This window comes from Orcinus orca, chromosome 3 (genome assembly GCF_937001465.1).
Source record: "Orcinus orca chromosome 3, mOrcOrc1.1, whole genome shotgun sequence".
Classification (NCBI taxonomy): domain Eukaryota; kingdom Metazoa; phylum Chordata; class Mammalia; order Artiodactyla; family Delphinidae; genus Orcinus; species Orcinus orca.
The window spans coordinates 130,046,890-130,118,978 of NC_064561.1; the positions used below are offsets into that span (position 1 = coordinate 130,046,890).

The 72,089-nt window shown below is 39.2% G+C and overlaps 2 protein-coding genes and 1 long non-coding RNA gene across 6 annotated transcripts in view; 1 reads left to right on the plus strand and 2 right to left on the minus strand.

Annotated features, from left to right (window-relative positions):
• The window catches only part of LOC125963984 (uncharacterized), a 2,034-nt gene extending 1,200 nt beyond the window's left edge, over window positions 1-834 (plus strand). The window contains exon 2 of the long non-coding RNA XR_007476433.1: window positions 1-834. This exon is cut by the window's left edge and continues 229 nt beyond it. This is a non-coding gene — a long non-coding RNA (uncharacterized LOC125963984).
• A 4,032-nt stretch (window positions 835-4,866) lies between these two features.
• Window positions 4,867-13,008, minus strand: CCNB1 (cyclin B1). The gene is made up of 9 exons (XM_004270771.4): window positions 12,763-13,008; window positions 11,983-12,153; window positions 11,718-11,888; window positions 8,800-8,982; window positions 7,243-7,401; window positions 6,792-7,028; window positions 6,375-6,515; window positions 5,641-5,751; window positions 4,867-5,098 (listed from the first exon to the last, which is right to left on the minus strand). Exons 1-9 carry the CDS (start codon window positions 12,781-12,783, stop codon window positions 4,991-4,993), a joined length of 1,302 nt encoding a protein of 433 aa, XP_004270819.1. The 5' UTR covers window positions 12,784-13,008; the 3' UTR covers window positions 4,867-4,990.
• A 13,964-nt stretch (window positions 13,009-26,972) lies between these two features.
• Window positions 26,973-56,382, minus strand: SLC30A5 (solute carrier family 30 member 5). 4 transcript variants are annotated; one of them, XM_004270770.4, is made up of 16 exons: window positions 55,977-56,380; window positions 47,172-47,294; window positions 45,366-45,432; window positions 44,086-44,171; window positions 41,241-41,328; window positions 38,584-38,671; window positions 37,304-37,380; window positions 36,891-37,061; window positions 36,148-36,436; window positions 35,754-35,962; window positions 34,877-35,034; window positions 33,866-33,995; window positions 31,332-31,533; window positions 30,313-30,539; window positions 28,436-28,564; window positions 26,973-27,825 (listed from the first exon to the last, which is right to left on the minus strand). In XM_004270770.4, exons 1-16 carry the CDS (start codon window positions 56,060-56,062, stop codon window positions 27,655-27,657), a joined length of 2,301 nt encoding a protein of 766 aa, XP_004270818.1. In that variant the 5' UTR covers window positions 56,063-56,380; the 3' UTR covers window positions 26,973-27,654. The 4 variants fall into 4 exon arrangements, with proteins under 4 accessions (XP_004270818.1, XP_033285828.1, XP_033285829.1 ...); XM_033429937.1 differs by lacking the exon at window positions 55,977-56,380 and adding an exon at window positions 55,316-55,353; XM_033429938.2 differs by lacking the exon at window positions 55,977-56,380 and adding an exon at window positions 47,731-49,459.
• Window positions 56,383-72,089: the final 15,707 nt, after the last annotated feature.

The following is a 72,089-nucleotide window of genomic DNA, read 5'->3' on the forward strand; positions in this document are numbered from 1 at the left end:
CCACCTTACCCAGATGATCAAATGTGGTATCACCAGTAGTGTTTAACAATATGATACGTGACTCCAGTGATGCATAAGTTGTGCAAATCACCGATATTCTTGCCAAAATGCATAACCTGAACTTAACTATGAAGAAACAATCAGACAACAGATCTGGAATGAAGGACATTCTACAAGAAAAATGGCCTAGACAATTCATGTTAAAAAGCAGGGCAATTGGGACTTCCCTGGTGGCACAGTGGTTAAGAATCTTCCTGCCTGCCAGTGCAGGGGACACGGGTTTGAGCCCTGGTCTGGAAGATCCCACATGCCGCGGAGCAACTAAACCCGTGTGCCACAACTACTGAGCCTGTGCTCTAGAGCCTGTGAACCACAACAACTGAGTCCATGTGCCACAACTACCGAAGCCTGCATGCCTACAGCCCATGCTCTGCAACAAGAGAAGCCACTGCAAGGAGAAGCCCACGCTCAGCAACAAAGACCCAATGCAGCCAAAAATAAATAAATAAATAAAGCAGGGCAATTGTTCTGTATGGAAAAAGAAATGAAACTTGGAGCTCTGGATTCGAAAAATGTAAGACATTTTTGGAATGACTGTGGAAATTTGATTATGTACTGTATATTACATATGGAGTTGTTAACTTTCTTAGTGTGATAAAAAGATTGTGGGGACTTCCCTGGTGGTCCAGTGGTTAAGACTTCGCCTTCCAATGCAGTGGGTGCAGGTTCGATCCCTGGTCAGGGAGCTAAGATACGACATGCCTCATGGCCAAAAAAACCAAAACGTAAAACAGAAGCAATATTGTAACAAATTCAATAAAGATTTTAAAAATGGTCGAAATCAAAATTAAGGGTCTTAATTCTTAGGACATAGATGCATGATGGAAGTATTTAAGGGGACATTATATTGACACCTGAGATTTACTTTCAAATGGCTCTTAAAAATAGGAATTTATGTACACAGTTGCACACACGTGTGTATATGACCGCCATACAGTTTTTTTTTCTTTGTAGCCTTAATATTTGCCTACGTAAATCACTAAAACTTTGTTTCCTATTAGGAAATAAAATCCATGGAATATTTACATAAGTCAATGAAGTACTTATCCACATAGAAAAGTTCTGAAAGGCTTTTTACAGACCTTATTTCCAATGAAATAAAAAATTACCAACATATAGATGTCTGACAAAAAAAATAAACTGGGACTTCCCTGGTGGCGCAGTGGTTAAGAATCTGCCTGCCAATGCAGGGGACACGGGTTCAATCCCTGGTCCGGGAAGATCCCACATGCCGTGGAGAAACTGAGCCCGTGTGCCACAACTATTGAGCCCACGTGCCGCAACTACTGAAGCCCGTGCAACTAGAGCCCGTGCTCTGCAACGAGAAGCCACCGCAATGAGAAGCCCCCGCTGGCCACAACTAGAGAAAGCCCGCGCTCAGCAACGAAGACCCAATGCAGCAAAAATAAACTACTTAGAAAATAAGCAGTAAAATAATCTCCAGATCAAAAAGGACCACAAAATAACCAGATATTGATGAAAGAGAACTTTAGAAACCAGCTATCACAGAGGAAAATGTATATACAAAGGCTTTTATTACTAAAATTATATTAAATATTTAACCTAAACTAGAAAATAACCAAAAGAAAAGCAGATGGTGAGAATTAACATAAAAGCTAAAACTACAAAATAAAGGTAGTAGAAATGATATCTTTGTATCATTGTTTCAAAACACCAGTAAAAGACCCCCTAGCCAAGCCTGATTAGAAAACACAAGTATTCAACATCAGGAATGAGAAGTTATAATACAAAAGAGATTGAATAATATCATATACCTCTACAGCTATAATTTAGAAAATCCAGAATGGATGATTTTCTAAGGTGGTGGTGGTGGTGAATTCCTAAAAAACACCAAAAAACCATGGAAAGCTACCATCATAAGCAGCAACAGGCCAGGTGACTTTACAGATTAATTTAGCTAGCTTTCAATAAATGAATAGATTTTAAATTTCTCTTCCTGCTGTGAGTTTTTAATAGTCAAGGCTGGGGAATTTTATTTACTCTTTCAGCTTATGATATCATTGGAGTTTTTGTTTTTTTTTTTTTAAAAGATTAACAGATAAATATTAGATGGTAAAAATATTGAAGAGATGTCTAATCCAGGAATAAGATGGGGATCTACCGATTATCAATGTTGTTTTGGAGACTCTAAAACAATAACTTAAAAATCATATTGTTGGGGCTTCCCTGGTGGTGCAGTAGTTGAGAATCTGCCTAATGCAGGGGACACGGGTTCGAGCCCTGGTCTGGGAAGATCCCACATGCCATGGAGCAATTAGGCCCATGAGCCACAACTACTGAGCCGGCACATGTGGAGCCTGTGCTCCGCAACAAAAGAGGCTGCGATAGTGAGTGGCCCCCGCTTGCCACAACTAGAGAAAGCCCTCACACAGAAATGAAGACCCAACACAGCAAAAATAAATAAATAAATTAAAAGGCATCCTCTCTGCATTAAAAAAATATATATATATCATACAGTTGAAAAAATAAAATTTGGGGATTTAAGGCCTAGAAAAGCCTAAGGCCTAAAATCAAGTAAGAACATCGATGTCAACTGGGTAACAAAATTACAACTAGCAATAAAAAATAGAAGTGGGGGCTTCCCTGGTGGCGCAGTGGTTGGGGGTCCGCCTGCCGATGCGGGGGACGTGGGTTTGTGCCCTGGTCCAGCAGGATCCCGCATGCCGCAGAGCAGCTGGACCCGTGGGCCATGGCCGCTGGGCCTGCGCGTCCGCAGCCTGTGCTCCGCGATGAGAGAGGCCACAGCGGTGAGAGGCCCGCGTACCGCAAAACGAAAAAAAAAAAAAAAAAGAAGTGGGAAATCGGGCCTATTCACAATAGTGACAAAAAAAAGCATAAACCCAAAAATAAACTTGACAAGAAAAGTACAGCCAATTACATAATTAAATTCTAACATTGCAATGAAAGGCATGCAACAAGTCTTTGATGGAGAAAAATGCTTCTGGATGGGAAGACAATATCAGTCTATCCAGAGCTAGTACATAACATTCTGTATATACGTATATAATATACAGTCAAAATCTCAAAGGAGCTTTTCAATAACTGGACATAATTTTAAGGTTCATGTGTTTGAAATTGCCCCCACATATTTGGGAAACAGTGGTAGCCTCATCATACCAGATAAACTTAATGTAAAACTATATTAATCACAGGAAGAAACAAGTAGATCAGGGAACAATAAAAACTGATGTTTCAATTGTACAAGGAAGATTTTAAACATATAGTACTGGCTGGCACAAATAGAATCCATCTGGAAGTTAAGAATCCTATCTCATACAACATACAAAAAGTTTACTGGGCTCCCCTGGTGGCGCAGTGGTTGGGAGTTCGCCTGCCAATGCAGGGGACACGGGTTCGTGCCCCGGTCCGGGAAGATCCCACATGCCGCAGAGCAGCTGGGCCCGTGAGCCATGGCCGCTGAGCCTGCGCGTCCGGAGCCTGTGCTCCGCAACGGGAGAGGCCACAACAGTGAGAGGCCTGCGTACCGCAAAAAAAAAAAAAAAAAAAAAAAAAAAGTTTACTGAGGGTTTGTAGACCTAAGCAGGAAAAATTTAGAAATTTAAGAGATGGTAATGGTTTGGGGGTGATGTTGACCTTAACACCAAAAATCCAAAAGCAACTACAGAAAAAATAGTTTTGATAATATAAAAATTTAAAGTGTCTGCATGGCAAAAGATACAGCATAAACAGATTTAGGGCAAACGACAAACTGAGAAAGCCTTACAAATTGATAAATAAGCGGACAACAAAAATTGATTCAACTACTCATAAGAAGTATAAATTAAAACAGCAAACAAAATAGGATATTTTTTGCCAAACTCACAGAAATTAAAGAGAATGATTACCTTCAGTTCTGGCAAGGATGCAGAGAAAACCAGAACTTTTGTACATTTATTGCTGATGACACTGAGAAAGTCAGCTGGCTGTACCTGCCAGAACTTAGAACACACTCTTTGGAGAACCCAGGGTACATAAAGAAAGGCATGGGATATAATGACATTTAAACAGCATTGTCTGTAGGAGCAAAGACAAAAAACAATCTGAACAGGGGAATAGTTAATTACATTATAGTATATCCATACTATGGACTATAATGCCCAAATACAGGTAAGGCTTGTCCATGTTGAAAGAATTGCTAAGTATATAGAATGATCTCATTTTTTTAATACCCCCACTATAATAATTTACATGCAGGTCTATACTCATAGAAGGCATGACTGGCTACATCCCAAACTCCTGATATCCTTCAGGTGGATGGGATTGAGACGTAGGAGAGTAAGAGGGGGTGGGTAAATAAACGTTTTTAGATACTTATTTGTTTTGAGGATTGTTTTATTTTCTTAACCAATAAAGAAAAGGCAAACTAGGTTTTGAATATAAATTAAAATTCTTATTTTTCCAAGTGAAAAAGCTGATACTAGTTTAAGTTGATAATATAAGAAAGTGGTATGAGTAGATTACTTAGAATTATAGCAGCAACCACCAGAGGAAATAGAAATCGGGGGAATTGGGAATGAGGTGGTACTTTTCCTTACATAGAACTAGGCAGCCAATTCTCTTAAGATGACTGGGCTTACATACAGTATGACATAAAGTAAGTAAGGATTGTAAATGCCCTCAAGAGCTTAGTATTTATTTGAAGTAAAGCCAGGTACATAAAACAAGAACCAAGAAGAATCAATTGTGTATATTAATTGGGTCTCCAGGTAATTGAAAGCAGTTTTTTTACTATCCCCCTACTGAACCTTTAAAACAACCTGTGGGAAGCAGCCACATTCAAATGAGTTAAGGTTTAAGTAAAAAGGACTACAACTTTATTAAAAGTAAATAAATGTAACATATAATATGTACAGATGGCACATGGTGCCAATTTTATTTGCAGATTTTATAGTATTCCAAAGTTCACAAATTACACCTTTGCCACAGCCTTGGCTAAATCTTGAACTAGTGCAGAATTCAGCTGTGCTAGAATGCTGATCTTAGCATGCTTAGACGTAGCATACTTGTTCTTGATAGTCTGGAAGAGAAAAGCATAGTAATTAATGAAGGAAAAGAGGAAAACATCGTAAGAACCAACGATACACATATACACTTAAAAATCAACTCCTTAAAAGCAAGCTATGAATTTACAGGCAAAAAATCTTAATGACTGGACTTCCCTGGTGACACAGTGGTTAGGAGTCCACCTGCCAATGCAGGGGACAAAGGTTTGAGCCCTGGTCGGCGAAGATCCCACATGCCGCGGAGCAATTAAGCCCGTGCGCTGTAACTACTGAGCCTGAGCTCTCGACCCCGAGAGCCACAACTACTGAGCATGAGTGCCACAACTACTAAGGCCCGTGCACCTAAAGCCTGTGTTCTGTGACGAAAGAAGCCACCGCAATAAGAAGCCTGCGCACCGCAACAAAGAGTATCCCCCACTCAGCGCAACAAGAGAAAGCCTGAGCGCAGCAACGAAGACCCAACGCAGCCATAAATAAATAAATAAATTTACTAAAAAAAAAAAAAACTTAAATGATTTTCCACTTTTCCCAACACCATACAGTACCACTGACTCACCATATGCTTTGTAAGCCCACGATTCACTATGATTATATTCTTAGCCAGGTGTTGCATAACAAGAAGAAGGGATTCTTCAGTGTATGACAGGTAATGCTGTAGAGTTGGTGTCTAAGACAACAAAAGTTAATGTTGAAAATGCTCATCACCAATGATTTTCATAAACTTCTAGATGTTATTCAAAACTAGGGTAGGGAAGTAGATACTGTATGACTGATTATAATCAAAATTTAAGACAAGCTTAAGACCCCTTCTTCCCCAAATACCCTTCTTTCATGGCTTCTCTAGGATCCTGTGCTCCAACCTAATTACACTTTTGTAATTGCTGACTTGCCCACCCCAAAGCTAGACTCCAAGTTCTTTGGAGCTGACTTTCTCATTCATAATTCTATTTCTAGGGCCTAGAGTATCACACGGCATATAGGAAAAATACTTGTTGAATCAACGAATACGAACGAACTTCTAGTATGTCATTTGACCTGCTTGAGCTTCTCCATCTGTAAGGAGTAGCAGCTGCTCTGCCTTTCTCAAAGGGGTATTAGATAGATGAGATTAGGCAGTGAAACGGAAGCATTCTATGGAGATATCACAAACAAGATATTTTAAATCATTCCCTCAGTAGATGCCATATTTAAGAACCATCTGAACTGTCCTTTAATGACAACAGTTCTGTATGCTGTAAATATTATAATTTAAAAGCTCAGGGTAACCGCAGTTTGTGGGACAGAGCTTACCCATTCACCATTATCAAGAATTTTCAGTGCTAAGCAAAAAGCTCCCGCTGCAATCTGAGAAGGAGGAAAGTGCACCATATCGTAGTCCAACATAGTTAGTTCCATCAGATATTTGGCCAAAGTATGTAGCTCAACATCAACCTGGAATAAAACCCACAGGTTCTGTCAAGAGAATTCTGCATTGGCAGTAACTGGTAATGCCCATAACTAACTACGGATGTTTGCCTACAAACTCTCAAATGCAATTGCCCGTGAAAGGCTTTAATAATAATATTAACATACAGCCTGATTGGAAATAAATACCAACTTTATCCCTTCCTCATGTAGTTAGGTATAAATACAAGGCACTTGAATTAGATCTCATTGGCCAGCAGTATTCCCTAATGTACCATACCAAAGGTTTCAAGAAATCTGTACCTCTCCAATCTTAGATGCTCTCCGAAGGAAATGCAGGGGTAGAGGGCGACCCAGACTAAAATTTAAAGCTCTTAGAATCTTCATTTCCATCTGTCTGATTTGGTACTTAGTGTAGGTGTTGTCAGTCACAAAGGCAAAGTCACCAATTTCTGGAGGGTACATTTCCTCGTATTTGCTTGCAATAAACATGGCAGTGACACCAACCAGCTGCAGCATCTTCTTGGGCACACAATTATCCTGCAATGGGAATTTCAACTGGATCAATAAGTAATACATATTTGAAAAAGGAGGCACAGAATTGTGAAGGAGTGGTGGGAAAGACACTCTCACAACGGAATCTCCATTAGTGACACCCCATGCCTCAAGACAGAGTTTAGCTGAAAAAGTCTGTTTCTTATGACTCAGCTAGGACCCTGGAAGGGAGAACCCTCAGTTGGTGAATCATGCTCACCTGCATGAACCGATCAATAATGGAAACAGTCATGTACATGGTCTCCTGGAGCAACCTGAATTTCATTTGAACCTGCACTAGCCAGTCAATTAGGATGGCTCTCATGTTTCCAGTGACTTCACGACCCAGTAGGTATTTTGGTCTGACTGCTTGCTCTTCCTGCAAAAGAAATGCTGATTATCCTAAGAAGCAAGACTCCACATGACATTTCTGACCAGAAATAGTCACCTCAAAATAGCTCTGGAACATTTAGAATCTCTAAAATGTTCTTAACTCAGTTATTCATTTGGTCACTGCAAACAGCGCTACCACTGAGAAACAAAGAAAGCAAACATTAAACAGGACAGTGTGACAGGTTTTCATATTGGCAAATCTTACTATGTCCAATTCACCATCACTACTACTGGCCCACACCCTTTCCCTGCTTCTTCCCAAATAAGGATACCATACTACCTATCACCTCAGATCTTTTCACTTAAGACTCTAAAACCCACAGCCTGAGCTTTATGAAGTAGAAAATATAGCAGCACCTTCCAGATTAGCTGGAACCAATATGCTACCACTCCTACTCCAGGGTTTAAACCCCCCAAACACCATAGGTAACAAAAGTCAACCATCAAAATCCAGCACACACATCTGCTAAACCAATTCCTCCAAAGTTAGAACACAAACTTTAAAGACAAGGGAGAAAAGAAATCCACAGCAGAAGGCTGGTCCTGGCAAGGAACCAGGACAATCCTGTAGAAAATGGAGATGCCCAAAAGAACCAGGCAAGAGCCTGAAGATGTTAATGATGCCACTAGAACACAACGCGTTATAAACAAGCAACTGGGTAAATTTGGTAACTGTATAGCTTATGTTGTTAACATACAGAATGCTTCCTTGTTTGGGGGGGAAAAGGGCAAAGGACACTAACAGAAAGTTTCAGAAATAGGATGAAATGGAAGAAAACCAAAACCTTTAGCTTTTGAGTATACTCCTCTTGTACACAAAGAACAATTTCCCTGATATCACATGCTCATAAGCAACACTGACCCAAAATGCCTTTTTTTGGCTATAGTTTTTCAGCATCTTCTCCATTACCATGTACCTCCTGCCTGTTACGCTCCTTAAACCCAGAATTTGGGACTCACTCACTCCTAACTGTGATAGATATAAAATACCTTTCAATCTGTGGACTTTCCTTTAGGAAGAGCCACGGTAGTATCCACTCTCACTTTGAATTTTCCCTGTTCAAAATGGCAAATAGAGACTTCATTGGGAATTTCCTGGCCGTCCAGTGGTTAGGACTTTCACTGACAGGCCTGGGGTTCAATCCCTGGTCAGGGAACTAAGATCCCACAAGCCATGCATGCAACCCCCGCCCCCACCAAAAAAAAAAAAATTACATTGGCTTACTTTGGGACTTTCTATTTTTCCACGAAGAATTTCAAAGTGGAACCTACTGTTAAGAAATGCTGCTCATATCTTGCTTAAATTGTTGTGAACTGTTAATGGAAAATCTCTTTAATAAAGCTAGATGCAGTTTAGAAAAAACAAAGGTTTCATATTACTGACCTCAAGTTGTCTCAGATAAGCATAGATATCTTTTACATATTCACTACAAAGGTTTGGATCCGCTCCATCTTCTGCATCCACATCATTCACTGCAAGAATTACATCAGAGAAAGCCTGGCACAGATACTCTTCCGCAGGGGCACAGCCAGATGTTTCCATGGGGCTTGGAGAGGGAGTATCAACCTGGAAACAGAATGGACTTTTTGAAATAATAGCAAAGAGGAGCATACAATCTGGGAATGAAGGTCAGATTATTGGTACCAATTCAAGAGACTATCTGCTGAACAGAAATACAATTCATTTACCTTTACAAATTTATTCAATTTGTCTTCAGGAAGTGAGTAATATGAAAGATGAAATGCCAACTTAGACTGAATCAGTTTAGAGTCAGAATGCTAACAGGTAAAATAGAGAGGAAGCAAGTTCACATCTAGACTTTCCTCCAAAGGAAACTGATAAGTAACGCATTTGTTTAGCAATGTCATGTAAAGTTAATCCAAGTGAATGACAAGTTAGTCTTTAGTAACATGGCCTGCTTCCCACTGCACAGGAGAACACAAGTCCTGTCCCGACTACTAAGGATTTTATTTATTTATTTTTGGCTGTGTTGGGTCTTTGTTGCTGCAAGCAGGCTTTCTCTAGTTGCGGGAGTGGGGTCTCCTCTTCATTGAGTTGCGCAGGCTTCTCATTGCGGTGGCTTCTCTTGTTGCAGAGCATGGGCTCTAGGCACACGGGCTTCAGTAGTGTGGCACGCAGGTTCAATAGTTGTGGCTCGCGGGTTCTAGAGCGCAGGCTCAGTAGTTGTGGCACACGGGCCTAGTTGCTCTGTGGCATCTTCCCAGACCAGGGCTCGAACCCGGGTCCCCTGCATTGGCAGGCAGATTCTTAACCACTGCGCCACAAGGGAAGCCCTCAAACTACTAAGGATTAACTGACTTTGTTATCATGAACCATTTTCTTCAAGCTCCATTTACCCCGTTGTCCAAACATTTATTGAGCACTTCTTCTTTTTTTTTTTTTTTGCAGTACGCGGGTCTCTCACTGTTGTGGCCTCTCCCGTTGTGGAGCACAGGTTCCGGACGCACAGCCTCAGTGGCCATGGCTCACGGGCCCAGCCGCTCCGCGGCATGTGGGATCTTCCCGGACCGGGGCACGAACCCGTGTCCCCTGCATCGGCAGGCGGACTCTGAACCACTGTGCCACCAGGTAAGCCCTATTGAGCACTTTCTTAAGCTCTATGCTAGGCACTAGCTTTATGGTGTCCTCAAGGGGCTTTGAATTTAGAAGAAATAAGTAAATGAAGTAAAGAGATTGATTCTCGGAACAAATCCTAGAGGTGCGGGAAGTTAGGGTAGGGTTGGGAAAGTTAGGGAAAGCTTTAGGTGTTGATGATTGAGCTGTTTTGAAGGATGAGAAGGTTATCAGTTAAAAGAAAGGGGGTGGGAGGGCTTCCCTGGTGGCGCAGTGGTTCAGAGTCCGCCTGCCGATGCAGGGGACCCGGGTTCGAGCCCTGGTCTGGGAAGATCCCACATGCCGTGGAGCAGCTGGGCCCGTGAGCCATGGCCACTGAGCCTGCGCACCGCAAAAACAAAACAAAACAAAACTAACAAACAAAAAGAGTGTGGGAAAGTGAAGGCAAGAATCAGTATGGGACTTTGACGGAAAGCTCAGGTCTTTTGGTATGGCCAGTTAAAGACTGCGCATGCTACAGGTTTCTGTGATATGTCCAGAAGGACAATACTAAAGCCATAGCCTCACATCCCTTTCCCTTAGATATAGACAGCTAGGCTGAATAACTTTAACCGATCATTTTCCCAACCAGCTTTAATGAAGTTTTAAAAATTAGAACTTAAGAATGCAGTTCATTGCTGGTCAGGGAACTAGATCCCACATGCATGCTGCAACTAAGAGTTCGCATGCCACAACTAAGGAGCCCAAGTACCGCAACTAAGGAGCCAGCAAGCCACAACTAAGACCTGGCACAACCAAATAAATATTGAAGAAAAAAAAATGCAGTTCACTGAAGTGTCAGGAAAGCAGCCTCTTCTAGATGGTGTATATTTTCTTCACAGGAGTAGATACATTTACATACCTGATATTTAATAAAATGTTCTTGGTTTTTGAGGCTGTTAACTCATCTTCTTACCTTCTCTGAATAGCTCCATTTTCTGCTTTACATCCTTATATAAATTCCAATGTTACAGATTTATTATTATTTGGTGACCACATTATGGAGTAAAAAAAAAAAAGGGCTTCCCTGGTGGCGCAGTGGTTGAGAGTCCGCCTGCCGATGCGATGCAGGGGACACGGGTTCGTGCCCCGGTCCGGGAAGATCCCACATGCCGCGGAGCGGCTGGGCCCGTGAGCCATGGACGCTGAGCCTGCGCGTCCGGTTGCTCCGCAACGGGAGGGAGAGGCCACAACAGTGAGAGGCCCGCGTACCGCAAAAAAAAAAAAAAAAAAGGACTCAAGAGAACAATCTGTGTTTCAGTCAATAAATTCTGGCCAGAGATGGCTTGTACCCAAAGACAGCAAAATCTTTAGTCCAGGCAGCTACTACTCAGTACGGTAAACAAAGGAGGGGTAGTATAACAAAGCAATTAAAAGCATAGATTCTGAAGCCAGATAGCCTGGGTTTGAATCCAATTATGTGCCACTGATGAGATATGACCCTAGAAAAGATACTTAATACTTCTCTATGCCGTTATCTAAAAGTAGAGGTAATAATACCAGCGCATTAAGAGAGTGTAAGATTATGTGAGCTAATGCATGTAAAGTGCTTAGCAGAGCCTACCTCCTGCTAAGCACTCTATACATGTCACTATTTTTCCTATTTAGTCAAATGCTATGCCATGCATTAATAAAACGAAGGGAAAAGAAACAATCAACAGGCTCTAAAATATTACAGTTAAGTTTACCAAAATAGGCTCAGGGGGAAGTTTCTCTTCTTTAACAGGCTCGGTTTCCGGCTCTGGTTCTGGCTCCAGATCCAGCTCCGGCTGGGGCTCCGGCACAGGTACAGGAGCCTTTTCCAGAGGTTTTGGTAGTTTTTTAGCAATAACTTTTCCAGCAGCTAAAGTTTTTGCTTCCTGTGGATGAAAAGGAGAGAATGGAATGTTTCTCCATCACAGGTTACAGTTGGAAGGCAGACTCTTACAGAGCAGTTGAATCAGGAAGAGTTACCTTTTTCAGGGGCAATTTGGCCTGTGGCTGTTCACTGACTTTGTTACCGATGTCTCCAAGGGCTGTTCTTGGCCTCAGCCCGGGCTTAGAGGCTGCAACAGTGGCCACAGGCACGCGCTTTGCGCCTGCCATACTGACTTTCGCCTTATTTTCAGCATTAATTTTCGTGTTCTGTAAGAAGCAAGACCACTTTGAGAGCTGGCTCGGCCAAGTTAGAGTAAATCAACGGTTAAAGCGGGGGCAAAACAGAGGCTCTCAGGAGGAATGCCGACTGTAAATGGGTTCCCAGGGGAAACCTGCGTTCCAGGGTCTACGCTAAAGCTGTTAACAAGCCAGATTCCTCCCCGAACCTGTTCTTTCACCTATTGAGGGATTGCCTGCTCAGTCCCCGCCTGACCTAAAATACCATGAATTTACATTTGAAAGGAAATCGAAAAAGCCTTAATTGCAGGAAGCTTTCCTGTGGGGAGGGGGTTATGCAGTCGGTGGGAGCTCGCTCAGGGGTCCTCCGTCACCATTTACAAAAGGTTTCGCGTCTACCCGCCATCTGTCCCCTCCCCCCCCACTTTATCCAAGCCCCATCCACTTCTTTCTCACCTTCCTCTCTCCGTCTGTCCGCGCCCCAAACTCTCCCACCATTTTAGGGGCCCACCGACCGCCATCCTCCCCCCAAATCTGTCCCGGTCCACTCCTGCCAGGGGAACTCCAGCAGGCGAGATAGGGAGAGGAGACGCAGCGAGCCAGGAGAGCCGCGTTTGTTCACCGTCCCTAGCAGCTCACCCTGGTGATCCGGAGCGCCATGGCTTCCTCTGCACCAGGCAGCAGCTCAGTGGGGAGAAGCAGAGCACGGGAGCCCCAGACCAGCCGGGGACCTTGAACCCACCGCAGGCCAGCAGCCGTTCCTCCGCAGCACGCCGGGAGGAATCTGGCCCCGCTTGAGGTTTAAACCCCGCACCGCTCCCTCCCTATTGGCTTGTTCGTGGCACTCGCTCGCTTCCCATTGGCGGCGGCCGGTTCCTCCTAGAATGCGTTTCCAGGGCGATCCCGCGAAAAAGTTCGGGCGGGGGTGGGGCCATACCATCACGTAGTCTGGCTCGGCGCCTGCGCCCTCAAGCAGCTACTGTTGTCACCTGGAGAGGGGTGATCACCGCCCACCTGGAGAGGCGAAGCTGTGCGACGCCATGGTTAGCAGCGGTGCCTTGGAAAAGAGAGTAGAGCCGCTGGTTTGACGTCAGAGGAAGTTATGGCTTTAGTCCTACTTATTGTTAAACACACTTTCCTCTTCTGCAGTGGCATGTAGCAGGAAAAGCTTTTGTATATACATTCTTTCATTTGATCATTCTGGCAGCACTCTGGGTTGGAGAAACTGAAGCTCAGAGAGGCTTTGGGTGACTTTCTCAGGATCACAAATTAGTAACAGGGGACTAAACTTAGATTTCTTTAGATCCATGACGTTTCCACAACGGTAATTGTCTCTTAAGAATATTGCCAGCCTCTTAAACGTGCCAGATTACTTCAATCAAATTTTTTCCCAAAGCCAATCTTTTTGTTTTACTTTTAATTTGAAAATAATTTCAAACTTAGAAAAGTTGCAAACAAAAATATTACAAGGAACACACGTATACCCTTTACCCAGATTCAAATATCCTTAACCTTTTACCCCATTTGCTTTATCATTTACTTAATCTCTTTCTCATATATAGATCTATCCGTGTATAACTGTATATAGACATTTTCTTCCTGAAAACTTTGAGGGTAAGTTATGTTATCATGGCCCCTTATCCCTCAATTCTTCAGTGTGTATTTCCTAAGTAAAAGGGATGTTCTTTTAACATAATCACACCACAGGTATCAACTTCATAAATTTACTTTATCACAACATTGTATTCAACCTAGTGTGTATTCCAGTTTTGTCAGTTGACCTAATAATGTCCTTCTTAGCATTTTCTTTTCTCCAGTACAGGATCCAGCTAGGGTCAATGTCGCATGTAGCCTCCTTTAGTCTGGAACAGATCCTGCAGCTTTTCTTTGTCTTTTATAACACTGATGGTTTTGAAGAATACAGTACTCCATGCCACTTTTTAGAAAATAGAACTTTCTTATTTCTGCGTTTGTCTAATTGTTCCTTGTGATTTACATCAGGTTATATACTCTTGGCTGTTATGCCACGTAGGTGACATCATATTCTTCTTAGGGGATCAACTCTGCAGACACATTGTGTTCACCTGTTCCCCATAAGTGAGATTAATTTTGATCACTTGGCCAAGCTGCTACCCGCTTTCTCCAGTGAACATTTAGTTGTTTGTTTCTGACAACGAATAAAGTGTCTGTGGGGAGACACTTTAAGACTGTGCTTCTCATCAAACTTCCCCCTAGATTTCACCTCCCCTCACAGCAGCACTTGCTTAGGAACTGTTGACACTGTTGTCCCAATGCCATGGGCTCTCTCGAACTAGCTGAAGCTGATAAAAAGCCATACACGTTGAATGACCCTAAATTGCCAGGCCTTTAGCAGACCTAAGTGAAGACCACTTCCTGACCATTGCTCAGTGGAACTTCTTTTAACACAGTAGTTCTCAACTGGGGAACATTTTGTCCCAAGGGTGGAGAGGCATTTGGCATTTCTGGTTGTCACGACTGGGAAGGTGCTACTGGCATCTAGTGGGTAGAAACCAGAGATGTTTCTAAACATCGTACAGTGCACAAGACAGCCCCTACACCCTCTAAACACACACACACACACACACACACACACACACATAATTATCCAGCCCCAAATGTCAGTAGTCTGGTAGTGCTAAGCTTGAGAAATCTTGCCAACTATGTACATACCTATAACTCATTTCTTCTTCTTTTTTTAAAATATTTATTTATTTGGCTGTGCCAGGTCTTAGTTGTGGCGTGTGGGATTTAGTTTCCTGACCAGGGATTGAACCTGCGGCCCCTGCATTGGGAGCATGGAGTCTTAGCCACTGGACCACCAGGGAAGTCCACCTATGACTTTCCCCCTATGATTTCTATTCAGAATGTTAACTTTTGATGCATAATTAACACAAGTTTCATGGATCATCTCCTTTCTTTATAACACTTAGAAACTTGACTTTTCTTCTCGGTGAACTACTCAGTGTTCTCAACCATGGCCCAGTTAGTAGTGCCAACTGCATACCAGGTGATGTTCTAGGTGCTAGGAATACAGCTCTGAACAAAACAGATGAGATCCCTGCTCTCATTAAGCATATATTCCAATAGGACAGAGACTAAATAAGTAAGTAAAGTAGGAAAAATATCAGATAGTACTAAGTGCTAGGCAGAGAATAAAAAGAAAGTGATGCAAATAGAGTGATTTGGTAGCTGACTTAGACTTGGTGGTCAGGGATGGTCTGAGAAGTTGACATTTAAGCTGAGGTTTAAATGACAAGAAGGAAAACATTCCAGATAAAGGAAATAGTCTGTGACAAGCCAATGATAGTGTTGACCTAAAATAAATAGACTTCCAGTTATTTCTCCAGCAAAAATGGGTTTATTCAGGATCAACAAAGAATTGCAATTTGGGATCTGTACCCTTGGCAAGCCATGCAAGTCCCATGCCACAAGGAGAGGACTCTTATAGAGAGGGGAAAAGCAGTTGGGAGGACTATAGTAAACAGAGTCCTTTGGAGGAATTGAGAATTTGAAATATAGTGGCTTTTTATTGGCTGAGCTCTTGCTAGGTAAGAAGAGGAAGTCTCTCTTTTTCTTGTTGGGCTCTGCCAAAGTCACAGGGCATGAAAGCTCCCCTTTCTGACCTCCCATTCTATTTTAATTGAGCTTTCTGTTTATTAATTTTTGTAATAGGAATGAGCTTGTCATGTTCAGAAAAGCTGGTGTGGCTAGAGTATGGGGGGAGGAGGGGAGTAGAGATGAGATTAAAGAAATTGGAAAGGGTAAAATTACACAAGGCCTTGTAAACCAAGCTATGATAAGTGCAGTGGAAGGCTTTGGAGGGTTTTAAGTCAAGGTGTGGCATAATCTATCTTTCTGAAAGATTACTGTAGTCACTGTGGAGAGAATACACATAGGTGGGGAGGAGACAGAGGGGGAAGCAGGAGGAGAAGAGAAGCAGGGGAGCCACTAAGAGGCTACTGTAGCAGGCCAGGCAAAAGATGATGGCTTTGATGGTACTAGTAGTGGTAGACAGAATGGGATAGATTCTGGATATATTTTAGAGGTAGACTTGCTGGGTCTTAATGGTTTACATGTTTGGAGTGAGAGAAAAGGGGTCAAGGATGACTCAGGTTTTGACTTGAGTAAATGAAACAGAACACTAACAGATGAACAGCTTTTAGGGAGTAGCAGGACATTTGGAAATGCCTAGAGATATACAAGGGGAGAGGTCTACTAGGCTGAGGCCAGGGTGGGAGCTAAAGCCTCCTTTGCTGAGATAGTATTTAAACTCTGATGCAGATGAGGTCATCTAAAGAAGGAATGTAAAGAAGAGTAGATGCCCAGGAGCAAGCCCCAGGGCCCTCCATTTTAAAGACTGAACAGAGAGGGAGAGGCCCTCTCTGTTAGGACGTTAGGAAAATTGGACAAGAACACCAAAGAGGTAGGAGACCAAATAGTGGTGTCTCAGAAAAGAGAAGGCAGTGTTTCTCAGAGGGAGTAGTGGTTTAACATGGCAGATTAAATATACATATTTATCTTTGTTTCTTCCTGAAGGCAGTAAAGGAATTTTTTTTTAATGCATAAACTCCCAAAGATGGGTGAGAAGACAATAATGACACCACTTTAGAAGTAGGAAACACATTGAAGAGTATTAATGGAAATACCAGACCAAGAAAGTTGGAAGCTAAGCTGGCAATGGAAAGTAAAGAAGCAAACTGATTCATGCTGTAGACACCAGCAGTCTTGGGTATTGGAGGCACCAGGAGTCTGTGAAACTGGTGGTGTAGGTAGAGCTGAAAACAGGATTGCTTGATTTCCTCCTGCACTTAGGAGTGCAGTGAGAGTGCAGCATCTTCTTGGTCCTGGCAGATGATTAGAGGTTTATGTTCGGGAGATGCTGAACTAATGGAACTCTGGATTTCAGACACCAGGCAAGCTGAGCGGGGATGAAGTGAAATTCTTCATCCCAATGGTGAGACCCAGTTCCCTCTTCCACTCAGTCCCCTAAAATGCAGGCAGCTGGACTTATAACCTCCTAAGTGAGATAAAAGCATGCCTCTCTGAGAAATGGACCAGCCCAAGAGAAAAGTCTTAAAAATACAGACGGTTAGGAAGGTTTACCAATGAAATGGATGGATCATGTTTAAAGTGACACTCACCGCCAAAACATTCTTGAGGGAAAAAAACGGAACTGGAAGAATCAGACTCGCTGACTTCAGACTATACAACAAAGCTACAGTAATCAAGACAATACGGTACTGGCACAAAAACAGAAATATAGCTCAATGGTACAGGATAGAAATCACAGAGATAAACCCATGCACCTATGGTCAACTAATCTATGACAAAGGAGGCAAGGATATACAATGGAGAAGACTGTCTCTTCAATAAGTGGTGCTGGGGAAACTAGGCAGCTACATGTAAAAGAATGAAATTAGAACACTCCCTAACACCATACACAAAAATAAACTCAAAATGGATTAAAGACCTAAATGTAAGACTGGACACTATAAAACTCTTAGAGGAAAACATAGGAAGAACACTCTTTGACAAAAATCACAAGATCTTTTTTGACCCACCTCCTAGAGTAATGGAAATAAAAACAAAAATAAACAAACAGGACCTAATGAAACTTAAAAGCTTTTGCACAGCAAAGGAAATCATAAACAAGATGAAAAGACAACCCTCAGAATGGGAGAAAATATTTGCAAGGAAGCAACGGACAAAGGATTAATCTCCAAAATATATAAAGAGCTCATGCAGCTCAATATTAAAAAAACAAACAACCCAATCAAAAAATGGGCAGAAGACCTAAATAGATATTTCTCCAAAGAAGACATACAGATGGCCAAGAGGCACATGAAAAGCTGCTCAACATCACTAATTATTAGAGAAATGCAAATCAAAACTACAATGAGGTGTCACCTCACATCAGTCAGAATGGCCATCATCAGAAAATCTACAAACAACAAATGCTGGAGAAGGTGTGGAGAAAAGGGAAACCTCTTGCACTGTTGGTGGGAATGTACATTGATATAGCCACCATGGAGAACAGTAAGGAGGTTCCTTAAAAAATTAAAAATAGAATTACCATATGACCCAGCAATCCCACTACTGGGCATATACCCAGAGAAAACCATAGTTCAAAAAGACACATGCACCCCAATGTTCATTGCAACACTATTTACAATAACCAGGTCATGGAAGCAACCTAGATGCCCATTAATAGATGAATGGATAAAGAAGAAGTGGTACATATATACAATGGAATATTACTCAGCCATAAAAAGAAACGAAAGTGAGCTATTTGTAATGAGGTGGATAGACCTAGAATCTGTCAAACAGAGTGAAGTAAGTCAGAAAGAAAAAGACAAATACTGTATGCTAACACATATATATGGAATTTAAGAAAAAAAAATGTCATGAAGAACCTAGGGGTAAGACAGGAATAAAGACACAGACCTACTGGAGAAGGACTTGAGGATATGGGGAGGGGGAAGGGTGAGCTGTGACAGGGCGAGAGAGAGTCATGGACATATACACACTAACAAACGTAAGGTAGATAGCTAGTGGGAAGCAGCCGCATGGCACAGGGATATCGGCTCGGTGCTTTGTGACCGCCTGGAGGGGTGGGATGGGGAGGGTGGGAGGGAGGGAGGCGCAAGGGGGAAGAGATATGGGAGCATATGTGTATGTACAACTGATTCGCTTTGTTATAAAGCAGAAACTAACACACCATTATAAAGCAATTATACCCCAATAAAGATGTTAAAAAAAAACATAATGGAAAAGAATATGAAAAAGAATGTATATATATAGATAGATATGAATACATGTGAGCATAAATATATATATATATACCTGAATCACTTTGCTGTACAGCAGAAATTAACACAACATTGTAAATTAACTCTACTTCAATAAAATAAATTTAAAAAAAATAAAAAAAAGAAGATATGGTACATATCTGAGTAATGGAATATTAGTCAGCCATAAAAAAGGGACGAAATTGGGTCATTTGTAGAGATGTGGACCTAGATACTGTCACACAGACTGAAGTAAGTCAGAAAGAGAAAAACAAATATCGTATACAAGCACATATATGTGGAATCTAGAAAAATGGTACAGATGAACTGATTTGCAAGGCAGAAATAGAGACACAGATGTAGAGAACAAACGTATGGACACTTGAACTGATTTGGTACAGATGAACTGATTTGCAAGGCAGGAATAGAGACACAGATGTAGAGAACAAATGTATGGACACCAAGGGGGGGAAGGGGGGGTGGGATGAATTGGAGATTGGGATTGACATATATACACTAATATGTATAAGACAGATAACTGATAAAAAAAATAAAGTGACACTCACCATTTGACGTACTTGTACACTGACAAAGAGCTTCTTATCAATGTTTTTAATTTCTTACTCTTAAGTGTTAACAGCCAGCCAAGGAGCACTGGACATTTCAGGAAATCCTCCAACTTAAAAGAAAGAGACCTAACAAACAAATATAAAAAGAAACTCCAGGGGACTTCCTTGGTGGCACAGTGGTTAAGAGTCTGCCTGCCAATGCAGGGGACACGGTTTTGAGCCCTGGTCCGGGAAGATCTCACATGGTTCGGAGCAACTAAGCCCATGCTCCTCAACAGGGGAAGACACCGCAATGAGAAACCTGTGTACCACAACGAAGATTAGCCCCTGCTCGCTGCAGGTAGAGAAAGCCCTCACGCAGCAACGAAGAACAGACAATTCAAGGAGAAGAAAGCTAAGAAATAAACATAAAAGTTATTTATATCATCAGAGAAAGAAAAGGTAATAATGCATCCACAAGCAAGTTTTAGAAAGAGCTCTTGGAAATTAAAAATATGATAACAAACATTAAATATTCAATAGCAGGTTTGTAAAAGAAAATCAAGAAAATTTCCCAGAAAAAAGGGCAAGAAGACAAAGAGATGAACTATAGAAAAGATTAAGAAATTTAGAGGATTATTCCACAAGGTCTGACATACAACAAATAGCAGAGTTCTAGAGAAAAGGACAAGAGAAAATGCAAAGAGTAAGTTATTAAAGAAATAATACAAGAAAACTTCCCAGGACTAAAGGACATGAGTTTTATAAATCCATGTCTGAGTGCCTTGCACAATAAGTGAACCAAAGACTCATCTCATGGCACTGTGCTGGTGTATAACATTTAGAATAAAGGGAAGACCCTAAAAGGAAACAAAATCAGATACCATACGAAGGATCTAGAATCAGAATGGAATGAGACTTTCAAAAGCAATGTCGAAAGCTACAAGATTCTGTGGGAAAATGATTTTCAATCCATAGTTCTGCACCCAGCCAAACCATGAAACGGTCATGAGGTAGAATAAAGGCATTTTTAGATTTGCAAATTCTGAAATTATCTCCCATGTACCCTTTCTTAGGAAGTTATTGGAGTGTGTATTCTCCTAACAAAGACAGAAATTTAAAAAGAGGAAGAGGAATTCCCTAGTGTCCAGTGATTAGGACTCTGTGCTTCCACTGCAGGGGGCATAGATTTGATCCCTGGATCCTTGGTTGGGGAACTAAGATACTGCATGCTGTGCTGTGCAGCCAAAAAAAAAAAAAAAAAAGGAAGATGTGGGATCAAAAAAACAGTAATTCCAACACAGGAGAAAGGCAAAAGAAATTCCCAAGACTTTAGGTGATCTTAGGCTGACACTTTTTAGTTGGCCTGAGGAGCAGTCAGTACACGTTGGAATAGAATAATAAGGAAGGTGGGTTCTAAGTGGGACATCTCCAAGCAAAAAAATGAAATTGATAACTTACTTGAGGTATTTGAATGTACTGAGAAGAGATTTACACTTCTGGTGGAGTTGGAGATTAATGAGCGATAGGTACAGAAAAACTAGGCAAATCAAAATAAGCAAGGCACTATTAAATCTGGAACAAACTAGCTGTTAAAAGAAAAATTGGAAATCTAATCATAATACGGTACTTAGGGCACTTTGGTAAATCATATGGTCATAAAATAATTAAAACACTGAATACTGATTTAACCCCAAATTAGGGTTCAATTATATTGGAACGGTGGGGGGGGTTGTGTTTGAATGTGCATGTGTGCTGATAGTATAAAAGAGCTAAAAACCCTCATCTTCCATTGTTAGAAGTGAGTGGGTAATGTTTCAAACTGTATAACAGCTACCAAAAAAATAGCAATAGAAGAAATTTATTGAGAATTATGACTGTAAACAGCAAATCACACAGTTAAAAGAATAGAAAATGATTCTTTTTAGAGAGCAGGAATGGGAGACAGGGGCGTGTTGATTTTGTTATAAGTTTAAAAGAACTATTTGACTTTTTTTTTTTTTTTGCGGTACACGGGCCTCTCACTGCTGTGGCCTCTCCCGTTGCGGAGCACAGGTTCTGGACGTGCAGGCCCAGCGGCCATGGCTCACGGGCCCAGCCGCTCCGCGGCATGTGGGATCTTCCAGGACCGGGGCACGAACCTGACGTGTCCCCTGCATCGGCAGGCGGACTCTCAACCACTGCGCCATCAGGGAAGCCCTGCTTTTACATATTTTTATATGCTCAGTAACTATTGCCTTCTTGTGAGGGCAGAGACCATATCAGACCTCTTTGTATCATCCACCCGGCTTTGTACACTTCAGGCATTTAATGCATCTGTTGCCTTTAACAAAAATGGTTCCCACAGATTAATTTAGGACTGTTGCCTTCGGATGGTGATTAGGACTCTGCACTTTCACTGCAGGGGGCGCAGAACTAAGATCCCACATGCTGTGCGTTGTGGCCAAAAAAAAAAGGACTATAGCCTTGATTGCATAGGACTGCAAGGGCTTGATCACCTTATATTCACTGGATCTAAACCCTATCATTTTAAGTCAGAGAATAAGCAACTGGCCCTTAGACCACAGGTATGGGGGAGAGTCTGACTCCTAGGCCAGCCAGTGTCCAGCCCACTATATCAATTTTAGTCTTTCATGTTAGGCATTCCTATCCTGCTCCTATGGAAAATCAAGGCAACCGACAATAGGAAACCCTACTTGAAATAAGGCATTTGAAGAGTATAAGTCACTGTAACTTACCTGATGATTTTTAAAGAGCTAGAAAATGAAACCCCATATGATTACCTAACAGGTCTGTGGTTAACTTTTCCTTCCTTCCCCCCTCCCTTCCTTCCTTCCTTCCTTCCTCCTTCCCTCCCTCTCTTTATTTTGGTTGTGCCGGGTCTTAGTATGACAGGCAGGCTCCTTAGTTGAGGCTCCCGGGCTCCTTTGTTGTGGCATGCAAACTCTTAGTTGAGGCATGCATGTGGGATCTAGTTCCCGGACCAGGGGTGGAACCTGGGCCCCCTGCATTGGGAGCGCGGAGTCTTAAGCACTGCGCCACCAAGGGAAGCCCCATGTGGTTAACCTGTAACCTGGTATTCAAATATCTTCAATGCCCTGCTCCTAACCTTCGTAATCATAGGCCTACTAACTCCACACCCACACCCGAAAGCCATGATTGTGCAAAACTGAACTACTGATGGGTATACGCACTTTACTCCAGAGGAAATTAATCCCCTTGCCTTCTATTTCCAACCCCACTGGTCTCTTTGATCTATCAAATGCCACCTCCTTTGTGAAGCCTCACCCTCTTCCCTTCAGCTATAAGTAACTTCTCCATTTTCTGAACTTTGCCACTCCCTTACGGCACCAAATCTCTCTAAATCTTGAATTATAGTTACATACATCTTATCTTCCCTACTGTAATAAGCATAGTGAAGGCAGAGTTTGTGTCTGATTTTTTACCTTAAACAGCGAGCTTATGGGTAAGAGGCAATGAACATGCTGCTTAGTCTACCCAAGTCCCCATCCTCTCTCATTTAGGCTTGGGCAAAAGCCTTCTAACTCTTCCTTGGATTCTACTAGGCTCTTCTATCATGATCCTTTTGAAACACATCAGCGCGAGTCAGTTCCTTACTCAAAGCCCTTCACAGACTTTCCATGTCCTCACTACACCACTTGACTAATTTTGCTGCTATCACACTGGTCTTCTTGCTTCTCTTCTATCATGCTAACCACCTCCTGCCTCAAATGCCTTACATTTGATATTCTTTCAGGATAGAATAGTGGCTATTAATAGAATACAGGACTTCCCCGGTGGCGCAGTGGTTAAGAATCCTCCTGACGACGCAGGAGACACGAGTTCGAGCCCTGGTCTGGGAAGGTCCCACTTGCCGCAGAGCAACTAAGCTCATGCACCACAACTACTGAGCTTGAGCTCTAGAGCCCGCGAGCCACAACTACTGAGCCCACGTGCCACAACTACTGAACCCATGTGCCTAGAGCCCATGCTCCACAATGAGAAGCCACCGCATGAGAAGCCCGTGCACCGCCATGAAGAGTAGCCCCGACTCGCCACCACTAGAGAAAGCCCGCATGCAGCAACAAAGGCCCAATGAGCCAAAAATAAATAAATAAATGAATAATAAATTTATTAAAAAAAATAGAATACAGTCTAAGATACTAGGTACCATTTGCTTCCTTACTCAAATCAGGTTGTCTTCCCCCATAGAGATCCTTTTTGGCCATTCTCTAGCACCCCTGTTAAGGGTGAAACCAGAGTGCCTGGTTTGGACAGTTGGCTTTACCACTTACTGGGTGTATGATCTGGGGGCAAGTTAACCTTTTTCTTCCTCAGTTTCCTCATCAGTAAAATGGGGATAATAATTACACATATTGATTGCTTAGAACACTGCCTGCCTGGTACACAGCAAGGGTTCAATAAGTTATTGCTTTTCCTCATAGTGCTCATCACAATCTGACATTTTTACATATTAGTCTGCGTCCTACACTTGAAAGTAAGCTCCTTTAGGGCAGGACTGTTTTATTGGTGATTTTATCCCTAGCTCCTAGAGCAGTGTCTTGCTATAAAGAACTTCAATGCATTTTGTTGAGTATGAATGGATTTATTCAATGTTTAAAAAAAATACTGAATTGTATTATTTTCTTAAATAGGCTTTCCATAACTGTGTGAATATTAATATTGACAGATCTATGTATTGTACTTTGTTGCAGAGGAAACCTCCTTGGCCTTTAAATTCAAGTGGAAAATAGCCACAAAGAGGAACAATGTATCTGAAAAAAATCTAGTCCACTATACTGTGTTATTGAACTAGATCAGTTATAGCTAACTTATTATGTGATAATACCAGAGTACTAGGAGAAAAAATGGATAATTGTGTGCTTACCACACAGTAGCTTCGAATAATTACTAGCAAATTATAAAAGCACTTGAAAAAGAAAATGCAGAAGTTATACTTAAGATTTTGACAATTGTATACACCTGTGTAACCACCACTGTGCTCTAGATATAGAACACTTCCATCACTCCAAAAAGATCTCCCTGCCCTTTTTTTTTCTAACAAACTCCCAGTCTTTGCAAGGCAAACACGTGGCAGGCAAAATAACGACCCCCAGAAAGATGTCCTTGTCCTAATGCCCAGAACCTGTGAATATGAACATACCTGTGACTATATTACACGGCAAAAGGGACTTTGAGATAGGGGATTATCTGGTACCTGGGTGGGCCCAAAGTAATCACAAGAGTCCTTAAAAGTAGAAGAGGAAGACAGAAGAGTGAGTCAGAGAAAGGTGCTACAGTGGAAGGAGAGGCAGGAGAGATTTGAAGTATAAGAAGCACATGACCTACTCTTGCTGGCTTTGAGGATGGAGGAGAGGGGCCACAAGTGAGGATGGAGGAAAGGGGCCACAAGCCAAAAAATGCAGGTGGTCTCTAGAAGCTGGGAATACCAGCAAAGGAACAAGGACCTCAGTCACAATCATTAGGACTGAATTCAGCTAACAGCTCGAATGAGCAAGGAAATGGATTCTGAGAGCCTCCAGAAAGAAACGCAGCCCGGTGGCAACTTGATTTTAGCCCAGTGAGTCCCATACTGGACTTCTGACCTACAGAATCGTAAGATAATAAGTTTGTGTTAAGCCCTAAGCTTGTGGTAATTTGTTATGACAGCAATTGAAAATTAATGCTCTATTGAAAATTTCTGTGCTCTATCACTATAGAGTAGTCTTCTCTGTTTTTGTACTTTATATACATGGAACCATATAGTAGACCTCTTTTGTGGCTGGCTTCTTTCAATTATATGTATATATAAATATATATATAAATATATATATATAAAAATATATATATAGACACACACACACACACACACACACCCCCATATATATATATATATTTTTGTCGCACCCTGCGGCATGTAGGATCTTAGTTCCCCGACCAGGGATCGAATCCGTGCCCCCTGCATTGGGAACGAAGAGTCTTAACCACTGGACTGTCAGGGAAGCCCCTCACTTATAATGTTTTTGAGATTCACTTATATTGTTTGTAACAGTAATTTTTTAAAAACTGCTGAGTAAGTAGTCCATTGTAAATACACCATAACTTATCCATTCTCTCGATGATGGACATTTGGATTCTTTCCGGTTTTGGGGTCTCAAGAAGATGTACATTCTCGTACCACTCTTTTTATAGACATGTTTCCATTTCTCTTGGGTAAATACCCAGGAGTAGAACTGCTGGGTCACAGGAGAGCTGTATGCTTAACGTTAAAAGAAATGGCCAAACGGTTCTCCAAAGTGGCTGAAATTTCAAATTCCTACTGGCAGTTTGTGGGTTCCAGTTGCTCCGTATCCGTGAATTTGAGCAGATTGTATTCTCATTTTATGTATGAGGAAAAAAAAGATACCCAGAGAGGCTGATTTGCCTAAAGTCATATGGTTTGTATGAGCCAGAACCAGGACCCTGGTGCTCTCCATACTGGAGTTTACCTACTTTCCATCTGTACTCCCTCACCCTTCAGTGTTGCATTCTCTCTCATCTTGATAGTTGTCCATCACATTAGTTTAATTTTCTTGCTATTTTTATGCCTTCCAAGGGAAATGACAATTAAAAAAATGATGTAATATTTATTGCACCTATCTACTTAAAATTTTTTAACGTATAAAAATTACATTAAAACATCAATATGCAATTATTTTCCCACCACTCAAAAATTTTAATATGTATTGAAGATTCTGGACCAGAAAATGTGTAAAGAGAAGACAAGAAATATCAAAATAACTTATAACAAATTTCTAAAACCTCTCACATTTTAAATTTGTAAGACAAAAATATGATTTAAATACATGTTTGCCATTATGGTATAGATAAGAAAATAGTATCCATACTAAAATTAATTCATCCTACTTATCAAAATTCCTAGTATAAGAGTGAAAATACTCAGATGCTTATAAATAGGTATTCAAAAGTTTCTCTTGGTCAACATTCTTTGGTGTTCATAAAACTGCATATATTATTATGTATCTATTTATCATACAGTCTTTTCAGACTATACATTCAGTTTAAATTGTAAATTAAAAAATATAGATATTACTATAGAAAGTAGTTATAGAGTAAGTATTTTGATTTCATAGTGCCCAAGGGTTTATGAACAAGATTTACTTATTAAACTTTAAAATAACCACCTAATTCTTTGATATTTCTTCTACATCTACATGTTCCAGAAATTTAAAAAAAAGTTACATCTATAGGCAGAAAATTAACTCTGAGTTGACAATTATTTATGACTCTCTCCACTGGCTGTTCCACAACATATGAAAAGATGAAAAGCCTAGCATTGCTTGGATACCAGCTTAATAAGCAACTTGGAATGCCAGATGCATAACAAGAAATGGAATATTCTACTTTAGAGGAAGAAGACAAGAGTGAATAACATGAACACAACTTAGTCTAAGTTCTTTACCCTAATAAAGTAATTATTCATTTGCAAATATTACCAAAAGTAAAAAAATTTATTTTACAGAGTGGTTGGCTTTTGTAATACATCAAAAACTGTCATGTTATCCTTCACTATTCTCACTGCTGCCTCATATCAGTGGTTGAAGTTTCTCCCAAATAATTTAGTTTACATTTAAAGTGGCAATACAGGTTTTACTTAATGGATTTAAGTTATAATTAGAAACCAGTTTTATATACAGAAAATCCATAAATATAGAACTTTTATTCCTATTTTATCCTAGGGCTATGCAAAAAATTGACTAAAAATTTTTCATTTGGGTCTTTGTAATAAACATGTAAATACATTATTTACAATGGAGATGCTTTCTTACAGAAAGTAAACACACAGAAGTTATTTTGGTCTTCACTAGAATCCATCATTATATGTTCACTTTTGAAGATGATATGATACATCATGTTCACTTAAATTTTAAGTTTCCTGTTTTACACGTAATTTAAACAATTATTTTACTTGTACAATTAACGCTTCATTCTGTATTTAAATTTCCTTTAAGAAAGATTCCTTGATCCAACTGTAGGGAGCTTTAAAATTTTTTTCAAATACCACAAAATGTTTCTGTACAATTATGTGCAATTTTCTTCCTTCTGGCGATATTATAAATACCCGGTCATTTCATCTTCATTGTTCATACCCCAGGGGTAATTCCCAAGTTATCTCACATGATGTAAGTACCATCTTTGTAATATTTCATGGACTCCATTTGTTTTGTCATAGCCAGAACATCATGAAATCCAGTACTTAGGCCAGACATATGTTGAAAGTATGCTTCTTTTTCCACTTGAATTGTTAAATTGTTTACTCCAGCATCTTTAAGTATTCCTGTAACCTGTTATAAAAATCCATACATTTAAAAGCATTTAGATTAATGCATTTAGTGCACTTGGATTAAATAATAGATATCACATTTTTTAAAATAGCCACAGATAGTCAATGATAAGTCCTTAAAATAATGTTTATTATTTAGCTGGTCAAACATTACATAGGATCTTTTAGAAGGCCAGTAAATCACTGACTTGACATTCAAAGGAGAAAAGGAAAACAGCTACTGTTTCCAATTCGGTAGGTCTAGAATAGGGATACAGGAACTGTTTTGATCCTTATCTCCAACCATGACACATACCTGCCAACTTTGTTATTATTATTAACTTAGGACTATATTTATAATAACTTATTTCTTGACCATCTATTGGGAACTAAGGTGGATTACAAATGAACTTTTTTTTACATTAACTTAAGCTTGTCCTCCACATACTAAAACTTGACTTTATTTTTTACCATTTTTGGATATAAAACAAATCTAGATGTAAAAAAACAACTTATCCTTGGACAGCTGTAAGAATGATATTTTTAAACAATTAAATGACTACTGAGCTGTATAACTTACAATGTGTGCAATTACCTCAACTGAAATTATTTTAAAAACTTAAGATTATTACCTGCTGTACTATTCTTTGTTCCAGCACATCAGATGTCACCTGTATATGAATTGTTCCTGCCACAATATTGGCAGAATGACGCCAAAAATGTGGGTCTCGGTATGATATTAATCCTTCAATTTTCTGTAGCTGTCAAATAAAAGGAGAGGTGATGTAAATGGATTTGAAGGCTAATTTACTGAACACAAAGCAGTCTTTCTAGTCCAGAAACCATTATTAAGCTGATTAAAAAAAAAAAAAAGTAATAAGGAGAGCCCAGAAATGAGAAAGGAATGGGAGGAACAACTAACTTCAAGTAAAGGTGTCTAAAATATTTTGACCTGGCAGTGATGCCAGGGAAGGAAGTTTGGAATAGGAAGTGAACAGGGTTACACAGGTGACTTTAAACCCATTTTCACCGATGTAAGATGTACTTTGCCTAGTCTAAACATTGGATACGTTCAATAAACCATGTTGTTTCCTTTATATTGATACAAACATTCCAGTATTATTTGTTATATTTGAGATAACACATGCAAAAGATATCCTTCATGTTCAACAACGGAGGGCTAGTTAAATAAATTATAGACTATCCACACAATGTAACACTACCCTGTCATTAAAAATGTATTAGAATATTTATCAACATGACATAATTAAGTGGGGAAAAATTTACAAAGCAGTACAAAACATTTTTTTGGCCATTTTTATTTTAAAAATATTTTTATACAGAAAAACGACTCAAAAGTGTTTCTGGGCTTCCCTGGTGGGGCAGTGGTTAGGAATCCGCCTGTCAATGCAGGGGACATGGGTTCAAGCCCTGGTCCGGGAAGATCCCACATGCCACGGAGCAACTGGGCCCGTGCACCACAACTACTGAGCCTGCGCTCTAGAGCCTGTGAACCACAACTACTGAGCCCACATGCCACAACTACTGAGGCCCACGTGTCTAGAGCCCGTGCTCTGCAACAAGAGAAGCCACCGCAATGAGAAGCCCACACACCGCAATGAGTAGTCCCTGCTCACCACAACTAGAGAAAGCCCATGCACAGCAACAAAGACCCAATGCAGCCAAAAAAAACAAACAAAAAAACCAATAAATAAATAAATAGATAAATTAAAAAAAAAGTGTTTCTTTCCAGGTGGTGAAATTATATGTGATTATTATTTTTTTCTTTTTTCTACTTTGAAGCTTTCTGTAATGGATATGTATTATTTTTGAAATAAAAAACGTTCTTTTTTAGTAGGATGTATTAGTCGCCAATTATGAGAAAGTGAGAAAACTTTACTAATTTTATTTATGAAACCAGTGGGTTAAGATGCTATACCTTAAGTATTCAAGATGCCAACTGTTCATCAGCAGATCCTAATTACTTTAATATGATATGTCAGGGACTCCCCTGGTGGCGCAGTGGTTAAGAATCCACCTGCCAATGCAGGGGATACAGATTCGAGCCCTGGTCCGGGAAGATCCTACATGCTGTGGAGCAACTAAGCCCATGTGCCACAACTACTGAGCCCACGTGCCACAACTACTGAAGCCTGTGTGCCTAGAGCCCGTGCTCCGCAACCAGAGAAGCCACCGTAATGAGAAGCCTGCGCACCGCAACGAAGAGTAGCCCTCACTCACCGCAACTAGAGAAAGCCCGCGCACAGCAACGGAGACCCAATGCAGCCAATAAACAAATAAACAAACAAACAAATAAATAATAAGATATGGCAAACCACAAGCTGAAATACATTCTATTTTGTGTTTGGTTTTTCTATGAATTGCCTGTTTATATTATCAGTCCATTTTCCTACAAGACTGTCATTTTCATTTCTCATTAGGTCAACTTATTTAATTTCAAATACTATTTTAAAAGGAAGAAGACTAGTAAACAAATTATACACAGTACCTTTTCTAAGGCAACATGTAGTTCTTTTTCATATTCTGGTGGCAGTCTCAGAAGGAGAACCTGACAGGCATCTTTAATCAGTGGGACAACACTGAGAAATATTAATATAGCGATAAAAAGAGAACAGAGGGGATCAGCAATGAACCATCCAAACTGCTCTATAAGAATGGTGGATACGATCACACCAATACTGCCAAGTGTGTCTGCCAAAACATGTAGAAATACACCTACAAGTAAGATACATAAAATATTAAAAATTAAAGCACATTTAATTTAGTTCTTTTATTCATTCTACAAATATTACGAGGTACCTATTATTCACCAGGCACTCTCCTAGGGGCTGGTACTTCAAAATGACTAAACATGGTCACTTCCATCAAGGAATTCATGGCATAGTGGTGAAAGTAAGGATGTGCGCAACTATTACCAGTGTGGTGAGTTTTATGATGGTGTGTGGGAAAGCTTCCTAGAAATCATACATGAGCCAAGTTTTGACATTACCTAAATTATTTCTACTAAAATATCAGAATAGGGAATTCTCTGGCGGTCCAGAGGTTAGGACTCCGCACTTTCACTGCTGAGGGTGAGGGTTCTATCCCTTGTTGGGGAACTAAGATCCCACAAGCCATGCGGTGTGGCCCAAAAAATAAATAAATAAATAAAACATCAGAATAAATATCTCAACATAAATGATACTTCCCCCATATTTTTTTTCAGTACAATAAAAATTTCTTAGTTCTTTTATAGTGAAAGTGTGTAATGCACAGTTTCCCTTGCAACTAATATTTACTCAAATGTCACTATGAAAAGGACTCTATAATTACAATAATTTATTTTTAAAAACTGACATTTATGAACAGTTGTGAGCATTTTCTGTAACAGATGACTTTAGATCTCTTTTTAGTTACAGGTTGGTTTTTTAAAATAAAATTGTACCAAGAGCCCAATACTTAATACAAATAAACAATGTCAATTCAGAACACAGTTGAAAGGTAGGACAGTATCTGGCAAGGACTCACCCCTCATGTTAGCATTCATGCCTCTGCCTGCAGATCCGTGGCTGTGACCGTGCCCATGGTCACTGTGTCCATGCACATGGTGTGAATGGCTGTGATCAGAGGAGTGACAGCTTCCTTGAGAAGCTCCATGGGTATGGTTATGGGCATGGCTAAAGGCACAGATACCAATAAGGTTTACTATCAGTCCTCCAACTGAGACTGGCTAGCAAAAAAGAAAAAAGAAAAACTTTAAATTTGTAATTAAAAAAATAAACTTGTTATTTAAAAGTTATTATGTTGCTATATATGTTTTTTGGTTTATAGTTTTGAAAATATTCATAGTAAAACCTCATTAAATTCAATAAGAAAATTTTAAAAGTGTGAATTTTAGAAGAAGCATTTAACTTTCAAATACCAAAGTGCTCACAAGTAAAAGGATTTAGATTTGCTTTAACTAAATGATTAAGAATAAAAATGTACCTGATTCAGGGTTTATGAATAAATAAATGATGCTAAAGTTTTGTTTTGCTTATTTAAATAAAGAGTTTGAAAGTACTGCTTACTAGAGCAAGTATACACTGTACCTGAAATCTCATTTATATTACTAGGTAAATATCAATACTTTAAAAGGCAATGATTGTAATTTACTAATGAGTGGATTACAAATAAACACAGTCTTACTGTTTCTTAACTATAGTAAAATTTCCCAAAGTAAAAAAAGTACAATGGAAAAGCATTTTTTAAAAAACAAAGTAAATGAGATTATCTTGATTTAATGGTGCCACAATAACACCCCAAAGGATACTTACCCTTGATTATCCCCTCTTACAAAATGATTTTGAATAGTAGCTCTAGCTCAGGGCACTATTTAATTTACATACATCTACAATTTCTCCTTTAGAGAAATCCATTTGTTTTATTTTTAATTTTTTAAATTAAAAAACAAATTTTAACATCTTTACTGGAGTATAATTGCTTTACAATGGTGTGTTAGTTTCTGCTGTATAACAAAGTGAATCAGCTATACATATACATATATACCCATATCCCCTCCCTCCCACCCTCCCTATCCCACCTCTCTAGGTGGTCACAAAGCACCAAGCTGATCTCCCTGTGCTCTGTGGCTGCTTCCCACTAGCTATCTATTTTACATTTGGTAGTGTATATATGACCATGCCACTCCCTCACTTCGTCCCAGCTTACCCCTCCCCCTCCCCATGTCCTCAAGTCCATTCTCTACATCTGCGTCTTTATTCCTGTCCTGTCCCTAGGTTCATCAGAACCATTTTGTTTGTTTGTTTTTAAGATTCCATATACATGTGTTAGCATATGGTATTTGTTTTTCTCTTTCTGACTTACTTCACTCTGTATGACAGACTCTAGGTCCATCCACCTCACTACAAATAACTCAATTTCGTTTCTTTTTATGGCTGAGTAATATTCCATTGTATATATGTGCCACATCTTTATTCATTCATCTGTTGATGGACACTTAAGTTGCTTCTATGTCCTGGCTGTTGTAAATAGAGCTGCAATGAACATTGTGGTGCATGTGTCTTTTTGAATTATGGTTTTCTCAGGGTATATGCCCAGTAGTGGGATTGCTGGCTCATATGGTAGTTCTATTTGTAGTTTTTTAAGGAACCTCCATACTGTTCTCCATAGTGGTTATATCAATTTACATTCCCACCAACAGTGCAAGAGGGCTCCCTTTTCTCCACACCCTCTCCAGCATTTATTGTTTGTAGAGTTTTTGATGATGGCCATTCTGACCGGTGTGAGGTGATACCTCATTGTAGTTCTGATTTGCATTTCTCTAATGATTAGTGATGTTGAGCATCCTTTCATGTGTTTGTTGGCAATCTGTATGTCTTCTTTGGAGAAATGTCTATTTAGGTCTTCTGCCCATTTTTGGATTGGGTTGTTTGTTTTTTTGATATTGAGCGACACATATCTTAATTGTGGAAGAATGAAAAACTAAACAACAGTTATAAGTCAATGTTGCTAAAAGAAGATTGCACAAGATACAATGGGAATATTCAGAAAGGGAAATCTAACACACTTTAAGGTGGGAAGAGAGGGACTAAGGGAAAGTATCCCACCAAAGGTAACTTTAGAAGCAAAGCCTAAAAGGGCAGAAGTGAGGGAAGGGCGTGAGAACTATAAGGAACAGCGCATGTAAAGATTTGGAGGTACAGGGAAAACATTAAAAGTTGCCATAGTAGTAATTTAATCTAGAGTAAAGCCTTTGAATATTTCCTCAGGTATTCAAAAACACATCTTCAAACAAAAACGTTTAATAAGGCAGAAAAGAAACTGTTTTAGGATATTATCTAATATTTGACTACTAGCGTATTAGAGAAAAGTGTATTAATTAATTTCGAAGAGTCAGCAGTGTAAATGTAAATAGCAAGATAGGAAGTTATGTTAATTTAAATTACAAAATAAGTAAATAAAACCTTTCTAGGTCAGTAACTACAAGTAGTTAAACTTTAGCAGGGAAAAAGCTGTATGAGTTTGAGCAGAAATTCAAATAGGAAAATGAAAAGACTTACTGTTAACATGTGTGTGTCTAATTCCGGAGGATCAATTAATCTAGCCACTGATTCCATAAACACGAAAAAAGCTATTACCACTAGAAAAAGCCCATTAATAAATCCAGAGAGAATTTCTATTCGGCCATACCTAAAAATGTAGAATATATTTTTAGAAAAGGAAAATGACAAATATTTTTAAAGTATAAACAGTATTATGTTACAAATGAGGAAATGATTTTCAATGACAGATTTTCAATTACACAAATAGTAAGACTAGAAAATTACCAAGATTATAAATATCATACTAATGCTGGAAGGTTCTTTCCATACATATATGTTTGTTGAAATCTTATATATTTATCAAAGTCCTTTGTCGACGTCCCTTCTTACACAAAGCCTGTCCTAATTTCTTAGCAATAAGTTATTTCTCTCTCCTTTAATCCTTTGGTGTTCTCTGTATCTCCGTCACGGCACATAGATTGGGCTTTGTATCAAAATTTTTTGTAATTTGGGGTCATCCATCTTTCAAAATATAAACAGCTGAAAGTAAGAGCTGAATTTATTAATCTATTTACAATAGTTCTTATCAAAATATCTTGCACAAATCAGGGATTCTAATATTTGCTGAACTGAATGATGACTTAGTGAAAGGATACTGCATCATTTCACTAATGATGACTTAGTGAAAGGCTACTGCATGCATAGCCACTTTAAATTTTGAATTCTCTTTCTAACTGCAAAGATGTGAATGACCATGAACATTCCATTACCTCACAGAAACACTGTTGGCCAAATAGCTCACTATTTAACTGATTTTTTGCTATCTACCTATGAGATGGATTTGTCAGGGAGTATATAGTCTTAAGCTTACTGCCATTCAGTATTTATCAAATGCTTGGTTTAGTTTCTCTTATCTACTTTAAATTAAAGAAAAATGAAGCTCTGAAAAATTAAGTTTGTATTAAAAGTAGTAAAATTTTATTCTATAAGATGGAATTTGCTACAAGCCTTGACAGTCAGGGTACCTACCCATAGGAGAAAATCCGAGTTGCTTTCCATCTACTCATCAGGGCTGCAAAAAGTCCCATGACCAAAGCAGAGCAGTCAAAGAGCATGTGAAATCCATCTGAGATCAGACCCAGACTATTGGTCAACACGCCATAGAATAATTCCACAAAGGTAAAAAGCTAAAACACGTTTAAAAAAAAATAGGAGAGGAGTATGTTGGGAAATACTGTTTCAAGAGAGATTTATCAGAATTTAATCATAAGGATTTTAACCTTTAGTTACCCAAACCTTACTTGAAGATATTATATAACTGTCTCTTTCGTTATTTAACTGGTTCTCATACAAGAAACCTCATTTCATATAAACTATAAGAAATCAAGCTAAATCAGATATGTCTATCTTATAAACTATTTAAAAGGGGATAGTTTTATTTACATGTCTGTAGAACTAAATAAACTAGACTATAAAATGTTAGCAAACTGGTTGGTAGTGAGATCTTATAAGGAGTAGATAAAAATCTTTTTTTCTTTTTGGCTGTGCCGTGTGGCTTGTGGGATCTTAGTTCCCCGACCAGGGATTGAACCTGGGCCCCTGGCAGTGAGAGCAAGGAGTCCTAACCACTGGACCACCAGGGAATTCCTGATAAAAATCTTTATAAACTACTATATCTACTAATTTGAAATAGCACACTAAACCAACGTTTTTAAAATACTTCAAAAAATTGTTTGTTTAAGTAGTATGAATATGATCCTGTAATCTTTCTAATACTTAGAGAAAATATAATTTTAGCCCATTTCTAATTACTAAAATTATTCGGGAATTACTAAAATTATACCAGAACTGTCAAAATTAAAAGATTAAGCTTTTAAGATATGCCACTAATATTTAAAACTCTTACCAGATTCAAGCACAAGAAGTAAAAGATCTGTCTAGAGTCATTCTCCTCAAGAATTTGTTTTAGTGATTCCTTAATAAACCTAGGGATTGACTGGGAGCTATGCTGAAAAGCATCACCCATGAAGTTATAAAGAGGTGTTCCTTCAGGAGAATATCCAATTAGGGTACCTTTCTGTCCTCTCTTAGAAGGAGATGATAAGATGTTGGCAGCTAGAAACGGAAGAAAAAAAAAAAAAAAGGGATATTACAAAAGTTTAAAAAATTTAATCCACCAGAACCCAACACAGTATCTATCAGCACTAAATGTATGAAGCATTGAACAAATTCCCAAATTTAGTAAATGACTGAACATCAGAATCCAAAAGATGAAATTTGCTAAGGGGAAAAATGCTTACACAAAATGAAGAATATAGCGCTCACTACCACCCCTCCAGAAAGGACGTGTTCTGTGCTCTCCTGGTGTGCTGCTTTGTTTATGGCCCGAAGCTGGTCTGTTATTGGATGCGTCCAAAAATTTCCAAAAAGTAGAGCACTAATAAAAATGGGAAAGGATCCATATCGGGCACATTTGGAAACTTCCATTTTGACTGAACAAACGGAATCGACATAGAAATCCAGGATCATGACAAAAAAAACCACGGTTGTGAAAGGCATAATGAGAGAAAACCAAGACTCGACTTTACTCTAGAAATTAAAAAAAAAAATTTGTTAATACCATACGGGTATAAAGTTCACATCTTATATTTTAGTTAATCCCTTTATGTATAAACAAATATTCCCATGATTCAATATGATTTGTAAAATGCCAAAATATAAGAGTTATAAGATATTGGCACATTTTCCTAGTATTCCCCAAAGTATTAAAAAAAGAAGCATTATTGTTTAATAATTTTATAAATACTTGGTGATATATAATCCTTGGGTTTGTGGGTAGGTATTAAATTATTATTAATATTATTATTAGTATTTAACTGATTTCTATGGGCCACAGGAATGGGAGGGATATATAAATGTAATAGTACTTGATAATTTAAAGCCACTTGCAACATCAAATTGAAATAAAATACAATGTACTGAACTAAAATCTATAAATAACAGCAATTTATTTTACTTATTACCAATAAATTCCTGCTCTTACCTCAGTTGTCACAGAAAGAACAATGACCCATGGGCATAAGAGAAGCACAGAAACAATATGGGATAAAGCTTGAAGACGTCTGGTTCCACCGACATCTATAGAGAGTTTTCTGGAAGCTGTATGAAAACCAACTTTACAACACAAAGCCAGTACTAGCAATAATACTCCACCCTAGGAGTAAAAGTAGATAAGTCTCATTAGAAACACACAGTTCAACACTCAAGCCTTAAATACATAATATTTAAAGAAATGGAGCTAGCATGTTTTTTCCATAACCCAAATTACTGAACTACTTAAACGGCTGGCAGTACTGTAAATTACTGATATCTTATTTTAAATGTACTTTTATAGCTACAGTTGCTGTAACTTTTCAGAATCTCTTGATCACCTTAGGAACAAAGAAAAGAACATACCTTGTGATCTGCCACACCTAAGAAGGCAATGGCTGTGTAAAGCATGTGAGTTAGAGCACTGTCATGATGTCCTTCAGCTAAGTGAGTTGGAGTGAAGGAAAAAAAATTCCAAATATTAACTCTTTGACTCCTGAAGTCCTCCTGGAATTTTAGCTACATTATTTTGGGTTGACTATACACTAATCTGAGGGCAAACCTGACTATCCTCAACAATATGTTTCCCTTAAAAACAAAAGGAAATAATTAAAAATTTAATTTTGGGACATGATTTATAAATTAGAATGGCCTATATATATTTCTTTTGTTGTCTCCAAAACAATTATAATAGTGCTTAAGGCACAGTTGTTATATTTTAGTGCTTAACCTCCAAAAGACATATGCATGCATACTCTAAAGAGGACAAAGGGATAAGAGCAAGGAACCTCCTTAGATCACTCCTATCCAATGGAATTGGATATGCCATGTAAAAATCAGTGCTAAATCTGTTTCTAAGCCATTGACCACATAAGCCTCAGCAAAGCAAGCAACAAGCAAAAGAGGGTACAGTGGGCAACAATTGTCTAACAATCAACCTGGAGTTCTGCAAAGTCATGCTGTCCTCTTTCACTGTAACAAAGTAAACTGACATTAGTTAACTAATAGGTTTTACAGCAGTATCAGTAACCAGAAGGATCAAAACTGGTGTTCTGAGTCCTGCTAAATGGAGTGGGCAAGGGTATGTAGATAGGAAAGAACAGTGCATGACTGCAGAGGAAAATGAGTAGATATATTTGATTGGAAAGTTGGGTTTATATAAGAGACAAGTGGGGGATGAGTTGGAAATAATAATTTAGAGCAAGAGGGAGAATACCAGGTTAAGGAATTTGAACTTCTTCTTTCAGGCAAGATGCCAAAGGTTTTTCATTTAATCTCAAAAAAGTTTCTATTTAATAATTGCCACTGACTTCTAAAAGGAGCATTTAAATTGTTAAATTACAAGAGAGCAAATAGATTGATTTTGTTGAGTGGTAAATCACCTATTTTTTTTTTAATAGCATCAGGACATTCTCAAATATTCTTTCATTGTCCCTAAATTTCTGAAAACTTAGGGTGCTGTAAAAGATATTGAGATGCTATAAAATATTTAATTTAGAATGAATTTATTCATTATTTGAATACTGATTTAGAATACCTACATCAACCTATGAAAGTTTCATTCATGATTGATCAGTATAATTCAGTCACTCCTTCATTTCCCATCGTGCCAGACTAAAAAACTCCGATCTTTTGCAAAAGGATACGGTGTTCAGCCATTTTAGCCATGAGATCATCATTGTCGAAAAGCAATAGGCAGATCACAGCAATAATGAAAAAAGCAGCCCCTCTTGTCTGAAAATGAAGAGAATAACAGCAAGAATAGCTTTTTCAAGTGTTGATTTTTAAGACCATGACTATACAAATGCTAAAGAAAATTTTTTTCAGATAAATATTTAAAGAAAAAATAACATCTGACATTAAAGTCCTTACACTGTACAACATAAATTTACAGCATTAACAGTAAGATACAAAAGTAAAGAGCTCCAACAAATCCTGTAGGGTATTTTTAGGGCACTGGACAATTTGACAACTTCAGTTGTCTCCTTGCTAGTACTGATCAGCATGTTACCATGTACAAACCATTAAATGTTCACAGAACTAATCTTCCTAAATGGTACTTTGCTTCTGTTTGAAAAGCCCAAGTAACTAAGGAATAATTAGTAGTGACCTAATTTATTCTACAACATGCAAGTAATAGAGAAGAGAGCTGATTTACAATAATGTCAGTAACCTAGTTACCACTCTTCTAGGGAAAAAGAACTAAGAGGGCATATTAAGAAAATTAGCAAAGTCATCTCTAATAGCTAGTAAAGGTATTAAAAGCTGAATACACTTATGTTCTCATTCCAGGGAAAGGATTTTGACAAGAGAAAACTATAGAAAGGGCATACTATCCACGTTTATGCAAATACTTCAGAATTTTTGGTACAGAAGCAATCTAAATAGCATTATTATACACTCTCTATTTACAAATTTATAGGTGTAATACCAGATATTTCGATAAAATAAAAATTTTAAGTGAAAAATGAGGATCCTATTTTAGTCATTATATGACTACCACTACATTTGATAAATTCTCTATTAGTGTGGTAGGTATTTTGACAAAAGTTAGTATACATAAACCACATAATTAAAAATTTCATAATTTTCATTGAATCAGGACAAGGTAACATTAACAATACCCAAATATGGAGAATATAACTTAATCTTTTCTTAGCAAAGAGGGCAACTGAGTATTTTGTGATGCTTCAGAGTCAGACTAAGGAAAAAAAAAGTCACAGTCCTGGCGAGATGCCCAGATTCATTATTGACACTAATGACAGGATATTAAGATCCATACTCTCATTTCTGATTAGTGCAGTAAAATGTTTGTTTAATGTTTTAAAGTCATTTGTATTTCTTTTGTGAGTTGTCTTTTCCTGCCCTTTGCTCATTTCTACTGAGGATCTTCAGCATTTTTTAAAACTATTTGAGTGATTATATTTTTTTTTAAAAAAAGTAGGGGCTTCCCTGGTGGCGCAGTGGTTGAGAGTCTGCCTGCCAATGCAGGGGACACGGGTTCGTGCCCCGGGCCGGGAAGATCCCACATGCCGCGGTGCGGCTGGGCCCGTGAGCCATGGCCGCTGAGCCTGCGTGTCCAGAGCCTGTGCTCCGAAACAGGAGAGGCCACAACAATGAGAGCTCCACGTACCGCAAAAAAAAAAAAAAAAAACAACTTTTATCTGTGGCAATTTGTTATTGTTGTTAGTTTGTTGTTTGCACAATGATTTCTGTTACACAGATGCATGTAATCATTATGCAGTCAAATGTACGTGGTTTCCCCTTTGTGATTTTTTTTCTACTGGTTTTATGCTCAGAAAGTTCTTCTCTGTCCACAGATTAATTATCCATCTATATTTTATTCTATGCTTTTACAAATATCTTTTTTTTTTAACCAGAAAAATCTTCAATCCACTTGACATTTATTTTGGAGTACTCTGTGAGTGAGGGGAAAAGATTAAATAGTGGCATATGCTTTAATACCCAAGGATCCAATTTGAAATCTACAGGCTGGGTAGACTCTGCTCTACTTGGTATGTTACTTTGTTCACTTTATTTTATTCATCTGCCTCCATTATTTAGCCTGAAAGCCCCTTTCAGAACAGAAACTATTAAACTTTATTTGCCTTTATTTCTCCTTTCCTCTGTAACGAGCACAATGCGTCATGCATAGGAAGCATTTAATTTGGTAAATAAAAGTATTGTAGGTGTAAGTTATAATTGCACATTGGTGATGCATTTACTGAAAAGAGATTAATACTTAAATTATGGAAGATGAATAGGGTCACCTAGTTGGCAAAACATTCATCAGACTTTAAATATAACAAGTTCTTAGGGACGTATTTTCCAAAAACGATGTATAGGCGTTAAGAATGAGAGAGGGGAGGGATCAGGTATAGCATGAAGGAGATGTCTGTAGTGATCAATCAGTCCTGCACCTTGACTGTGATGGTTACACAAATCTACACACACACACATATACACACGAGTGTATGTAAAACTGGTGAAATCTGAATAAGGTCCATGGATTGTACCAATGTCAATTTCCTGGTCTTGATAGTATAAGAGCTGGGTAAGAAGTTACTATTGAAACTGAGTGAAGGGCACAAGGACCTCTCTGTACTATATTTGCAGCTTCCTAGGAATATATAATGATTTCAAAATAAAAAGTAAAAATCAAAATGGTTGTGAGAAAAATTTATAATTAGCAGAAAAAGCCTCTGCATTCTTTTAAATGGTAAAGGATCCTATTTTACTGCCCTAGATAGTATTTTACATGTACACTTTCAATTTTCAAGTAATGAATAATGTAAAATTCTACCTTTGCTGGTCCTCCTCCAGAACTAGTGAACAAAACACTGAGCAGTGAGATGACAACAATATCACTGTGCTCGAATAGCAGCAAAGTCCTACAAAAATAAAACATTATCATTCATGAAATATATCTGATCTTTATCAGGAAGCATGAATTCAACGAGAGTAAGGGAGAAGAAAATAAATCGTTCCCCTTGATTTTCATAAAACATTATGGGAAAAATAAACATGTACAGCTGTTTTGGAAAATATTCTGGCATTATCTGTCTTAGGAAGGTTGAAGCTACAAATATCTAATAATACCACTTGTAGGATTATATCATACAGGTTTCTTGTATATATGTACCAGGAAACACTTATGAGATACCAGCATTGTCTGCAATAGCCCAAAACTAGAAACAACCTAAATACCCACTGATGAGAGAATGGATAATATAATTTAGAGTATATTCATTCAAAGGACTATTATACAGTGGTAAAAATGAATGAAATTCTATGAATATATTAAGAAATACAGAACTGTATACTTTAAAAATGCTACAAACTGAATGTATGTGTCTCCTTCTCTCCCCCATTCATACGTTAAACTCAATCACCAACGTGACGGTATTAGGAGGTAATAAACACCTTTGAGAGGTGTTTAGGTTACGAGGGTAAAACCCTCATGAATGGGATTATTGCCTTTATAAAAGAGACCACAGAGAGCTCCCTCGCCCTTCTGCTATGTGAGGTTACAGTGAAGAGACAAGACGGCTGTCTATGAACCAGGAAGCAGTCTCTCACCACACACTGAATCTGCTTTGCCTTAATCTTGGCCTTCCTAGCCTCCAGAACCATGAGAAACAAATCTGTATTTTTTAAAAGTCACCCAGCCCATGGTATTCTTATTATAGCAGTCCCAATGGACTAAGACAAAAAGAGTGAATTTTATGGTATGTGAATTACATTTCAAAAAACTAACACAAAAGTGAATGAACTATATATATATGTGTGCATATATATATACACACACACACACACACACACACACACACACACACATACATACACACACACATACTCTACATGCATCAAAACGGGCAAATCTCAAACACAACACTGAATGGAAAATGTATGCTGCACAAAAATACATGCAATGTAATTCTATTCATATAAAGTAGAAAACTTGCAAAAAAGAAATGTGTACATATATGGTAAAACTATAAAGAAAACCAAGAGAATGAAAATCAAAATTTAAGATGCTGGTTACATCCAATGGTAGGGGGAGAGGGGGATACACAGGGCAACAAAGGAACTGCTAAGGTTTTATTTGGGGGGATACATGAATGTTCATATTTATTTATATGTATTCTTTTATATGTATGAATATTAAAAAAAAATAAAAACATTATTGCCAGCTAAAGGGAGCTTATAGGATCTACATGGGAACAGATTTTCAGCTGCTCATTAGAAAAATTTTCATTTTTCTTCCTTATTCAAAAATCTGTAATGAGAACACAGTAGTGATTATTTTAGTTCTGTTAATATTTGGGAGATTACAATAAAAAAAATATATCAGCAGAATGATACTAACTTAAAATAAGACAGGCTATGAAACACCAAAGGAGTCTTTCTAATCAAGAAACTGAATGACAATTTTAGTAAAAGAATGAGAGGGGCAGTGTTGGCAGAGGAGCTGGTGGTAGTGAGTGGTTGTAAGGGCAGAAGTAGATGACTAAATAAGGAGCCAAGGAAGAATTTAACAACTTTCCCCCTTCCTTCCCTAGCCTAACACACAGGGACAGTGACTTAGTAACAAACAGACCAAAAGATCACTTCATGAGTAAGAAATTACCGCTCAATCATATTCAAGCATAAACTGAAAAGGTTTTCTCCAAGCTGAGAAATCCCAGCCAGCTTTCCCACCACGCCAGGAAGCTGCTGCTGTCACGGACAGGGATATGACATTGGAATTATATACACCCTTCCTTTGACAAAGCACAGAGTAAACAAGCCAAAGGGAGCCAAACCCAGAGCTATTCTATTGTCTGGGAGAGGAGAAAAGACTTTTCACAAAGCATTTCCCACTGATCACTTTCTACTGTCCACTCCATCATCCTCAGTGAGACTCTTCAGAACACCCTTCATCTTATTCCTTACTTCTTGTCCCATATTCCGCCCCCCCATCAATGGCAAGGCACTTTTGCTTATAATTTTGAGGTAGAGAAATATTAAAAGAAGACTTATGCACAGTTGCACCTGTTATAATTCCTATTAAATTAAGTGGCCCTAAAGCATTCCCCCCCCTCCCCGAACCGACCAATTTACATAAAAAGATCTATAGAGACTTAAGGGAATATGAAATGAGAGTTAAACTTATCTTTGATGATTGGCTCACTATTCCCAAGACATCTGTTTATAACCATATCTTTCAAGCATCTTCTGCATGCAGTAGAGGACTTTCAGAGTTGGGGGGGAGGGGGAAGCATTTTTAAAAGATTTTCCTTTCTTCCTTATTGGTTGATTTTATTTACCATTTCAGACTTTTCATTTCTAAAATCAGCTGCTAAAAGGGATCACCAATGAATAAAAAGTCACGTATCCTAAATTTTTCTGAAACTGTTTGGACTCTAACTAGTAAAATATCTATGACAGATCATGAACAATACATTAATGGTATTCACCAAAGAACTAGGCCACAAGCTAAACAGGTCCTCAATATATATATATACTCAATGAGTTGTACCCAATGCTATAGAAGTGAAAGAAGCATTTGTACATAACTGACAAACATTTGACATAAAACATAATGGCATAAAACTAATATTCAAAATGAAGAAACATAAACATTCAAAATATGCATTTCTATTTACCTTAGTGGTCCACAAAGAGTGAGGCCAAAAAACCACAAAAGTGAAATGATACACCCAGCAACTGCATGTTTAAATATTTTGATCCACTAAAAATGGAAACAAAAAATTAAAAATTTCAGTCATATGTTTTGCCAAATATCTCAAAATCTTAAATAAAATACATAGGGAAAGATAATGGTAACACAAATATTTTAATGGCCAAATAGTTACATATTTTAAAATTAAACAGAAATTATTAAGATCCCTTGACTAAATCTAGATTTGCAAGATAGTATTCTGTTTTTCATTTTCCATATTCTTGTCTGTTGCTAGATCCTGAAATCTTTTTCTATAGCGTACAATTTTCTCTGTTTTTTTACAGTAGTTCTCACTAGTTTGCTAGGAACACTTAATGTTTTAGTTTTTAAATTCTTCTCCAGCAGGGATATTCAGTCCTTCAATTATTTGAAAAGAGAGGGAAAAAAGTTAAGATGGGTTTTAAAATATTAATCCTGTTTTAAAAAATGTTCTTGGTCTCTAAAACAGAGGTACTTAAATTCATCTAATAAAAAATCATGGCACAGGTTTCTAAGTTGTGGCATAAAGTAAACATGTAGTAGGGTGTAACTACTGTCCAAAGAGGTGATAATATGAGATGATGCAGAATGAAGGACATTTCTGGTATGCATCCTGAACCTCAGATGCTTAAAGGGAATAATAACGATGAAGAGGGTGACAGCTGATATGTACTGCATACGCACTGTATGCCACGCACTATTTTAAGAACTTTACATGTATTAATTCATTTATTCCTTACAGCTCCATTAGGAAGGCATTATTATCTCCATTTTACAGGTCAGAAAATGAAGGTAGAGAAATTAAGTAACTTGTTTAAAGTAAGGTTTGTCATTAGAACAGCCATGAATTTGTCTGACTCCAGAGGCCTTGCTCATAACCCTTATGCTTTATCTGCTTCCCAGTGACATTTATCCTAGGCTTGTGGGCATGTCTATATGTCTGATTTGTAAATCTTTTCAGCATATGGATCCTGTATTAAAAAAATAATTATATGCACGCTGGAAACATTTTCTACCCTCGTCTACATTTTTAAACACTTCATTATCTTAGCACTTTAGCATTTACTCTTAAAGCCTCAGTTCTGAAATGCTAAGTCAAGGGCAAGTTAACTCTGGAAATGTTCTGCTGAGCACTTAAAATCATTCAGTAAGTAACCCTGATCAAGGAAAGAACACTGCCTCCTGGTCCACTGCTAGGACAAAAGCATTCTGCAAAAGACTTACCTGGCGTTTGGTAATACTTTTCCCAGAAGAAAAAGGCTTTTGAAACAAAACCATAAAAAATGTAGTCCTGTGAATATTGAAACATTAATATATTAATATTAATTAATCTTATATACAAGGTGTGGTTTTAAGTAAAGACACTTAAACAAATATACTAGAATTTGAAGGGTATGTTAACCTCTAAAGAAAATATACTAGAGAACAATATTTATTTTAATGAGGCTTCCACTACAATATTTTGGGAACTCTTCTTTCTTTTGTATCTGCCTTCAGAACCAGTTTACAAGCCATAAAAGAAGTCTCAATATTTTTTTATACTTTACTAAAGAAAATAATTCCTATCTTCTCTAAAACAGTAATAACAAATCTTGAAATAGAAATGAAGAAAGTACTAATCATATATCCCTACTTTTCATATTCCCAAAATAGTTAAATAAAAATATATTCAAGTGGTGCTAAAAATTTTCTAGTCAAGAATCACTTTCCATAATTACTAAAATTGCCAGGAGTCTAACAAATTCTTTTCTTTCCTTTTTTTTTTTTGTCTGAGTTGGGTCTTTGTTGCTGCACACGGGCTTCCTCTAGCTGCAGTGAGCAGGGGCTACTCTTCATTGCGGTGCGCGGGTTCTCATTGCGGTGGCTTCTCTTGTTGCAGCAAGTGCGCTTCAGCAGTTGTGGCATGCAGGCTCTAGAGTGCAGGCTCAGTAGTTGTGGTACACGGGCTTAGTTGCTCGCAGCATGTGGGATCTTCCACGGACCAGGGATTGAACCCGTGTCCCCTGCATTGGCAGGCGGATTCTTAACCACTGCGCCACGAGGGAAATCCCTAACAGATACTTATTAATACAGAGGTTGGTCACTATCAATCTCAAGGTCCAGAGAATCTTTACTTAGAGAGAATTTCTTACTAGATGCAGAATAGTGTAAAATTTATACTGTAAGGGGACCCTATACCATGAAGGGACATGTAGTGAACACAGCCCATTATGGTTTAACTTGGAAAATAAGGAACATCTGTGCCAAGACAAGTCTCAGGTGACATTCTATGCCTGCTGGAAGGTTAGACTATGCCAGTAGGATGGTCTGGGAATCCCTAGGGTCCCTGAGACCCTTTTAGGGAGCTGTGAGATCAAACTATTTTTTTCTTAAACATTTAAAAAATTTATTTTAAAAATATTTATTTTTTATTTGGTTGCGCTGTATCTTAGTTGTGGCTCATGGGCTCCTTAGTTGTGGCATGCATACTCTTAGTTGTGGCATGCATGTGGGATCTAGTTCCCTGACCAGGGATCGAACCCGGGCGCCCTGCATTGGGAGCTCAGAGTCTTAACCACTGTACCACCAAGGAAGTCCTGAGGTCAAACTATTTTTACAGAAGTATTAGGATATTATTTGCCCTTTTCACTCTTATTCTCTCAGAGGTGTATATTAGAGCTTTTCAGAGGCTAGTTCATGTGAGATACTGCAACAGACTGAATACTGACTCAGCTATGGGGATCCAGCTGTATTCTATTAAGCCAGACATTAAATTTGCAAAAACCTCATTAACACAAACTAAAGCAAAAGCTGATGTTTTGGCAAGCTAATAGAATATGACAATCCTTTTTTTTTTTTTTTTTAAATCCAGTCTCTTGGTACCTCTAACCTTAGGTATTCTGCCTTTAAAAAAAAAATTATCAAGTACTTGTCAGGAGGAATAAAATGCACAAAATATTCTATGTAAAATATCCTAAAGATACTCAGTTAAAACAGGATTTTCAAAGAAATTAAAAAACATTAAGGAAAAAAAGAACCATACACACTCACCCAAGTTTTAATATAAAAATAAACTGAACAATGTGAACTACTTTCAGGAGGTCATATGATTCAAAAAGCCCCACAGCCTTCAAAACTTTAGTGACACACAGTAATACAATATATTTCGTTAACCTGAAAAATAAAAACAGAAACAAGTTTCAGTATCATTGAAATCACAAAGAACTCTGTAATCCTTTTTTTTCTTATTATACAAGTAATAGGGGTCTTTATGAAAACCATAAATATAAACAAAAAATGAAACAAACAAAAACTCAACTCACCCCTCCACATGATAATTACTATTAACACTTTGGTATATATACTTTCAGATTTTTTGCAATATACATGGACGTATTATGTATGCATAGATACCGTCTATTAAAGAAAAAAAGGCCAAACTAAAAATAAAAATGTTCTTGATTGAGTTGCCTCAACTATTTTCTAATGTGCTTTTTAAACAATTACTCCAAACAAACAAAGAGAATAAAAACAGAAACCAAACCATCTGTCATGAAACGAGACTATAATATAGGAAGGGAGCGGGGAATGGTGAATGCCTTAGGTTTACCTCTCCTCTGCTTCGCTAAGTGACTGCAGTGAGTCACAGCTGAAGTGACCTGACCTACAGAGCCCTGAGAAGGCTCAGGAATCTGAAGCACCTCAGAAAGGGTGTGGAGAGCTGCAAAGAGGAGGATCATTAGGAAGTCTGCCAGGTAGTTAGGTCCCCAGAATCCCACCCAGCACAGCCAGGCAACCATCCCTCCTAAATAATGACAGGACAAGAGCTTCGCCTTTGGAGAAGTCTAGACATAAGGCAAAGTGGAAAAGAGGGATGAAGTGTTGGACTAAAATCATGGAGATTAAAAGGAAGTTTCCCTTCTTAACCCCACCCCACCTGCCTTCCCTCATTTAACTCTAACATCCTAACTGCCAGGCTTCAATCTCCCAGCGGGAGAACCCTTCTCTGGAGAAGCCCACCAGGGGACAAGCCCCATACAGGTCTTCTAACTAGCTTTTTGGGCCTCACTCAAATAAGAATGGCCAAATATGGATAATCAATCCTTTATGATAAGCCTATAATGAGAGACCAAACAAACTAAAACAGCAAAGAAATTTAAAAGATACAGAGATCACAGGGAATAGCAGAAAACAACGAAGAACTAGAAATAATATTCTTGGATAAGAAAGAAAAGTTCATCCATGGAAAAATTAGGCTGCCATAAAAAGAAACGAAAAAGAAGCTCCTGAAAGAGCAATCAGAAAACAGTGAAGAAATTATCTCAGTTTTCTAGCTTAGTAGTCTTCTTTGGTCATATACCTCTAGTAGTAAAAAAAAAATTTTGCACCTGAAACCAATTATTTGTACATTACAAACATGTACTTCTCTCCTGATATTATGTTATAAAACATACACAAATTAGAAATGAGAAAGAATGAGATAAAAAGGTGAGAACTTCTAACATCCCCCCCCAACAGATCATCTTTGCAAGTCATTCAGGAGACTACTTTCTAAGTTTATATCTAACAGGTGTTAATACATTAAAAAGGAGATAAAAGGGATGTCCAAAGCCAGCACACCAGCAGGAATGAGAAGTCTCTACCAATGGGAGAAAAATACAAAAAAGCAAACACAGAAGTTTAAGGGAAACCTAAGTCATTCAAATAGCAGTTAAAACAATTTGATATGCAATGATATCAATGTATGTAGGATGGTATAAAAATCAATGAGTGTGAATCATTAAGTCCCATGGCACTGAGTCAACAAACAGCAATCTGCTTAAGAAGGCATGAAAATATATATATTTTTGGAAGATTTTGATGCAACTACGAAAATAAATTTCAGTCCTTGAAAGAATGAATCTCAGCAATTCCAACATCCTCACTGTCCGATGGCTCATTTTCTGTTTTAGTCCAAATAATATCATGGTATATTAAAGAAAATCAGATTTGGAACAAAGTGGTTTTTCTTTTCATGAACATAATAATCTGGGGGGCTTTTTAATAGTGCAATCTGGGAGTTTTAACAATGTGAAAATTAATCACCAAGAAGTTAATAAAAATGTTATTGTGGAATAAAGTAAGTCAAATCCTAAAGCACAGAAGTTCCTACTTAATTTACCTGTAGAATAGTATAGACACTGAAATTTCTGTTTAAAAGATCAAGCAGATTTTCTGGGGTGATAAAAACGTCCTATAGCTTGATTATGCTGAAAGTTACATGGGTATGCATTTGTGAAAAATGAAAACTGGTACCTTTAAAATCTATGCATTTTATGGTAGGTAATTTTATCTCAATGAAAAAAGGAGTATTGGAAAAAATAAATAAAATTAAAATTATGGCTATGATAAAAAAATCGAGTGTATTTTGTTTCTGGATTGTTTGCAGACTGGCTGAAAACACACAGTACAACATGAAAAATCTACCAAATTTCTAGTAATTGTCTAGGTATTTACTAGAAAGTAAATGTATATATGCTAGAAGAAACAGAACACTAATATTTAAAAGCTGAAAAACACCTTAGAGATTCTCTAGTCCAATTCCTCTCATGTCACAGACTGGGAAGTTGAAGTCCACAGAGTTAGCTAGGGTCAGGTCCATGTCTCTTAAGTATGCTCTTTTAATATGTCACACAGAAAACCAAAGTTCATCCAAAAGGCTTTGAGGATTCCCATCTTCTCAACTGTTCCCAATTATACATTCACAGTGGCCCACATATAGGGTAAAATAATCTTTAAATATGAAAAACAAAATGTATATTAAAACCTAAGATTAATGTCGATTTTGGCCCATTTAAGCTAGAGAAAAAAGTCAGATAAACTTAAGTAAATTAACTATATTAATGTTAATTAAATACTCCAGTCATGGTAGCAATTTATAATTAGCAAATAAAAATACTACTCTTGAGCTAGAAATCTTTTGTTTATTCAGTTCTTAACTCAGGGACTTGAATATAATATGTGCTCGGCAAATGTTTACTAAATGAAAGAATGCGAATTCTACAATTACACCTGTGTTATACAGTAATATCTAGCACAATAATGTAGATAGTGCAGTAGTACAGTACATAGCTGGCAGTCAAGCTTCTGGCAATTTAAACTGTCATCAACCCAGTTATGAATTCAGAATGAAAGACACACATCAAGTAGAGAGAGGAAAGCTCAAAACCTCAAGTGCTTCACTCCTTAAGTTCTTAACTAGGTGTAAAAATAAAGCAGCAGGATAGAAGCAAGGACACAAAGAACACTGTCAACAAGACAGGGAGGGAGAAAACAAAGACCAGGAAAAACTGACAAAGGTACATTAAAAATCACAGCAATCTGGGGATTCTTGAGGTCAGCAAAGAGCCTTGTACACCCTCATGGGGCTACTAAGCCATTCTTCAAATATTCCCTGCTCACTTACTATGTGCCAGATGTCATCTGTGGCTAATGAGACCTGTCTGTCAGGGTGGTTTCAGGTACTACAGCCTTCCCTCTTCCTGATAAAAAGGCCTGATGCAGGTGGAACTAGTTCTGCATTCTTTCTGACTTCAAAGGAGGACTTTTATCTAAAATTTATCTTAAAAATATTATCAACATGTTAACATTCTCTAGAAAATGTCATCCATTTTATAATAAGCCTGAATATGAGAGCCACACTTGGGATGGCAGAGAGCAAAGACCAAGAATCTGGTCCCAGATGGTACTGCTGAGGGGCTGAACAAGTACCAGCAACCTCTGGTTTCTTTTACGTGAGAAGAATATATCCGTATGTGATTAAAGCTCTCTTAGTTTGGTTGCTCACAACTAAATGCATTTCTAGGTGTTATCCAAGAAACTAAATGTGTAACAGAGGCCCTGCCCTCAAGGAGTTTGAGGTCTAAGGAAGACAGGCAAGAAACAAGTATTTATGTGACCCAAGTTAGTCGCAGAGATCTAAAGGAATAGATGTGGAAGTAACTAACTGTAACTAGGGAAGCAAAAGTCATCTTCAGAGTCTGAGACGTCTAAGTGTGTATTAAAGACTAAGTAGAAAAAACAAACAACCCAATCAAAAAACGGGCAGAAGACCTAAATAGACATTTCTCCAAAGAAGACATACAGATGGCCAAGAGGCACGTGTTATTGCTAATTATCAGAGAAATGCAATCAAAACTACATGAGGTATCACCTCACACCAGTCAGAATGGCCATCACCAAAAAGTCTACAAATAGGGCTTCCCTGGTGGTGCAGTGGTTGAGAGTCCGCCTGCTAATGCAGGGGACAAGGGTTTGTGCCCTGGTCCGGGAAGATCCCACATGCCGCAGAGTGGCTAGGCCCGTGAGCCATGGCTACTGAGCCTGCGCGTCCGGAGCCTGTGCTCCGCAACGGGAGAGGCCACAACAGTGAGAGGCCCACGTACCACAAAAAAAAAAAAAAAAAAAAGTCTACAAATAATAAATGCTGGAGAGGGTATGGTGGGGATGTAAATTGGTGCAGCCACTACGGAGAACAGTAGGGAGGTTCCTTAAAAAACTAGAGTTGCTGGGGAATTCCCTGGTGGTCCATTGGTTAAGATTCCAGGCTTTCACTGCTGGGGGACCAGGTTCGATCCCTAGTCAGGGAACTAAGATCCTGCAGGCCACACGGTGTGGCCAAGTAAATAAATAAATTAAAATGTAAAAAACAAACAAAGTTGCCATATGATCCAGCAATCCCACTCTTGGGTATATATCCAGAAAAGACGGAAACCCTAATTGAAAAGATATGTGCACCCCAATGTCCACAGCAGCACTATTTACAATAGCCAAGACAAGGTAGCAAGCTGTGTCCATTGACAGATGAATGGATAAAGAAGATGTGGCGCACACACACACACACACACACACACACACACACACACAATGGAATATTACTCAGCCATAAAAAAGAATGAAGTAATGCCATTTGCAGCAACATGGATGGACCTAGAGATTATCGTACTAAGTGAAGTAAGTCAGACAAAGACAAATACCATATGATATCACTTATACATGGAATCTAAAAAAAGATACAAATGAACTTATTTACAAAGCAGAAACAGACTCACAGACATATAAAACAAACTTATGGTTACCAAAGGGGAAAGGGGGGGGTGGGAGGGATAAATTAGGAGTTTGGGATTAATAGATACATGCTCCTATATACAAAATAGATAATCAACAGGGACCTACTGTATAGCACAGGGAACTGTATTCAATATCTTATAATAATCTATAATGGAAAAGAATCTGAAAAGAATATATATACATATAACTGAATCACTTTGCTGTACACCTGAAACTAACACAACACTGTAAACCAACTATACTTCAAGTTAAAAAAAAGAAAAAGACTAAATAGAATTACGAAGCAAGGAAAGGGAGGGGGAATTTCAAAGTACGGAGAGCAGCATATGAAGAACGCTAGTACTGGGACGGACCTTTGAAGAAAAGCTCGGTTCACCAGATTATGCTCATAATGATCAGAAGTCATCAAGAAAAAGGTAAGCTATATTTAATATACTTGTTTTAAAAAGATGGGGCAATATATAAAATTATTTCTAAATAATTTTTGTTTAAAGTATTAACAAAACTTGGGCTTCCCTGGTGGCGCAGTGGTTGAGAGTCCGCCTGCCGATGCAGGGGACACGGGTTCGTGCCCCTGCGCGTCCGGAGCCTGTGCTCTGCAACAGGAGAGGCCACAACAGTGAGAGGCCCGTGTACCGCAAAAAAAAAAAAAAGAAGTATTAACAAAACTTAAAAATTTGGCACTTTAATGGCAAGATTCAGTCATATGGAACATTAAGTATAATACTTCTTGACAATATTACTATTATGAAATTTCTGATACTTTATTCCCCTTTTAATTTTTAAAAAACAGATTACGAAAGTAATTCCTGAGTAGTTGGTTGTTATCAAAGTTTTAAAGAAAACCGTTCCCAATTTCCTCCTCACAGGTGACCAACTGGGGACATCCTTCCACACCTTTTCCTTTGCATCTCCACGTATGGACAAGCACTTATTTTAGATACACTCACGTATTCACCATTGTACATATATTTTGAAATTGTTATGTGACTTTTCATGTAATAATATAGTGAAGATCTTTTATCATTATTAATTAGGAAAATTATTTTAACATTTAGCTAAAAGGTGAATACTTTGATTTTTAAAGTGTCAATTAATGAAGTCTTCCTGTTAGGCTAAAGACAAAACACTAGCTAAGGCCAAATAACCATATACTAATAAGTACACAATCCTAGTTCATGTTGTGGAGGAAAACATACTAAGGGGGAAAGCTGGGGTGTGAGGAAGGGAGGCTCTTAAATGGGGGCAGTGGCCCCTGAGCCACTCACTGACCCTTTGGGCAACTTAGCAGGATCCAATCCACTTCCCCTTAGTACCTGAGATGGCTTATATATCATTATCTGCCATTAACTAGTCTCATCAAAAGTATCACTGGTATTTTCTGTGAAGGGTTAGAAAAATCTCTGGTTCTTTAAATCTGAAATTACTGAAATCTGAGTTTGGGTTCAAACCTGTTTCTTGGGATTTGCCCACTGTAGCAGCTCACAGTTCTCCAGTTAAAAAAACAAATTCAGTGTATGTAATTCAAGCTTGATACATTCAATAAATATTTAAGTGTCCACTGCGTAGAAGGCGCTATAAATGAAGTTTGAGGTAACTGACTCCCAGATTAGTTACTAGGTGTGTGACCTTGGGAAAATTACTTTTCTATGTCCCAGTTACCTGATCTGAGACAAGGATGCAACTAATGAGTCTGTGCTGTTGTAAGGATTAAGTGAGATGCTGCACGCAAAGTACCTGGAACATAGGAAGTACTTAATAAATGCTGGCTGTCACCCTCTGCCCTTTCCTGCAAAGAGGACTTATTGAAGTCAACATAGAAACATTTTTTTTTTGCAGTGTGTGGGCCTCTCACTGTTGTGGCCTCTCCCGTTGTGGAGCACAGGCTCCGGACGCGCAGGCTCAGCGGCCATGGCTCACGGGCCCAGCCGCTCCGTGGCATGTGGGATCCTCCCGGACCGGGGCACGAACCCGTGTCCCCTGCATCTGCAGGCGGACTCTCAACCACTGTACTACCAGGGACGCCCAACATAGAAACATTTAAAACAATTCATATTTGTCAATTCAGGAATAAAAATATCCACAATTAAAGGATCTGTTAATTAGCTTTTGCTGCAGGTTATAACCATACTTTGATTTTTAGTCTACATAAAGGAAAACTCTTGCAACCTGAAATCTATTCAAAGTTCAACCAGTCCTGATTTGAATTTGATTCTGCAATGAACTACAATAGGAGGGCAGCTCTGCTAAGCAAATAATGAAAATAAGACGGCAAAGGACTGTTGACCACATCTAAGATAATGAGCTCTTGAGTAAATAAAAATTTTGTATTACTTATTTAAAAATAATTTCAAGTGACAGAAAAGGTGCAAGAATAGTATACTCTTTACCTAGATTCTCTAATTGTTACATACTACCTTATTTGCCTTATTATCTCTCTCTAAATACAAACTTTTTTTCCCCTGAACTATTAAAGAGTAAGTTACATACATCATGCTCCTTTACCCCTAACTACTTGTATTCCTAAGCCCATGAACATCCTTTTATGAAATCAGAAGAGTTATGAACTACAGGAAATTTAACATGGATATACTTTTATCTAATCTATGGTCCACATATCAGTTTTGTCAATTGACCTAGTACTATCCTTTACAGCATTTTCCTCACTATTAAATCTACACCAGAATCACCTATTGCATTTAGTTGTCATGTCTCAGTAAATAATATCTGATAGGCATTGTTTTTTACAAAATGAGTTGCTCAAAATAGACTAGAAAATTAAACTTGTAACTACAAAAAACGCAGCTGATTTAACTTCTGTTCCAGCATTTCACACAAAAATAGTTATGTTAGAAATGCTATTTCTACAGTTCCAAAGAATTTACCGAAACAACCATGTCTCAAAAGGAGGTATCCAAGAACAAAAAACACTGAACTAATCTCATTAACCTTATTAAATATACAGGCAATGAAAACCAGTTCCAACCAAACTGTTGGGCCATATTTTATACATCTTGCGACACTACCTCAGAAATTAGGACAGGTCAAGAAGGACACAATGGAAAGTGATCACTGTAATTACTTACCTCTTGGGGGTTCGTGGGAACATTGCGGGGAGGGGGGTAATGGGGACTGTTTCCTTTTTATTCTACGAATTTCTGTACTGTTTGAATTTTTTGACCATGAGCACACATGTCTTACTTAATAATAAAACAAAATAAGCGAAGAAAGGAAAAGAAAAACTAGATGGCGGGGTGGATTCTTGTTTTGCGAGGTTAACCTGAACATCAAAGTCCATCTGTTTGTACTTTTGGTTTCTTCGCCTGAAGAGATGATGGTGACCCTTCCTTTAACTTACACAGGCAGACATCAGAAAGGTTAAGTATCACCAAACTACTATTTCAGGGAGAAAGAGCTAACAGACATGCTTCTCATAGGTCAGAAAAACCTCTCACTTGAACTGGCTGGCAGTTCTAAGGTTAACGGTCTGCCCTGAAAACCAGAAACTCAAGCAGAACCTTCCCGGATCTTAGAGCATTCATTCTGCAGCGGGGAATGGCGGAGCCAATGAAAGCTGTCGCGGGAGGGAGTACGGAACCGAGGAGGGCGTTCCGGGCTGTCAGCCGCACGGGAGGGACGCCGGGCCCCGCGCGCACCCGGGAGGGTCCGGGCAACGTGTGTCCGGAGCTGTCGGGCAGGCGTGGGGAGAGAGCGGCTCCGGAGGCGGGAGCCCGATCGGTCCCTTACCGAGCGCTGGGCACGTCCACCGGCCCGAGGCCGCCGCTGCCGCCGCCGGGGCCGGCTAGCACGTCCCCGCCGTATTTCTCCTCCATCCCGGGGATCAGGAGCCGCCGCCGCTGCCCCCGCTGCGGAGTCTCCTCATGTCTCGCCGCTGCCGCGGAACACCGGGCGCAGGCGCGTCACTCCCCCATGCCAGCGGCCCCGTCGGGTCCCCGTAGGCCGGGCCGCTGCCGCTGTCCCCGGCTCCGGCTCACAAGCACACGCGCGTCGGGACTAGGCCGCGGACAGTTCCGGCGCCGCCAGGTTTCCCGGAGGCTCACCGGATCGGACGGGGCCAGGCGACGTCATCGGGCCCAGCAGCCCTCACTCTCGGGGGAGTGCCCGGCCCTGCGCCTGCGCACAGTACAACACTCGCCGTCCCCTCCCCTTCCTAAGGCTCTTCCTACCGCTGGGCTACGGACGGAATCCTCGCCCCGTATCAGCTCCTCCCATTGACGAGGCCTGAGCACATACCTGTCCCTGCAGCGTCACCTATGGGCTGTCAGGAACACAGCGGGTTCTTCTGGAGCGCAGGTAGGGGACATAGAAAATGCACAACTTGCGATTAAATAGAATAGAATTTCTTTTAAATTCTGGCTCCTAAACTGTGTTACTTAATCCTTGCACATCAGTAAACCTAGGCAGGTAGGACCAGGCTTTATTAGAGTTATTTTTCTGTTGCTAAAAAGTTAAGAAGGTGGGTTCCTGTATCTGTGTTGGTTTGAATCCCGAATCTGCCACTTACTAATTGTGTCACTTGGCCTTTCTGTACCTCAGTTTCCTTATCTGCAAAGTAAGAATAGTAATATCTATATCATAGGGTTGTTGGGAGAATTGTATGTGTTAATATGTGAAAAGTGTCTATAACAGTGAATGATGCATAGTAATAAATGTTATCTATTATTATTATTTATAGGTAAATTTGAGGATTGGGATATGGAGATGAAAATGGGGTTTTGAACAGTGTAAATTATGATTAGTTTACAATACTCCACTTAATTCGAATGTACATAAAGACTCTTGGTAACATATGAGAGAATGAGGAGTCATAGTCTCTGCCTGCTGGGACTTCATAATCTATTGTGGAAAATATTTAGCAATTTGAGAGCAAGACCTAGTTGGCAAAGGCACAAATGCTAAGGTTTCCCAAATAAGGTGTGATATGGGTATAACCAGAAAAGACTCACTGATAGAAGCTGACCTGGAAGTTGGATAAGGTTTTGGATATGGGAGAAAAGCATTGTGGGAAGGTGTATCCTATGTGTAGAGCACAGAGGAAGGCATGAACTTTAAAAGCTAAAGATACGTATTATCCTGTTTGAGGCAAAGAATAGAGCAAAGATACAATACGCCATCAGTATGTTGGGCTTTTAAATTCAGGATGTTTGCTTATTGAATTTGTACAGAAATGTCCATATCTTTTGCCTGCATTAGGTGATAATCATTGACTTAGAGTGGAGTAGATCATGTAAAGCCTAACAAAGAGTGACATTCTTGCTTCACTTTCTTGAAGTGACTTTTTTGTAGCATTTTTTGTAGCAATTTCTTTGCAGAATTACTATTTTCTAACCCAAATAGCATTGGTAACAACTAACTATTGTGATTTTCTAGAGCTAATTCCATTCCTTTGGAGTTCAGAGAACTAGGTAAAATGACACGTATACATTGAGATTAATTTTTATCCCCAGTGGAGCTTGAATTCAGTTGATATTTGATTTGGTTAGAATTAGGACATTTTTCTTTTAGGCTAATATGTTTCCTGTTTTTTTGCAGTGGAAGGAAAAGTGTCTCTGTTTTCTTTCTTCCTACTCACTTCTCAACCCAGTCCAACCTGGCTTCTACTTTCATCATTCTTCTGAAGCAGCTCTCTCATGGATATTTTTGAGCTACATATTACCTTATCTCTCTATGGCTTTCAACATAGTTGATCTCTCCCTCCTTCTTGAAACATTCTCTTTCCTTGGTTCCAGAACCCCACATTTGGTTGTCAGAGGAAGCTCAAGTTCTTTATGTCCAAAACTCACGATCTTTCCGCTAAACCTGGTCCTCTTTTAATGTTTCTTACTTCATTGGATGACACCATTTATTCAGTTTAGCAAACCAAAACGCAGGTGTCATCCTTAACACCTCCTCTTCCTTATGGTCTATATCCAGTCCATCACCAAGTTGTGTCATTTTTTACCTTCTCAATATTTCTTGAATCAATCCAAAATTTTCCATCCTCATCTCCACCATCTAGTTTAGATGACCATCATGTTTTGTTTAGACGACTACAGTAACCTCCTTACTAGTCTTTCCAAGTTCATTCTTTCCCTTTTCTAAAATCTGTTTTCCACATTCTGCCACAGTAACAGTAATCTATTCCAGTTGCCCATCTTATCATGCACTGTCTGCCCCACCCCCACTCTACTCTCCAGCCTTCCAGCAGCTTTCCATTACTCTTACAACAAACTCAAATCATTAACATGGCCAACAGCATCCTGTATGGGCTTGCCCTAACCTATCTTTTCAGCTTCATCTCATATCAAGCTGCCTTCTGCTCTCTGGATTCCAGTCATCCTTTCCCCCCTTCAATTATGCTGTTTCTCTTCCAATACAAGACTTTTCTCAGGCTAGTTTTCATGTGTAGAATGCATACCGCCTCAACCTTTGCTTGTTAAGATCCTACCCACTCTTTTTGTTTCAGGTTGAGTTCTCTAGGAAGCAGACTCTGAGATGGAGTTTAATGTGCAAGATATTTATCAAGGAGTGCTTTTGGGACTAACAACTGTAAAAGGGAGGGAAAGGAAACATAATTGGGCAGAAGGAGAAGTTGAGAAATGGTGCAGTCCAACAAAAGATGCAGTAAACCTCATGGAGACTTTGGGAGCTAAAATGGTCCTTGAGAAATATCTTACATTTTTTTCCCCTAATACAGTCTTTTATAGGTCCAGGATTCATCCAAGATCATGTGCTGCATTTAATTGTCATGTCTCATTAGTTTTCTTTTATCTGGAACAGTTCCTGGTCTCTCCTTTTTTCATGACCTTGACGTTTTTGAAGTGAATGGGACAATTACTTTGCAGAATGTCTGTCAGTTTGTGTTTGTCTGATGTTTTCTCATGATTGGATTTTAGGTATGCATTTTTGGCAAGAATAACACAGAAGTGATTCTATATTCCTCTTAGTGCGTCACATCAGAAGACACATGATGCTGACTGGTCTCATTAACTGGTAAAGTGAACTTCTATCATTTGATAAGAAGACATCTGCCAGATTTTTCAATGTAATGTTAATGAATAAGTATTTTGTCTGGAGATACTTTGAGACCATGTCAAGATTGTTTCTGATCACACTTTCACTCACTTTTATTAGTATCCATTTTTGCTCCTTGACCAAAACAATTATTACTATAAAGTTTTCAAATGCTAATCGTCCCTTCCATCATCTCTTCTACATTTATTAGCTGACCCTCTACTGTCAGGTAAAACTTTCCTGTCCCCCCTGCTCTACCATTTATCTATCTATTTATCTATCTATTTATCTATCTATCTATCTTAGTATGAGCTCATGGGTTCCTATTTTATTAAATGGATTATAATCAACTGCTGTCACGCTTTTGATGCTAAAATTGTCCCAAATTTAGCCAGTGGGAACCATTTGGCTGGTTCCTGTGCCATTTTGACATATTCCTATCATTCTTTCAGAATTTCCATACTTTCTGGTATAAGATGTTCCAGGTTTATTATATACTTTCCCTGCCTTAGCTCTGGAATTAGCCATTTCTCCAAGGAGCTCCGGTTCCTTTTGAGGAGAATGGTATTTAGAAACCAAGGTCTATAGATGCAACTAGAGATTACCATAGTAAGTGAAGTAACTCAGAAAGAGAAAGACAAATGTCATATGATATCACTTATATGTGGAATCTAAAATATGATACAAATGAACTTCTCTATGAAATACAAACAGAATCACAGACATAGAGAATAGACTGGTAGTTGCCAAGGGGGAGGGGGGAGGGAGAGGGATGGTTTGGGAGTTTAGGATTAGCAGATGCAAACTGGTATATATAGAATGGATAAACAACAAGGTCCTACTGTACAGCACAGGAAACTGTTACGGTGATGAACCATAATGGAAAAGAATATGAAAAAGAATGCATATATATATATACATGTATAACGAACTCACTTTGCTGTACAGCAGTAATTAACACAACATTGTAAATCAACTATACCTCAGTAAAACAAAAACAAAAACCAAGATCTAGGTGTTGGGTATCACATTGCTGTTGGTGTACTCATTGCTTCTTTGGCTTCTCAGTGGACAGAGTTAGGAATTATATATGCTCAGCTAGGTGTGTGTGTGTGTGTGTGTGTGTGTGTGTGTGTGTACATAGGTATATCCTTCTATTTATCATCTATCCAAAACCAAAAGTTCATACTTATACCTTCAAGTACAATCCAATCTTAGATGTTTTATCCTAGACTTTGCCCTTTCTATGTTTGTATCTCTCTTCCCTGGGGTAAAACATCTGGCTCCCAAAAATGGTTAGGTAAATTGTCCAAAATTATATAATTTGTAAGGCAAGACTCCCCACTAACTGGGCAAAGTGCACCTCAGTGTCAGCTGTTCTGCTCCTCTCTTCCTGATTGTGTGGGTGATGCCTGTTCCAATGATGTAAGAGAACCCGATGGGAAGGGCCTGTTTTGTAAGCCACCTCCAGGAATCTGGATCAGAGAATATGGCGGAAATTGTCATGAGTAGCAACTTAGTGCCTTCTTCCTTCCTTCTAATGAATACTTGTTGAGTGCTTACCATGAGCTAGGTCCAATTCTAGGTAATTGCTGGGCTTCCCAGAAGCAAACTCTGAGATGAGGATTTGTGTGAAAGTAAGTGTTCCCAGAACAAACTGGTAGGAGTGTGGGAAAGTGGGACAGGAAAGATAGGTGAGCAGGGATGTGATATCAGGTTCACTCCCACTGGGGAGCTTGGATTCTGTGAAAGTCCCACCTCAGAGGGTCCTGATCTGGGGTAAGGTGTCTTAGTTCATCTGGGCTGCTACAACAAAAATACTGTAAACTCAGTGGCTTATAAACAACAGATATTTATTTCTCACAGTTCTGGAGGCTGGGAAGTCCAAGGTCAAGTGCTGGCAGATTTGGTGTCTGGTGAGAGCCTACTTCCTAGTTTTCAGACAGTGCGTTTTCGCTGTGTCCTCACATGGTGGAAGGGGTGAATAGCTCTCTGAGGTCTTTTTTCTTAAGGGTATTAATCCAAAAACATCATGACCTAATAATCTCCCTAAGGCCCGCCTCTTAATACCAACACATTGGGGTTTAGGATTTCAACATGTGAATTTTGAGGGAGTCACAAATATTCAGACAATAGTATAAGGCTATTTTGGGAGCAGTTCTTCAACAAAGAGATAAAAGTGCTGGCTGACTATTAGGAGTGCTCCTGCCATGTGTAAAAATGCTAAAAGGGTCAAGGGGATATGGGCAGAGGACTTATTGATGATAATGTCCACTACAAGACTACATATATTTTGATCATTTCCTACATTATATGTTCTACCTTCCCAAGGTTGAAACCAAAAAACTCACATTCCCAGACTTCCTTGCAGCTGGGCATGCAGCCTGAGGCATGTGACCTGGGTTTCACTAGTCAGACATATCCAGGTGTGACATGACTTCAGCTGAGGAGCAGGAAGTTGGGGCATTGATTTTTCTACTCTGGAAAAGGATCCAGTATTTTGGAAATAGCAGTGGCAGAGCTTCTGTGGTCCATTTCTGGGGGTCATTGGTGATCAGTGGCACTGGCAGTGGTGTTTTGGGAAGAGTGGCCTTCATGGCATGGTTGGACCTTGTTTTTGGCTGCCTAGCTCCAGAGCCTGGCTCTGTGGTCCTCTAAGAGATTCTTTGATGTACCCAATGCCCCTTAATAAATTCCTGCCTGAACTAGTCAGAGTGGAGGTTGCTGTTTGTAATTAAATCACTGAATGGTACAGGTGATATGGCAGCAAAGCTTCAGTAGCAATAAGCAGCTAAAAGATTTTGTAATTGCATATTTTTTCAGACCTAGGGGCAGTATGATACTCATGAAAATCAACTCTTAAAATGTTGCACCGTAGTGGAGAAAGCTACCCCAAACTAATCAGATGACCTCACTTGATGCCAAACATACTCTTATCCTCTATTTGAAAGTAGAAAAAGAAAACAAGACAATGTTCAATAGTTCCTTATCCATCCTGACCAGGTAGGAAGCAAAATGGAGGTGTGTATACCCTGGAATTCTCAGGGAGATACTGGGCTTCACAATACAACTGCAAAGCTATAAAGGGAGCTGAATAGTTTTAAAGGTTTGAGCTCTTAGCATTAGAGACTCTAATGTGTGTAATTTCTTTAGCAGACATTAAATGTGGGCAGTTAAAAATGAAAAACACTAATTATCTACAGGACGGTCAGGAGGATGCAAATGAGAAGATGGAGGGAAATAATTGATAGACATTTTCAACTGGCAGATCAGAATTTTGCAGTGGATCTTGAAGTTTCATTATAATTGCGCCCCAAGTTTTTCAAGAATTTATCTTGCCATTCATCCATTCATATACCCAGTAATCAAAAAGGAAATATTCACTGAAAGCCTACTATGTGCCACTACCAATTATATTCCAGAGTGGAGGAAAACACGTTGTTACCCTTCTTCTCAAACTGATTAGAAATTTAACTGGTAGCAACACACTGTGGAAAACAAACTTAAAAAAAGAAACTTGTTGGAAGACAATTCTTTATGGGTCTCTTGTGTTTCTGCATGCCTTCTGAGCAGAAGCATTGATGGCTTTTGCTCTAGACTGTGTTTTCAAAGATGTTTGTATAGCAAACAGCCTTGGAAGATAGAGATAATACCTCCCTCTGGAACCGAGGGAAGATTTCTTTGCTGAGCAGGATAATAAGGATAATGCCTCCCTCTAGGACAAAGGTTGGGCAGGTTTGCTAGCAGCTTCTTTAAAAGATTGGGGTTTCCTAAACCCTCAGTTGCATGCTTAGCATCCACCTAGGCTGCCATGCCTCACCCCCATGGGATTTGAGGGTGGAAGAGGCAAGGCAAAGTGGTGCAAACTTGAGGTTCATGCTGCCTGCATTTTTGCATACCCCCAAAGAAAAATAAAATAAAAGGACAGAGATTTCAGACAACTTTATGAGTTAAAAATTGTATATCATTGCTATTTAATTAATTTATTTATTTTAAAAAATATTTATTTATTTATTTGTTTAGTTGCACCGGGTCTTAGTTGCGGTAGGCAGGCTCCTTAGTTGCAGCACATGGGCTCCTTAGTTGTGGCATGTGAGCTCTTAGTTGTGGCATGCATGTGGGATCTAGTTCCCTGACCAGGGATGGAACCCAGGCCCCCTGCATGGGGAGCATGGAGTCTTATCTACTGTGCCACCAGGGAAGTCCCTCATTGCTATTTTAATTAAAACAAAAAAATTTTTTCACCATTGAGTTTGAACATCTGTTGACATATTTCTTGGCTTTTCTGCCTCATTTTCAAGTGTGTGGAAATTGTTTTTTGATCTTTGTAAGTTTTCTCTTAAGGGAATTGTCTTTTGCTGATATTAAAAAATAAATTTATAAACAGGATATTAAGGAAATTCCTTTGACTCTAATTCCAGCTTTGCGTTCCTTGCCTGGATCATGTTCAGGTATAGTTTCTACACTGTTCTCTGTATTCTCTGAACCACCAGTTGTTGCCGCCCACATCAGTCTTTCACCTTAACTTATTCATGATGGCTGGGTGGTTGGCCAGTGAAAACTAGACAGGGAAGAATTCAGAAAGGTCAAACTCCCGCAAGATTGGCTGGAGAAGGGTCATCTGTTGTCAGGTAGGGCTGGATTGTTGTGCTGACATATTCTGGTAGAATCACTGTGATAGATCGCCATCTTGTCACACCATCCCCCTATTCAGGGACCTTCAGTGACTCCCGTGTTCCCAGACTATGTAAAGTTTCAACCTCTCTCCTCTCTCCTTAATTTGGTTCTATCCTTCCTTTCCTATCCAGCCTCATCACTGTCTGTTCTGTACCACTGTATCCGGGCTTAAAGGCACTTCAAGATGCCAAATCCTTCAGTGGCTCCTTATTTGGAGTCAGGGTTGCACATTAGATTGGAAATGTGTTAAAGCATGGTTAGATTTGTACTTTAATACATTTTTAGAACTTCACTAATAGTGAAAGAAATGCAAATTAAAACAGAAAATATGCTGTGGTGGGCACAGACGTGTGTGTCCCAGATCCCACTTCAAGGTGGGACTTGTTGTCCAGCTGTCAGCTCACAATCCTCAGCTCTCAACTCCTTCTGAACGTGCCTCAGCTTCCTAGGGTGACCTGCAACGGATGGCTGATTGAGGCGGGGTTACAGGGCCTGGCTATTTTGTCTCAATGCTCTGCAACTCTGATAGATCATATATAACCCAGAGCACATCCTGGGGTTGAGGCTCCGTGGAGCCTGGATTGAAGTTCCACTTTTCTCTCTGCCTAGTCCTGCTTCCCTCCCACTCCCATAGGTGTTGATTCCTCATCAGTATCTTGCATGCAAATTCCAAATCAGTGTCTGCGCCTGGAGAACCCAACCTGCATCAGATCCTTTTTAAAATGTTCAAATCATTAAACATTAAAAAAATGGACAAATCTGATTTAGAAGGAGACACACTGGAATGTTGACAATAATGTTTGGGCAGAAGGAATTTGATTTTAATTTTTTTGTTTGAACTTTTAAATATTTTCTTAATTTTTCATAATGAATTGCATTTCATTTATTCAGTATTAATTACTTTTATAACTTGAAAAGTAGTACTCTAAAATTATATTCATAATGGTATTAATTCATAGTAAATGAAAAACTAGATACCACTCTTATCAAAGCACAAAGGGCACAGCAGGCAGGGGCTGTTGAGTTCTTTTAGTCTCAGTACCTCAGTTAACATATGAGAAGATTGAGAACACGTGAGATAGGTAACCTGCCCAGACAGGGTCATATAAAGAGTAACCGGCAGAATAAAAATAACGCTATTTGCAGCAACATGGATGGACCTAGAGATTATCATACTAAGTGAAGTAAGCCAGACAAAGACAAAAATCATATGATATCGCTTATATGTGGAATTAAAAAAAAAGATATCAATGAACTTATATACAAAACAGAAATAGACCCACAGACACAGAAAACAAACTTATGGTTACCAAAGGGGAGAGTGGGGGAGGGATAAATTAGGAGTTTGGGATTAACATATATACACTACTATATATAAAATAGATAACCAACAGGACCTACTGTATAGCACAGGGAACTATACTCAATATTTTGTAATAACCTATAAGGGAAAAGAATCTGGAAAAATATATATATATGTATGTATGTATATGTATGTATATATATATAACTGAATCACTTTGCTGTACACCTGAAACTAACACAACATTGTAAATCAACTATACTTCAATAAAAAAATAAAATTCTAGGGCTTCCCTGGTGGCGCAGTGGTTGAGAATCTGCCTGCCAATGCAGGGGACACGGGTTCGAGCCCTGGTCTGGGAAGATCCCACGTGCCACGGAGCAACTGGGCCCGTGAGCCACAATTACTGAGCCTGCCCGTCTGGAGCCTGTGCTCCGCAGCAAGAGAGGCCACGATAGTGAGAGGCCCGCGCACCACGATGAAGAGTGGACCCCGCTTGCCACAACTAGAGAAAGCCCTTGCACAGAAACGAAGACCCAACACAGCCATAAATAAATAAATAAGTGAATTTTAAAAAAAATTCTATACACACACACAAAAAAGTAACCAGCAGAGATGGGAAGAGAAGGATTGGGATGACTGGCCTTCATTCTAGGGTCTTTTCCTATGGCCTCTTCTATTGTGAATGCCTATCATAAGAGAACAGTTAAGTTGATTTTGGTGTAGTAATTTTGGTGCATTATTACACAGTCATTTAAAAAGATAAATATGCAGACAGTGAAGAAATATGGACCAGTATGAAATAATGACAGGTTTTTTAAAGGTAGACTATGATGATACCAATCCTGACTACAATTATCTTTTAAAAATATTTACATAGGGACTTCCCTGGTGACACAGTGGTTGAGAATCTGCTTGCCAATGCAGGGGACACAGGTTTGAGCCCTGGTCTGGGAAGATCCCACATGCCGCGGAGCAACTAAGCCTGTGCGCCACAACTATTGAGCCTGCGCTCTAGAGCCCGCGAGCCACAACTCCTGAGCCCACGTGCCACAACTTCTGAAACCCGCGCACCTAGAGCCCAAGCTCTGTGACAAGAGAAGCCACCGCAATGAGAAGCCTGCGCACTGCAATGAAGAGTAGCCCCTGCTTGCTGCAACTAGAGAAAGCCCGCGTGCAGCAACTAAGACCCAACAACAAAGACCCAATGCAGCCAAAAATAAATAAATAAATTTATTTTAAAAATATTTACATAGATATACTTATTTCATGTGTTTATTATAATCAATGTTTATACCATAATGTTCTACTTCTAAAAAGTATTTAAAATTATTTTTGTCCTTTCCAACTTTTTATTATAAAAATTTACATACAGACAGCAAAGTTGAAAGCATTTTACGAATACCCACATGCCTGAGACCTAGGTTCTGCTATTAACTTACACTATGCTTGTTTTGTCACGTGTTTGTTCACCTACCCGTTTGCTCTATTATATTTTTAGCTGCATTTCAAGGTCAATTGCAGACATCAACACACTTCTCCTAAATACTTCAGCATGTATATTATTAACTAAAGTTCAGTATTTGCTTACTAAATTTGTCTTTTGATATAAAATTTATGAACAATGAAATGCACACATGTTAACTGTACATTTGCTGAGTTTTGACAAATACATATGTATTTGTAACCCAAACCGCTATCAAGATACGGCCTATTACCATCACCCCACAAAGTTCCTTCATGTCCCTTCTCAAACAGTCTGCACCACCACCTGACAGAGGAAACAACTACTTTCTTTTTTCTTCCACCATAGAGTAGATTAGTAGTTCTATTCTAGAACTTCACATAAATGGAATCCTGCAACGTGTTCTCTTTTGAGTAAGGCGTCTTCACTCAGCATGTTTTTAAGATTCATCATGGTTGCCACATATATCAGTAGCTTATTATTTTTTCTTGTTGTGTGTTTTGGTACTTTTCAGTGTGTTAATTAACAAAGTTTATTCATTCTCTTATTGATGGATATCTGGGTTGTTCCAGTATTGGGACATTATGAATAAAACTGCTTGGAACATTCTTGTACAAGTCTTTGTGTAGACAGGTGTCTTTTTTCTCGGGAGAAGAATTGCTGAGTCACAGAGTAGGTGTATGTTCCGGTTTATTAAGAACATTCCACACTTTATTCCAAAGTAGCTGTATCATTTTACAGGCCTACCAGCAATGTATGAGTTCTGGTTGCTCCACATCCTCACCGTGTTTGGTGGTATTAATCATTCAATTTTAAGCCTTTCTGATAGGTGTATAGTGATATCTCATTTAATTTACATTTCCCTGAAGACTAATAAGTTGAGCACTTTTTCATATGCATATTTGCCATTTCTCTGTCTTCTTTTGAGAAGTGTCTATTTGAGTGTTTCACTCAATTTTTAATTTTTTTTTATTTTTATTTTGGCGGTACGATGGTCTCTCACTGTTGCGGCCTCTCCCGTTGCGGAGCACAGGCTCCCGACGCGCAGGCTCAGCGGCCGTGGCTCACGGGCCCAGCCGCTCCGCGGCATGTGGGATCCTCCTGGACCGGGGCACGAACCCGTGTCCCCTGCATCGGCAGGCGGACTCTAAACCACTGCGCCACCAGGGAAGCCCTCACCCAATTTTTGATTGGGCGATTTGTATTTTTAAACTGAGTTGTAGGATTTGTTTTATTCTGTACATACCATTCCTTTGACAACAAATGTTTTGCAGTATTTTCTTCCAGCGAAAAAGATAAGACCTAAAAAAAGAAAAAACCCAATCCCAATACTAACACCTGGATGTTTATAAATTATTTTGATAGAAAAACAAAAAAATAGCTGAGCTTTAAGTGGAGAGTCATTCAGAGGATCTCAGCTCTGATACCTCGCGTGATTGCTAATCCTAAGCAGGTTTCCCCACTATGTGATAAATTCTCTCAGGGCAGAGTCAATATCTTAGCTATTTTTAAAAAATTTTTACCATTGGTACCTGGTAAGATAATTTAAAGCCAGAAATTTCTGAGTGAATATTTTTTCGTGGGTTGAAATCCGGTGGTGTTTTTGTTATCTGAAGAACAGGAATGGGATCTTTTGTCCTTAGTCACAGTTTCAATATAGACGATGATATCAGCTCTTGGTCATTATCGATTTGCTGTGGTTTGTTTGCTGTTGAGCGGTCTTCAATCAGGAGTGAAAGACAGGTGCCATACATTTAAAAAGAATTATTTCAGAGGAGACTTGTCCTTTCTTGAACTCCTTGAACTCCCTTTCTCTCACTCTCTATGTGTATTTTGCTTTCTCTCTACAGGGTAAGCAGTTTGAAAGTAAGGGTGTATCTCATTTGCATCTCCAGCTCCTCCCCAAACTGACCTCAGGGTGCCTTGCACATAGCAGAACAATAAACACCTACTGAATGGTGAATAGATACATAAAGAAAAAAGAAAAATCAAAACCGGACTTCCCTGGTGATGCAGTGGTTAAGAATCCACCTGCCAATTCAGGGGACACGGGTTTGAGCCCTGGTCTGGGAAGATCCCACATGCCGCAGAGCAACAAAGCCCACGAGCCACAACTACCGAGCCTGTGCTCTAGAGCAGCATGCCACAACTACTGAGCCCGCACACCTAGAGCCAGTGCTCCACAGCAAGAGAAGCCACGGCAACGAGTAGCCCGAGCACTACAATGAAGAGTAGCCCCCGCTCAGCAACAAAGACCCAACACAGCCATAAATAAATAAAGTAAATAGAAAAATCAAAACCCAAACACACAATGTATCAAGCTGACACAAAAGAAAGATTAAGGAGGGACTTGCCTATGGTTTGCACGTCATAAATTGCAATTCCTCTGCTATTTCCAAACAAATTCATTTTGCTGGGTAAAAAAAAAAAGATTAATGAGCTATAAACTTACATAGTTTCCTTATTCAGTGAGGTGTTATTCGAACACGACTGGGAGGTGAAGGCTCACTCCGAAGTGCCTTTTGGTCACAATATTCTGCAATAGAGACCAGCTTCAAACACTTGTTGTAGTTGTTCTTTTTTTTTTAAACTTTATTTTTTATTTATGGCTGTGTTGGGTCTTCTCTGCTGTGCGCGGGCTTTCTCCAGTTGTGGCGAGCGGGGGCTACTCTTCTTTGAGGTGCGCGGGCTTCTCATTGCGGTGGCTTCTCTTGTTGCAGAGCATGGGCTCTAGGCGCACAGGCTTCAGTAGCTGTGGCACGCGGGCTCAGTAGTTGTGGTGCACGGGCTTAGTTGCTCCGCGGCATGTGGGATCTTCCCGGACCAGGGCTCAAACCCGTGTGCCTGCATTGGCAGGCGGATTCTTAACCACTGCGCCACCAGGGAAGACACTGTATTTGTTCTTATCAATAGAAAACTTGTAGTTATCATTTTTGGAATTTTTGCGCTCTCAGGCTATCGTACTTCCCGAAGTTACATTGGATTTTCTTGAAACTGTACAAGAGGCAGTGGCAAACTGTACTGCATTATCTACTTTATTATTTATTTTTTAAAAACATTTTTATTTATTTTGGTTGTGCTGGGTCTTAGTTGCAGCAGGCAGGCTCCTTAGCTGTGGCATGTGAACTCTTAGTTGCGGCATGCGTGTGAGATCTAGTTCCCTGACCAGGGATTAAACCCCGGCCCCCTGCATTGGGAGAGCCGCGCCTTAACCACTGCACCACCAGAAAAGTCCTGTATCATCTATTTTAAAGGAAAGTCAGTGATGGCATAAGTAACCTGAGCCTGAAATACTTCTGCCTGGGAGAGTACTCATTCTCCCAGGGAAGCTGAGATAGGTCATCTTATCTGGTTGCGATTGTTTTGTAGGCTCTCTGTCACTCATTTAAGTCCATTTAATAGACATTTGTTAAGCACCGTGTGTTTGTGTGGCCCTGTGATAAATACTACCCTTAAAAAAGGGAGATGAGAAATTTTTGAAACCGCTAGAGGACGATATAACACAACACAATCCACGGTGAATTCAGGCAGTGAGTGCTGCAAAAATAGCTAGAAAAGGGAAGGGAGGTCCCTGCAACCTGGAATGACTAGGGAAAGAGGTAGGTTTGTGGCCTGATCTTCTGGGGTTCTCCTGTTAAGGAAAAACAGTACAAACTATTCTTCACAGTACCCACTTTACAGGTTGGTTAAATGTGACCTTTTCTAAAACTTGTATATATCTGGCTTTTTCCTGCCTCTAGCAGATCTGCTGGACGCCTCCTCCTCTTCAGATGTGCTCACCTGACTCTGCGTGCAGCTGGGTTTTGAGAGCACAGAGCCTAGTTTGTTTTTATCATAATATACTTTGGTTTTACTGTGAGTCATCTGTAACTAATTCTTTCAACTTAATAATTTTTTTGAATGTGCTTTTCTTGCTTTTGCACCTTTTACTCTTTTGTTTCTATCATAGTATGATTGGAATGGAAACGCTAGAATTTCTGTAGTTTTCTTTTTTATTATTAATTTTTATTGGAGTATAGTCGATTTACAATGTTGTGTTAGTTTCAGGTGTACAGCAAAGTGAATCAGTTATACACTTACACATCTCCACTCTTTTTTAGATTCTTTTCCCATATAGGCCATTACAGAGTACCCGGTAGAGTTCCTTGTGCTATTGTAGTTTTCTTTTGATGTGTCTTTATATTCAAAAGGGAACCCAAACATTTATCTTGATTTTTACGTTATTAAAATGATTTAGCTGAGTCCTTGGTTATTATAAGTTAAAATGACCTGGTTTTGTATCTTCAGGGTAATACATTGAAGGTGTGGCACATAGGAGGCATTCAATGAATGCGGTAGAACCTCACTTAGAAAAAGAGTGGACCCTCCGCCCATGCGCCCTTTCCCAATAAAGTCTCTTGCTTTGTCAGAAAAAAAGAAAAAAGAAAAAGCAGTGGACAGGGAAAATATCAGAGTATGCTTGCCTATCCACAGCCCACATTAAAAGTCTTCTGTCCAGAGTCTATTGCTGAGGAAACTGGCAGTGGTAAGATCCTTATTTATAGGTGGCCATGTTCTAAATCATATCACTTATCCCCCTACCTACAGCTGAAGGGCATCTTTTTCCAGGACCATCAACCTATAGCTACAGCAGGGACTTTCGAAGTGTTATCTCTAGATCAGAAGCATCAGAATCACCTGGGGATCTGTTAGAAATGCAAATTATTGGATCCCTTAGAGATCTACCGAATCAGAAAACTCTGGGGGTGGTGTTGAGCAATCTGTGTTTTAATAAACCTTCTTGGTAATTTCATACCCACATTTGAGAACCACTGGGCTAGAGGCCTATAAGGTGGCCTATAGTTGCTAGCTAAATCAAGCAAATTTTCTCTTTCAAGAATTTGTGCTGGCAATAAAGGGAAAGAGACAAGCAATTGGTAACAGAAGCAGATCTGGGTTCCCCCCAACCATGGAGGGCAGTACGTAGAGGACGTAGAACCATGAACTAGCAGAAGCCATGAGTAATGTAAGCCACGAGGTAGAGAAAAGATATTTAGAGTGAGGTGGTTGGATGATAGCAGTTAAGCTGGACAAACGGAGAAAGAGAGTTGCTGAGTCACCGTAAGGTTGGAGAATCAGTGAACACAGCTGCCCAGGAGTCAGCCTGGCAACCTGGGGCCCTCGTCACTGCTGCTGCATTGGTGCCTTTTAGTTCTGAGAACTGCCTCCCATGTGCTGTAGCACCTGCTGTCCTGCTCGATGGGGCCCCACGATGCCTGGCCATTGTAGCCCAGATTGCTGTTTTTCTTAATCCCGTGTGTAACATGCAGTAAATCCCCTAGCACTCCAAGTTGCCTTGACACCAAAAAACCTAACACACACAGGCCTTCTGGCACTCTTTGTATGTTTTAACTTTACGCAC

Excerpts from the sequence above, each read along its gene's own strand:
- CCNB1 (XM_004270771.4), bottom strand. The coding sequence starts at position 12,783 with ATGGCGCTCCGGATCACCAGG. Across the intron at positions 7,402-8,799 it reads CTTATCTGAGACAACTTGAG|GAAGAGCAAGCAGTCAGACC; the intron begins GTCAGTAATATG and ends TTTCTTTTGCAG. Across the intron at positions 6,516-6,791 it reads GAGCATCTAAGATTGGAGAG|GTTGATGTTGAGCTACATAC; the intron begins GTACAGATTTCT and ends GTTTTATTCCAG.
- SLC30A5 (XM_004270770.4), bottom strand. The coding sequence starts at position 56,062 with ATGGAGGAGAAATACGGCGGGGACGTGCTAGCCGGCCCCGGCGGCGGC. Across the intron at positions 41,329-44,085 it reads ACTCTTTGTGGACCACTAAG|GACTTTGCTGCTATTCGAGC; the intron begins GTAAATAGAAAT and ends TTATTTTTGTAG. Across the intron at positions 30,540-31,331 it reads CATGAATGCTAACATGAGGG|GTGTATTTCTACATGTTTTG; the intron begins GTGAGTCCTTGC and ends TCTTACTTGTAG.